Source organism: Mesitornis unicolor, unplaced genomic scaffold, assembly GCF_000695765.1.
Source record: "Mesitornis unicolor isolate BGI_N332 unplaced genomic scaffold, ASM69576v1 scaffold9119, whole genome shotgun sequence".
NCBI classification, from domain to species: domain Eukaryota; kingdom Metazoa; phylum Chordata; class Aves; order Mesitornithiformes; family Mesitornithidae; genus Mesitornis; species Mesitornis unicolor.
The window spans coordinates 1-66,510 of NW_010209200.1; the positions used below are offsets into that span (position 1 = coordinate 1).

The window sequence follows — 66,510 nt, forward strand, 5'->3', positions numbered from 1 at the left end:
TGGAGGACGTGGTTTCGGGGGGGCGGGCTCCGTGTTCTGCTCCCCCACGGCCGCCGCCACTGCTTGTTATGTGTTAACCACACGGCAGAGGGAAAAGCTCCCTCCTGTCAGCGTAAAGGTTTGATCTCTTTTCCACCCTCTCTGTGGAGGCACTTCAGCAAGCGCCTCTGCAAAATGGAGTAGACAAACGCATAGAGCTCATCGGGCACCTCTCACTGCCCAGCGGTCTGATCCTCGTTTTGGTGTAATTTTTAAATTACAGCCATGTTTTGTCTAATAATAAAATGACGGGACAGCTAACTTTCATGGCAGTAGCACGGCAGACCGAACACCTCCTACACCTCAGTGCAGCTTATGAGGAGAGAAATGGGACATTCAGGGGAAAAACCCAAACTGCCTGAGAGTGAAGAACTGATTCTCCACGAGGAATTAAATAAGAATCTGACCAATCATTCAGAGGACAGAAGTGAGATGGATATTACAGCTAAATCTCATCCTTCAAGGCCGTGAGATTCATGACACTGCAATGGGATTTGGCAGGGCATAGGCAAGCAGGACAAAGACCTGGGGAACAGCATGCACAGGACTGTCCTACTCTGGGTGAGATCCGCTCTTTCCTATGACTCATGTAATGACAAAAATCTTTAGTACTTCTAGCTCGTTACTTTAAGTGGAAGAAGTGGGAGCAAGGCAGGGCCTGGAGCTGGTTGTTCTTCTCCCCAATGGACTCTCCACACATGCCACAGTACAGCTCCATCTCCTCCACGCATTCATGGAACTTCACTACATGGTCACGCAATTCTCGCTGCTGCCCCTTTGTGCGATAGATCCTTTCACACAGGCAGTGGAGCTTCAGCAGGCCAAGCTGCACGTGAAGGGCAGAAACAAGAAAAGTGAACAACAAGGTGAAGGTAGACCAGTGACAGAAGGAGAGGAAACTGCTACAGCCCCATCAGTCAGCTGAGAGACTTCAGCACAGAAAGTTGCCTGAGGGATAGGATCAGTCATACGGACATTTGGTCTCTAGGCACTTCCTGCCATTAACCTGACTTCTCTGTATCACAAAATGGGACACCAGGTTTGAGGTCCTCTGCAGCTCTTTGGAGATGGTTTTCCTGAGCTATCCTTGACATACACTGCATTTCACTTCCCTTCACCTCCAGCGAGCACACAGTTCAGCTGCTGCTCAGGGCAATTATATTTTTCAAGGAGAGACCCCCTAACTGTTTCATACCCCATTTCTGCTGCTTCGCATTCCCCTTTGTTTATTCCACTGTGACTCGTCCCTCACTTTTTAGACTTGTACACTGGTGATCATCTGTGGAACTGCCTACAACAAAACACTTCACAACAAAGCATGTCCCAGGCATTGGCTGGTTAATATAGACACATTAATAAGCAATAATAAGTCCAGATACTTCAACGCTCGGCTTTTTAAGTTGCCTGACAGAAGAGTACAGACAGTGCTGAAGAGAAGCTGTAGGATCCTACCTTGTTCCCTAGTCCCTCTGCCAGCTCCTGTGCCTTTTCAATGCTTTCCAGAGCCTGTGAATGGAGAGCATGCATCATCAGTTCACAGACTTGTATGAATGCCCTACAGGAATTAAAAGAAAGAGGTAAAGAGGTACAGAGTAGAATTTGGATAAAAAAGCATCCCTGCAATGCTGGCAGAGTTTCCTCCCCTCCCAAAATTTTATCCTTAAGAAAAGCTTGGTTTCCGAAAGACCACAAATAATCCAGGAGCTACATTTCTGTTCCAGCCACACTGTGCAAAATAGGGGTATGATGTTGGCAGAGACTGGTGTTTCCAAGCAGAGAGTATAAAGACTTATTTAAACTCAGTCACACATGGTCATTTGCGTTGGGATGAAGCACAAGCAAAGCAAGCCTTTTCCCCATCCTACCCTGAAGGCTCAGTAGTCATCGGACAGCTCCAATTTCACTTGTGCAAGAGGGGATCAGCACCACCAACACACCACACACTTCCGTTTTTTCCCCGCTGTTCATATATCCACTTTGTCCTACTTACACATGGTGTGATGTAGGAGTGTACTGCTACCCATCTTTTTCAATCTGAAGGAGCGTATTTAGCATAGCAGCTGTTATACCAAATGAGCCCCTGCTCTACCCTGGATGCCACAGTGTTCCTCACTGCTCTGATCACCAGTATCTGTTTTCCAGAACTATCAAGATCTGCTTCAGGAATGTCCAGGGAGAAAAAGAGCTCTCCCTTGTGATGCAGTGTTTTTCAGGAGGAAAGTTATAAAATTTTTACCCTATAATTTGGCATTACTGCTATGCTGGGAGAAGAGAACCAGATGAGATGAAAGAATGCACTTTGAATGCAGAAGAGATGGCGTAAGACCTGTGGTGGCAGCCACAGCCTAGGAGAAGGAACTTGTAGAAGTGGGAAGCAGGAGCTGAAGGCTGGCAGGTGGAACACAAACGAGAGTTGTACCTAGGAAGAGTGACCGTGTACTGGAAAACCCTGACATTAACGACCGGGACTAAGAACCAAAGTGAAGCGTGTGGGGCAGGGAAGAGATGCTGAGAAGTCCAGGGGACAGTTTGTCTTGGGCAGGAATATGAGACTGAACAAGAGTTTGGCAAGCAGGCTGCAACAGCAGCCTGGGAGGATCTGCAATATTATTGACTACATGCAAATGAAAGGAAATGGACTGGCTGGCCAAGGAGATTGGGAAGATGGAGGAAGCTAGGACAAGAATAGGGAGTCTGCAAGTGGAAAGGTAGCAAACTGCTTTGGTAGGTAACTGACACTGGGATGAGTAGCATGAGAAATGGAAATGGGACGGGCACGTTGAGGAACAGGCTTGGGTGAGTATTCAGGGCTCTAACATTTGGGGAGGTCATATCTGGGGCAATGGGCATAAGGTCCCTGACCACCAGGGCAGACTTCCCTCTAATGCTTGCAACAGAATACAAAGTTCACCCATTCATTCTTTTCTTTTGTGGGTTTTGGTGAGATTAGGACTCTGCAAAGTCCTCACCAGGCTCTCACAGGTGAGGACTGCTCGTCACATCAGAGGGTAGCAAAGACTGGAGGTGGGGTCAGTGGATGTAGGCATTTGATGACTGCTCTGAATATTCTCTCTTAGGTAGAGGCCTACCTGCTGTGTCCTGTCCCACTCTTTTCAATCTGAAATAGAAGGTTGGGAAGGGATTACACTGAGCAAAGTTTTTAAGTCCACGGTTTCTTCTTCCATTGCAAACATAGTGTTTACTCACTGAGATTGCAAGGTGTATTGCACCCAACTAATTCCCTGCTGTAGGCAACTCAGATGCTGACAGCATCCTGAACTTGTCTTTTCTGACAGATGCATGCTTGATTTCCTAATATCTGGAATGCTTCATTTGAGCTAAAATTCTTTCCATCTCATATAAGTGATAAGAGTGAATCTTTATCATATCTGCACCCAAAACTGCATCCTGATGTGGCATTGTGCAGGAATTCCAGGTTGTTCAGCACTAGTTCAAGGATAACCTTTGAGCATCTCATTCTGCAATCCAGTAACGTTCCTGCAGTACAATCTGCTGCACCTAGTGCAGTCTGGATTTTAACACACGTACACTGCCTAAGCATTTGAAAAATATGTAACTTGTACTGCATTGACCGGTTGTCTGTTCCCAAATGATTTTCTGCTCTCATTTCTGTTTCACATTGCACTTCACACACCTTCAAAGTTCCGCTAGGAATGTGATGTTTGTCTGCAAAGCACATGGTGGAGCTGTAGAGCTGTCTAAACATCATCCCTATCACAACAACGAGCTTAGGCACTGGAATCTATTTCAGAGCATAAGCTGATTGGCTACAATGGCATGGGTAGGCTTCCTTTCCTCAGTGCTGGTTTCTCAGTGTAGTGTTAGAAGTCATCAGGACTGACTAATGAGGCAGGTCTGTAAGTCAGCAGTCTGGCTCAGAGCGAATGCTCGTACTGTTAGTAACAAATTCCTGGGACATTCAGAGAAATACAGCAGACCCTGTTGGTAGAACCGAGGGGTGCAGGTCTGTACTGCACTTTGATGGGTGTGCAGTTCAGAGAAAGGCTGTATGCTCTAACCCTGTCTAACAAACTTCTGTAGAAACAAGTCTGTAACTGACCTTGTCCAGCTCCTTCTGCATCATCCAGCACTTAGTCACTCCTAGCAGCACCTGGACCAGGCCCAGGCGATTTCCAATCTCTGTCATGATGCTCATGGAGGAGTCATACCGAGGAAAAGCTGTCTGCAGAAGCAGGGAGGAAGACACATGTTTTGCTATGGCCTGCTTTTCACACCCTCTTGCTATCCCCTCTGGCCTTCCTGGCAGGAAAGAGCTGTACCTGCACGTCTTTGCGACTGCGGTGGATATCTGCAAAGCACAGCAGACACAGCGCTTGCAGAGGCCGGTCACCATGCTGCAGGGCAATTTTCATGGACTCCTGAAAGAAATTGTCTTTGGTCAGTAAAAGAGTTTGTTCCTGGTTCAAAACAGCAGGGCTGGGACTATACAAGCAGACCCCTGAAAGGTCAGCTCCAAAGAAACAGCACAGTTTTTAAGACAAGTAAAGTCCTGTTCACATGTTCCCAACCAAGGGCCATTCATAGACCCAAACTTTTAAGCCCACCCCGGCTACTGAAACCACAGCTCTAAGACTGGGAGGTAGCAGGAATATCCAGATTCGAGTGTGAATGCTGTGGTATCTCTCTTCCTCTCAGCCCTGTAGGCAAGATCCCCCTGCAGAGACCTCCGACGGCTCTGCATCTGCCTGCACCCTGTACCTCACAGCAGTCCATAGCATCCGCCAAGCGCCCCAGCTTCCGATAGGCCACTGCCATGTGATACTGGCTCATTGCACGGTACTTCAAGCTCCAGCCCTTTCCATAATCATTCACCAGCTCAGCTGCTTTACATGGGAAGAACAAGGCTTTTTCGTAGTCCTGGAAGGCAGACAAGCAGACAGACAGCAATTACAGCAAAATAAAAGCTAAAATAAAATAAATTTTTTTAAAAAACCAACCATTTTTTAATTTACTAACTCTGCAACAGCTGTTCCACATGCCCTATTTCGTTAGATGTTTTCACGGGATATCAAACTCCAGAAGCTGGAATTGCCATATACCGAGTTCATATTACTCGCTGGGTTCAGGATACTGGGGCAATGACCCAGCAAATTAATTTTATATAGTATGCCATCAGCCTTACTCTGCAGGAACTATTTACCCGCCTCTATAACCAAATGCTGAAAACTTTCTCTGCTCTGACATCACCTCTGCTTTCAACATCTACGTAGAGCCCTCACATTCTCCATATGGTGACTCAGGATCTCTAGGTTATCCATCACTGCAGGAAACAGGAACAGAAAACATCACAACCTCACTTCCACAGTAAGTAATAATACACCATACTTCCATTTTTAAGCATCTTTCTGCATTAAAAGCATTTTAGAAAGAAATCTCATTTTACAATAAGTGCATACAACTATCTAAGACCATTCACGAGTAATTTACATGAGGCTGCAGAAATGAGAAGGTCCTCATATTTTTTAATTCTCCAAGATGCATGAAGGAAACCACAAGTTACTAAAATTTCCCTTTCCCCTTCTTATTTCGTACCTTAGAAGTATCCAGTACAATGTTCCTTTTGTTTATTTTTGATATTATGAGGAAAGTTTACTGAGAGTTTTGAACACTGCAGTTGGTGAGTCTTCCATTGGTGACAAAAATCAAGACTTTGTGACAAAAAACTATTTGTTGATGTTTGCAAAAGAAACTGGAACTGGCAAATCACCCCCCATCCTCAGTTCCTGCCTGGTTTTGCTCATATAAATAGTTGTTCGCCTGAGATAGTAGTAGAAATAGAGAATCCATGAGTTCTGGCTAGCAGCCCTGGGCGCTGACAGTACCTCCTCTGATGTGATCTTCTTTGAAGCCAAGTTTGATCTTTTCAACACACAGGAATATTCACAGCTGCTTCTGCTGTGCTATATAAACATTACACTAATCCTCCCATCCCTACTGTGAACGAGAGTACTCGATGATGATTTTACAGAGAAGGGATTTTAGCTTACAACGCTCTCTCAGTACTTCATTTTCTATAGTAGAGAAATCAGCTGAAATTCACACTATTTCCAATTCTTTCCCGAATCCATAGTGAAGCAATCACCCCTCTGTCCCTTAAGTTGCCATACCTTTATCTGGGCATAGAAGTTCCCAAGGCTGCAGCAGACCCGGCACTCCAGCATCTTGTCATCGTTGTTGTGTGCGTAGCGTAAAGCTTTCTCAAAGCACTCCAAAGCCTTCTGGAAGATGCTTAGGCCCAAGAAGGCATTGCCCATGCTGAGGCTGACCTGGCCGTTCAGCTGCAGGCTCACAGTGGTACCCTGCATGTTCAGGCATGTCTTACAGTAAGAGATTGTTTTCTGGAATTCACAGAGTTTCTCATTGCTGCGAGCCAGGTTTAGGTAGCTCTCGGTAAGGTAATCTGGGTCTTCCAGCTCCCGTGCTGTGTCAATCTGTACCACTGCAAACTTCAAGTAGAGAAGAGAGTGTTTACAAGGGTGTGTAGTTTATTTAAGTACAGCTCAAACACCCACAGACTAGCACGCTGTACTGGACAAGTGGCTCGTCTCTGAACAAGGCAGAGAAGCCCAGCAGCAAGGACTAAGAAGCATTGTACACACCGAGCAGTTTTCTGGTGGTTTAAAAGCCCTATGAGCAGTCTGGAGAAACCTCTCCCTCTCTCCACACCGTGCCCAGGGCAAGGACGATGAACTAGGCTGGCAGTTAGGGGGAAAAATGCTGTTAAATGGCCCCAAAGAGAAGCAGGTGAGGAAGGAAACATCTGACACAATGCAACTCAGTTTTCTTGCGCTCAGTTTAACTGATTCCACTTTCTCTGGAATTCTCAAGATACTGAAGTGCTCTGTTAATAAAAGAAAGTAAGCAAGTTGCTACTTTCATCAGTTTTATACTAAAAAATTGCAGTCTTGACAGGTTTTGTTCTATAACCTTCAGGATTCATTGCATACAGTTCTCTTAAATGATTTGAAGTCGTATTCTTTTAGACTGCTAACTCTTATGAGCAGGGACTTTCTTCTGCGTTCATAAAGAAATATTTAGCAATTTTCTCTGAACGTGTTTTCATCAGAGATTAGCAGTTAAGTTTATGGATAACAATTTCCAAGGACACCCATTTCTTCCTTTTTGTATAATGGCCACACATTTTACATTCTCCACAAATAAAAAAAAGCTGTGTATGTTTGGGTATGTATGTTCTCAGTTTCCTCAGCACTGCGGGAAGGCTGCTATGCGGACCCGGTAATGTGCAGTAGTTTGTGCTTCCCCACCTTCCCTTACCTTTGTACAAGTTCTTCATTATTTCCTGATTGCCACAGCCTCTTTCCTTGGGGTGAAGTAATTTTTCTCTCCAAAAGAGGTTGAGCACCATAACCCTTCTTAAATCAGAGTTAATTTCACACCTTTAATTCTGACCCCTTTTCTCCTGTTATTACCTCTCTCAATGGTTTATTGCTGAAGTTCTCCTCCTATCTTTGATCACTCACTGTGTAAAATCTTCAGTTTGACTGAAGCCATTTTTCCTTACTAACACTGGGAAGGAGTAAAATTCACCTACTCTGATCCCACTTTCTGTTCTCTTCTTCTCAGGTGAAAACATAAGGTTCAGGTATACTAAGCCCACTTCTTTGCCTGTTTCTTGTTTTCCGTGAAGCCTTCAGTATTTCCTTCAGGCAGCTGCATCTCAGGTTTTTGTCCCTCTCTTCCCTAATCAGGCTGTTTTTTCTGCCACCACTTAATTCCACATTGCTTATCAGAATTGTTTTTCTTCAAGTATTTTCCCTCTTTTCTTCTTCATCCTAAGTATTTGGTTTTAAGACAGGGCTTTGACATGTGCATGTGTCCACTTAGGAAGATGTGTCCCTCTCCATTCTCAACAGAGCTACCAAAAACTTTTCAATGAGGTGTGGGCACCCCCTTCCCATTTTGTGCTAAATGCTGAGTGATTACAGTCCAGTAAGAGGCAACCAAAAACATCAGGACAAGAATATCAAGGCCCTTTAGCAAGACCCTATTTCAGGCTGGGACAGTTTCTTAAGACTATTACAACATCCTCTTGCCTTGTCTTCCAGATCCCCCACTCACCCTCCCGAACACTGCCTGCTTCTCTCTATAGGAATGCTGCTGCTTCTCAGGTCCACGCACCAGCTGCTTTTTGTACATTTAATCAACCCTGTTTACATTCATGCTCTTGAAATGTAACTTCAGCTTCTTTTTGCACTTCTCCATCAAGCCCCGTATTCTTTTTTCTTCTATGCTGTCCTGGCAACTGGGACCCCCTCTCTGACCTCGACTGTCAGACCACTCCTGGAACATCTGTCAACCTCCCCACCAAAAAAGCATCTTCTATCCCCTCTTAATTGGCACCCTTGCAAACAAATAATCATAATAAAACCCAATGTAATGTCTATATTAGATATCAAACAGCAGTTTTAACAGAATAACAGAGATGTCTCCACAAGACTGCTGCTTATCCTACAGAACCCACTTGGAGATCTCTTTTACACTGACATACAATAAAGAGCTTAAAGTGGATCAAATGTTTTCATACCTCTTTTCTGAAGCCTGGTAACACGGTGTGCCTGTATGTGGGGAGTAAATCAAGAAAGGTCCCCATGATTAACTGGAGAACCTCAATAGCCTGCCAGTCCTGAGGGACAAGACCCAATGAAAAGTAGCATTCCGCGTATCTTGTGGGCTGGAGTTATTGGTCAGCACCTATTACGGCAGCGATTACAGTACGCACTCAATAGCTGGTACATTCTACTATACACAAAATAACCCCCCCAATTTCACATTCTGATCTCCAGCCACTCTCTGTAGTGGGTGTGAGACAATGGCATGCATTCAGCTCCATTTCGCCTTACCTTCAGCATATCTTTGTATCTGCCCATCTCTGCATGAGCAGTGATGAGGCAACCCAAAACCCGAAACCTGCCAGCAGGATCCGCAGACTTCTCCAAAACCCTCATCCAGACTCGCAGTGCCTTTTCGGTCTGATTAGACTGGTAAAGATGGAGTCCTTTCTCTATCTGTTGCTTTGTCTGGTCCTGACCCATCTCCCATGCATTAAAAAGCCTCATGCACTAACCTCCAAGGACTGCAAAAAGGAAGTGCACAGAAGAGAACACAACATAAAATGCCCCAACAGAGGAGGGCAGGTTGTGTGCTCAGAGGGCTTGGAGCCATAAAAGCCCAGCCACGTCAAGGGGCTGGAGCTGTGGTAGGCAATGGCAAGAAGTGGCTGCTCAGCACCGAAGGCAGAATCCCAAATCCACCAGGCAAATGTCTTGCTCGCTAGGACTCCATCACTGCGTTCGCCTGTCCGATCCCATAAACAAAGAGGAAAAGCACAACAGGGAGAGAAAGAGAAAAGTCTCAAGCACCAGGAGTGAAACTCAATCTGAGCAGGCAGCGCTGGTCTCCTCCCCATTGGCCGCAGCTGCGCCTGCCAGGCCGGCTCACGTGGCCCCAGGTATGCCAGTCAGGCTCCCAAGGTCACGGCGAGCCAACTGCCCACCCTGCCGCCAGCGTGCAGCTTATAAATACCCCAGGAGGGACAATCAGCTGCAGTCACAGGGATGGCTCCGTTGTCTCCCTCCTCTCTCTCTGGCCATCCCCTTTTCCAAGCACTGATGGTGCTGGGCTATCCTGGGAGGCAGCAGCCTCAGCTAGAGCAGTAGCTTGAGGAACAATACGCGCTTTAAAAAGTGAGGTATGAACTAGAGGGCTCCAGCATGTACACATGTGCAGTATTATACGTACAGCACTGTGCCTGATGCTTTGCCAGGCACAAAATTCGGTCACAAAGGTGAGCTCTGTCACAGATTTGCTGCAAATATGGCACTGACTTCTTAATTTCTGTGACATGAAGCTAACAATCCTGAAAAACTTCGTTCATGACTCATGGTGCTCACTGCCATCAGGTACCTGTGACAGTCTCCCAGAAGTTTTCAACAGAAACACGTTAAAGGCACTGCTGAAGTTCTGCATCCAGAACTTGCTGTTCTTTTATGGTGAATGACAGTAAGAGCCCACAGCAACACATTTCTGCACCTCCTGATTGCATAAGAGGATTGTTAGCCCAATTAGAAGATAGCTTTAACTCTCTTACACACCTTTGAAACAACAAAGTCAGACTGGTTCCTCTAGGAGTCAAGTTTCATACCCCCATTGATGTTCTCCATTTTTAATAAGCCCAGTCTTGGTTATCTATAGATTTATGCTGTCCTTCATAAGAAGAGATACCAACCTTGAGAGGGGGAAAATGCCCCAGGGAAGCCTAACATTTTTCAGATACAAAAGTCCCAGAAACTTGCTTTGGGATTCTTTCACAGACCAAAGAGAAGAAATTCAGAGTTTCAATAACAGACCCAGTGCAGAAGCAGGCGTGTTTCCAGCTGCCTCTCTGCTTCTATGTGAATTTGGTGGCAGCTCTTCCCCAGGCAAAGGTAAATACCAACAGAATTATCTCACGGGCCAGCAGCTGGGCCATCCTGGCCCGGCTCGTAGCTACCTAAGGAAACACAAACCTAAGGGAGCCTTCCTGAAGTAATATCCCTAAGGAAAGCAGGACACAAAAGAGGAACAGCAGTTTACCCAGAGGCTTTACACTGTAGCAGTCATGATCTTAAGAGATTCCATCCGTACCTTTATCCAAAATCTCCTCAGAAAAGTATTTTTAAAAGAAAAGCATTTAAAATGGTAGAAAAGTCTTGCTACAATCAGACTGTTTCTCTTTTGGGAGCTTATATATATTTGCATTATTTAATGTAGCTTTGTTTTTCAGAACAGTGCTAGAAGAGACTTCAGCATAGACCCTGCATGCTCTCAAACTTTGGGGGTAGAAACTGTGGAAAAATCTATAGAAGGCTGAAGAAAAGTAACGCTGAGACACAGCTTGTTAATGTGCAAATACAACTTCAGCAGCAGTTAAAATTATTGTCTAGGTACTTTACAGATTGTAAGCCTTCCATAAAAGTCTGATTTGGAATTAAAGACTCTCCTCCCTGCAGTAATTCTTATACCTCTCTCTGGAGGGGGGTGGTGGGATGGACACAAGATGCAGAAGACTGGTCCCCATGGAAAGCACTGATGATGGTGAGGCCATCAGACTTCTGGACTTGGAGAAGTTCAGAGGCCAGAGACAGAAACCCCTGGAGTCTGCTACACAGCCTCAGGCCAGGACTCAAGAAGGGGGAAAACAAAAAAAATCACACCATTCTTTGCTGGAGCAGACTACTTTTCACAATTCACCTTCCACAAGTAAACTGCCTGTAACTCAAACTCATCCTGATGCTTTTGGACCACAAGTGACTTGACCACAGCACTGCTCCCTTCAGTATTCACTCTCATATCCCATGAAGAGTAGGCAAAGCAAGAACAGGATGCTTTGCAGCCTGACAAAACCCATGCAACAGTAGGGAAGTGATTTGTCCCGCATTTTATCGATCACGCTGTACTTCCTTGAGTTCTCCTATGAAACACTGCTTGGTCTCCTAAGAATCAACTCACAGCTCACCTACCGAGATACATCTTATCATAGTAAAGGCTAGAACCATTATGCTCAAATCGGTCATTTCCAACAATGAGAAACATACCACTCTGAGCCCAATGCGGCTGCCTAAATAAGCAGGGGTGAGTCAGCAGAATCACCAAGACACCGCCTACCTGTGCTGCTTCGAGAAAGGAATGGCAAGGAGTGGCTCAAGATAGCTCTAGCTCATACAAGATGAGGTGCGGCTTCCAGAGTTTCTTCTCAGGAGCTACAAGTAAGCAAGCCTGCAAGGTGCACGGAGACACCGAATCGGGGAATCTCACCTGTCATGCAGTGCAGCTGTGTATAGCAGTGTAACCAACCGTGCAGCCACTTCTTCAGAGTGACCACACCGAGCTGCTTCATCTCCTCCCCACTGCTCTTCACAATGTATCCCTGGTGACTCCTGGCCATCTGAAGACAGCAGAACATGGCTGGTAAAGTCAGGAAGATTGGAGACTGGAGTCAAAACAAGTAGGGAAAGGTGGAGGTGGATATGAGAGAAAAAAAAATTCCTCCTCAAACATTCAACATGGGAACTTAATGTACAGGTTTGTGTATTTCCTATTGCTGTTGGTAAATACAACAACTCGTGAAATGCTGATTACTTTGGGAGATTAATACACTGGCTCTTACTTGTAGTTTAATTGTCTACTGATTGGTGGTGGCCTTTTAAATTAAAAAAACCTTCAACAATAAAAAAGTCAGCTACCCATTGGGATCTACCATCAGTTCTGTAAGATGCAGCTGACAGAGCTTTGATCATGTAAGATGCTAGCCAACTTTCTGCACAAGCAGGGATCCTCCATCCCACCTACACAAACCCCTTTCTCTGATTCAATTGTTTCTTTCCACCCTTCACCTCAGAGATATCTGAACCAAAATCTCTCCAGCCCCTCTTCTCAACAGCTGCAAACTGACCGCAGGGATCCCAGCATACTCTGCAACAGGTGGCTCAGTGCCTCGCTTCATCATTGGTGAGCTGCAGGGAAAGGAATGCAGCACTGAATCCTGATGCTTGTGCGTGCTCTCAGATTTACAGCCATGTAGGAAGTAACGGGGTGAAACAGAGTATGCCAGATAACAGAGGAAAAGGACACGGAGGAGAGACACAGCTGCCCTGAAAATGCTTGCAGTCTCTGAGATACAAGACAGCAGAAGGAAGGAGGAACATTACTGAGCTTTAGGAGCTTTCAGAGATGTGGCAGTCGTGGCCATTGTGGTACTTTCCTTCTGAGAGAGGCAATATGATCCTATGAATAATTCATGTCAAACTCATGGCAAGTTTTTAAATGAATTATATTTCGCCTACACCAAGTATTTATTTATTTACAACTCATTTTATTGCAAATGATTAACATCTCTTAGTTCTAAAAGCAAAGCAGGTAACTTTCGCTTATCACAAACCCTGAGCTAGTAAAGTAATCCCAACCCATCTGGGGTTTCCCTGTGTAGTATTTCCAGGACCAGCAGCACTGGGGACTGCAGATACTTTCATGGTGCAGAACTGGGACAGGTTCAGCAAGCTCAGCCACGTTCCTGGCAGGGGTAAAGAGGCAGTGGTGGGTATGGCTTGTAGGAGCAGTATGAGCTGGTGCCTGTCTAAATCCCACACACCACCACGCACATGTGCTCCTCCTGTACAGCTGAAGTCTGGTGTTATGCGCAAGTTACTTAGTCCTTGGGACACCATGAAGCACAGTGCATGGACAAGCAAGTGGCCATGCAGCACCAGTTCTGTGAGGCTGGACGTGCCTTACACCTCGCTCCCCAGTGCATCACGTATCTGCATTATACAAGTCTCAGCTTCTCTGTATCTATTGTCTAAAGAAGACTTGACTGCCAAATGATACAAAATGGAGACTAAATAACAAAATACCTTTTCCATTTCTATTTGAAGTAACTCATCCACATAGAGGTAAAAATCCAGGGCTATATTGTACATCCAGAGTAAGTGGTATTGGGCCATGAAAAGTTCTGCGGCTTACAGCTAAGAAACTGGCAGAGAGTTCTCCCCTCATCTTCCCCCAGTTGGACCCAAAAAGAACCTCAAGTTTAAGACACAAATACAACACACAAGGACTCTTCTCAAACAGTTTAATAGCAAATAAACAAAGGAAGGTACCACACTTGGCATATACAAAATGACTTGTTGTCGGTGTGTCTGTGCAATTAAAACAGCTTTAAGTTGCCCTTTGGGACAAAAAGAAAAAAAACACACACACACAAAAGGAAGAAAATTCCTTTAACACATACTCGCTCGTTCCAAACTTGTAACAAATCTTTTCATTTTTAAATCCACTACACAAACTCTGCGATCAGATCAGAAAAGCAACACGTGCTCTTCTGCTTTTTAAACCATTAAAGTAAAATCCGTAATTCTCTACAGAGTACAACACAATTTCACACAAAAAGACATTTTGTTTTGCAAATCAAAACAAGAAAAAAAAAAGGAACAGCTCAAACAAGGTAAAGAAAAGCATTTCTACGACTGAACCACGACTTCGAGTTGATTAAATCCCGTTACTGCAGAACAGACTCTACATTTGGTCATAGTGGCAATTTGTTTTCTCATCACATTGTGAATCACTTTACATTGTTTTCTAGTAGAAAAGGCAAAAAACTGTACAAAACCCCTAGTGTTAAATACAATGTTTGTACCAATAAAAAAGCCCACAGGTTTGTCTCCAAAATGTAAATTTTCTTTTTAAATTATTCACAAAAAGCAGCCAAAAATCAGAAAGGCAGCTGCTGCTCCACTGTCTCAAATCCAGTAAAACCACCACAGAACAATTAAAACAACCAAAGGAAGAAAAGGAAAGAAGAAAGGAAACAAACATCCAACGTTTGGCATTTTGGTTTTCTTCAATTATTTTTCCACAGGTTTCCCCAAAGTTCCCTAAGGAACCAAATGCGCGCGTACAGAAACGTATTGGCAGTTACTCAACACGCTGCAGGGCATCAGTGCCCCCTGCTGACACACAGCCCTGTGCATTCAGACTGTGGGACTGCAAGCAGCCAACCCACCGCCCTACCTCCCCAGTCAACAACTGTCTGTCCTTCTCTCATCCAGCCTCGTGCTTCACTCCCAGCTGTATGGATCACTTCCAAACATGTTCTGCCTTATAAGCAGGTTAAGGACTGTCTACACCAGTCCAGCCGCTATCTATTGAGAATATCGTATGCTCAGCCAACTCAGGAGTGGGACTGAAAAAAGTCTTTTTGCATCTTTGCATTCTCCCAAAACATTGGACAAAAGTAAGATTTCTATCCAATTAAACACGATTTGTGTTCTCAGCAAAACCCCTTCTCCTAGGATTTAATTTCACATAATTTTCTACTGTTAAGATACCTACGCTAGCTTGCTTCTCCTTCTGACTGAAACTTCATCACAGCACACACTCTTCAGGTGCCTTCATCTAGAAGCTACATCCCAGTTTCTACCTGTGCAGATGGTACGTAGGGTAGGGGGGGCTGCTCCCCAGAAAGCAGTAACCTGTTCTAGTTCATCCTACAAGCCAGAAAAACTGCTCAGCTCATTACCCAATTAAAAACTAAACAAAAACTAAAAAATCTCCGTAGAGATTCCCCAGCTAAGGCCCTTGAGAAGAGAGCTGGGGATGGTACCCTGTTCAGGTAACAGCTCCAGAGGCTGTTGTATTGTGCTTGTCATTTGGGGAAAGAGCCAGCAGTTGTTGGAACAGGTTGACAAATGCTTTCTCTGGGATATTTCACACACTTTATTTCAAGAGCTAACCTAGGTCTTTCCAGGATCCTGCCACCAAGGTCTGACTGATGGTATTAAACTGGGGCCGGACTTTACAAAAATGTGCCTTGGATTACAGAAAATGCTCATGAAGAGTGTTTCAAAGGAGCCCCAGCTTCAGATAACCTTGGAAACAGAAATCCTGTGAAGTTCCTCCACCTTCCTGCTCCCCAGTTATCCCCTTCCACCAAAACTTCCGCTACAGGAACAGTGCAACCAAGCCCCCTGGGAGCCTCTGACAGCCCTGGAGATGGAACAAAGTCCAGGTGCTCTGTCAGGCAGACAGTCTAAGTGCACAGGTAGATGCCCTCAGGTGGCTTCTGATCAGATATTTGTCATACCAAAAACACCAGTTTAAAGGATACCTTTGAAACTCATTAAATTGCTCAGTTTTTGCACAAACTATAGAAAACAGAGAGGTGAAGGTGATATATACGAGGGTGTGAAGAAAACAGCAGGAACCATGCAAAACATTCCTGGGCGCTATCTTAGTTTGAAAGATTAGAACAAAAACATCACATTTTGCTGAGGAGATTGTAGTTACAAAAAAACCAAGCATGCCGGGCCGGGGCTTAACAAAATACAACGTCAACTTTGATCAAATTTTCACTGCAGACTGATAATCACACAGGGAAGCAGGGGAAAAACAATAATAATAATTAAAAAAAATTAAATCAGTAAATGCCAGGGCAAAAATGTAGCTACAATCAGAAGAAAATGTAGTTCAAGTGTTTTCTGCTGATGCCATTCAAGTCACAAGTTTGAACTGATAAAAACACATGCTGTCTCCTCAAGCACAGAAACCAGATCAGCAAAATGTGACTAAGAAGTCTCCTGAAATATTGAGTCACACCATATAATTGACTTTTTCTTTGTGTTTTTTTAAAACTAAGCACACAGAAAAAACTAAGCCTAGAAAGTGATTGGCTGTATGTTCACAGAAATACAAATACTCCACAAGGTATGCTAGCAAGGCTGCTCTGAAGACAATTACAAAGAATCAGATTCACAAAATCAAGTGGTTATCTTATGAAGGTCTAGAAAAATAGAAATTCTTTTATATTCAAATGCTAGTTTAAATATTCCCCTTCAGCAGTCTTTCTAGCAAAACCAATTTGGCAGCACAACAAAAAAAAAAAAGAAAGAAACAAACGTAATAAAAATACACATCAGCATCAAAGGTCAACACAAGGTCAAAGGTGAGAGTTCAAGCATCAGAGAAGCTGAAGAGACAAGGATTTGGACGATGTACTTGAACGCCACATCGACATGCTTTAGGCACAACGATGAACAAACGGCAGGAATCTAGAAAAAAAACAAACCAGAAAGAGGGAGACCCACTGAGTTACACAGAGCAGTACATCCAAACACGGAGAGAGAGAACAAGAATGGGCACTGTACAATGAGATCTCCTGGGGAAGGGAGTTGACAGGGAAGGGCAGCACATGCCAACGATGGACAAGTAAAAGTCAAAGTACATGAAGGACACCAAGTAAACATCAAACTGCCTGAAATCAAATGGAAGCAGAGGCCTGGACTTCCCTCTCAACACCCAGGCTGTGGAGCACTTCACAGCCTAGTGATATGGTGATCAGTGTGCATTCGTTCACCTTGCCCCATGCCCAGTGCTTCCGCTGGGAGGAGAACAGAGCAACCTCCGTCCCCCAGGAGACCGACTCCAAAAAATCCAGCTCCAGGGCTAACATTTGCCCACAGAGACTGAGACCATGAGAGACACGACAGAGGACACAAGGGATTCACAGGTGGTTTGATGGCTGAGACTTCTCTTGCATCCTAACATGGGAAGTTCGTAGGCAGTGGCAGCCTGGGAAATCCATATTCTTTCCTCCAGCTACAGTCCCTTCTCAATCCCTAGGAGCCCACGAAACTAGGGGTGGGTGATTTGGAACGGGGGCTGGCAAATTAAAAAAAAAGTATGAAAACCAACCAAAAAAACCCAGTAAGTGGAACCAAAATCTCCACACATTAGAGGAGAATTCCTTAAGACTTGACTGCAAGTTAAGACTTGTCCTAGGCTGAGCACTTTATGTACCATTAGACCTGCACAGGGATTTTCCTTTTCCCAACTTTTCTATAAACAGCCCCCAGCTCCCTGACTTCATGAGGAGGGGATTCTGGGCTCTGAGCTCTACAGTCACTGTTGCCAGATTGATTAGAAAAAAATGTGTGTTTCCTAAAGCTTTCTTGAAAACTTTGTAAGTAAAATAATGTTTATATTAAGTGATATAAATACCTGTGTTTCCTCTCCTCAGCTCGTGAGCTGCAAGAGATGAGGAACATTTTGGGAAGAATGTGGGAGGTAGGGGAGAGAGGAAGCAAGCTTCTTCCCTTATCTCCTGCTTGTGGCCTTACTCTTCAGCACATCTCAAAGCTGCTGTTTAGAGAGACTAGAGCAAGGTTAGACTTGTGTATTATTTTATAGCATTTATAGCATGTTTGAGAATAGCAAGTGTTGCATTCTAGTTGAAAGCAACAAAAAGCATGTTGTCCATTAAACCTGCAATGCTCCACTTACTAGAACTGCCGAGATTCATTTACTCTTTGTACTTTCCAATTCAGGGACATTTCTTACTATGGAATTCAAACCAACTCCAGCAGAGTATTTCTAGACTTGCAGTTATTTCTATAGTTCTAGAAATACTCTAGATAGCTTGCAGATGGCTGTAAGGTTTCAGTCACAAACCAGAAAGGCAAATTCATCACGAACTGAGGCATGAGAAACAGCAAGAGGCATGAAACCAAGTGATGTCTAAGCATGCACCATAGAAATGATTTGTGTCATTTGTCTGGGGTTTTATTGATAAGAGATTTCCCAAACATTTCACTAAGCAATTTTGAGGAGAAAGACTAAGTTTCACTGAAGTCCTGAAGGACTGGTCTACAAAAGCAGAGCCATGAGACGCTGGGTAAGAACTTAATGGCTTGGGGAAAGTTATTCCAGTTTGTCCTTGTTTTATTCTCACAATTGTGATAATTCTGCCTTCTGTGTTTCCTATGTTTTGTGGAAGGTATGCTCACAGATGTGTAACATCCTTACGTTTAAAGGTTTGCAACAAGAAGCTCTCAAAGCATTTTACATGTTCATAGCTGCACCCTTCATTTGCAATTTGCTTTATCCAAGTCGCTTTTAGACATTTCCAAATGAAGCAGTAACAATTTCATTCTTCTTGGCTTTTCTTCTCTAACTCACAACCATTAACAAGAAAAACCACTTCAATTAATTCTATCATGCAAGCAGAATCTATCATGTTATGTGACCTTCTGTATTCAGATGAAAAGATTTTTCCTTACAGATGTATTTGCTAGTGAGAAATTTTCTGAGGAGCCAATTTTCCAGATAGTAGCACCCACAGATAGCAAACTGCCTCAGCATTAACATGTAAAGAGACATTCACCATCATTGTCTCAGATACTTTTGAAAAATGCCAATCCTCATTCTCCTTCGGATTAAAATTTATTTACTATATATATTTAAGGTATTTTCTAATAGTACAAGCTGTGTATTAGTGGGAGAAAATAAACAAACTAAAAAGAGATATCCTATTTTGAACTGTTTATTATCTAGGGGACAAATCTATGGTTTTGTTTACCATAGTACTTGATACTAAATATCATCAGACTAAGACTTCAATTGTTCGTAGTACTTCCATCTTATTATGGCATATCTAGTAAAATCAAATGTCTTTTAAGAAAAAAATAAATCTATGAAGTAGACCATTTCCATCTTGTTTCTAAAAATACCTAAGTATTCCCTGGTGGCACATGTAATATGGAATTCCTTTTCATCAGAAGTCCTACTAGCTTTTGTTCTAGAAAATTCAAGTTCTTTGGTTTATGAGCATCCAGAACACTTTGTCCATGTGGCTGCTTAAGCCAGTCCTCTGCAGTTTATTTGAACTCACCCAACTCTTACCCTACTATCCAGAAAATAAAGCATCTGACACTGGTTTGATTTGCTCTTGAATGAGAGCATGACAGGAATTAAAAAAAAATAAAATTAAAAGCCCTAAGTCCCCAGAATCCCAGACTTTCCTACCAACGAGTGAAGAAAACGGGCTGAAGACTGGGAGGCAAGAGCCTAAATCTCCAGTGTCAGCGGCAGCCACCGAACAGACACAGAAATGTGTACTTTATCTGACCAGTTCTGTTATCAGAAAAAAATCTGCCCAAGTCACAAACTTGATACATTTATTAACTTTGGCAACATATACATTGATACACCAAGAAAAGGGAAATCTGAAACAAATACATGAAAAGGGCAACATCTTCAGATGGTGAAAAAAACCCAATGCTGCTCTGCTGAAGAGCAGAATGGCATCGATTCAAACCATCAGAGGATCACATCTTTTAAAATGTAACCTGCATAGATTTCTTTTTCTTTTTGGCAATACTTATAGTTATGCCAGTAAGGCACAAGAGCTAGCCCAAGTTAGGTGTTGTAAGGTGATTATGTCTGGGAGGAGTCACTGATCAAACTAAGCCACAGTGTAAACTGGTGAATCTCCTAAAGTCAATAGGAGTTGCACCTATTTGCCACAATGCCAAGCTTGATCTGTAAGTTACAGTACTGAGAACACACTACAGGATGCAGAAGCTAAAATATCTAATTTTGGGCAACAGAAATGACTAGTAAAGAGGCCAGAGCATCAGATTAAAAGAAAAACGGGACAAAGGTCTCTGATAGTACAGTGGGATAGGGTGCAAAGAAGGTAAGAGTGACTGTAGAGACCCCAGAGCACAGTGCTCTCCTCCACTGGTTCACAGCGTTCGTCTTCCCCATTTAGCAGTTGTTGGGCTGCAAACAGGCCACTGAAAATCAGTAGTTTCAATCATGCACATCATTATGTGTGAAAAACAATCACATTCAGGATTCTACAAAACCCTGGCCTTTTTTTTTTCCAGTGAAATAATTTAGGTAATAAATATTCTCCACCCTGGAGCGGTATAAAACTTCTATAAAAATAGAAACAACATTCTTGGTTACAGCAGGTTGCACTTGGAGCAGTTGCTCCCAACTATATTTTTTTCTTTTCTTTTTTTTTTTTTTATTTGAAAAGTATATTATTTATTTAAAAAAATCCCATTATCACCCTGGAGGCCTTCACACTCCAACACTCTTTTCTCAGAAAACCAGGACACATCTTTCCCGTCGTGCAGAATTCAAGTGTACATGGTTCACTTAAGTGTATGTTTACGTTTCTAGAGAGATTCAAATAATTAACATAGAAGGGTACCACATGCCAGCATAACTGGGAAATTTGGCAATCTGGCCTTTGAACCTTTGCCACCACAAAATGGTTTGAATAATACTGATAGATTTACTTGTCTGCCAGCAATACAGACAGACTGGCATCAAAGTGTTTGATTTTCAGTTTAAGAATGGAAAGGGCTCTTCTTGGATGCTACAGGTCAGGCCTTGTACTTCTGACGTCTGAGATCCCAGGGGACCCAGTCCCTGGGAACACCCAACTTTCTAAACAGGCCACTGCTCACAGGTGTGGATTCTGTATGAGATCTTAGATATGGTGGGTTTAGTGCTCCTCCTGCTGGAGCAGAACAGGAAGCCCCAACCCAACGTCTGACTCACACACTTATTGAGCGGCTGGGTCCCAGTTTGCAGTGTTAGCTGGTGCCCTGGGAAACAGCATCATGAACCAGGAATACAAAAAAAACAAGGAAAAGGAGAAAATATGAGGTAAATGGAACTTCTGTTAAAGACACACAGAAATTGTAAACTTCTTCTTGTGACAGAGGTGTATTTTGGTGGTTATAAAATGGGACTCTACTCTGATTTCTTAAAACAACTCAGGCCAGAGTGTCAAAAGTCCTTTGAGCCCCCTAAAACCAGTGTATAACAAAGGCCCTTAGCAACGCATTAGCAGTTTCACAAGTGTGCAGAAGTGTGTGTTCATTGAAGGGGCGTGTTCAATTTTCCTTCAGTATAGAAGATAACAGCTAGTACCAAAAGGCAGAATAAGACTGAATGGCTCAATGCTCTGCTCTGGCTCCACAGCTCCTGTGTTAGCTCGTTTTGCACTGGTACACACCACCTTAAAAGGAAAACTGCAGTATAAAGAAAATACTGAATTACTACACCAAATCACTGCACAAATTACTTGTTTGGGTTTTTTTGTTTTGTTTTGTTTTTTAAAAAAACCATCAGGAAGTTATCTTTGTCAGAGTTAAAAATGAGAAATCAAACCCTGTGAGAACACGTATGAAACGGGAGCCTAAGGAGTTGGATTAGGATAATTCTAGGCTTTGTACCTCAATTTAGCAGCCATTTTAATAGAGAAACAAACAGTACTTGAATAATGCTTATCAGAATTAATTCAAAGAAATACTCTGCAAAAAGGACATTATTCCACAGAAATGGGGAATGTGGTGAACTGTTAAGAAGAAAAATTGTCAAAAAATTCTGCAGGTTAATAGGCATCAAAAATTTCTTGTTTCCAGTCCCAGATGTATTCATCCAGACTAAGCTGTCTTTCTCTTTAACTTTCTACAAAACCTACATAAAGTACACAGGGTAAGTTTTCTTAAACAGGGAGAAATTCACTGCATCTCATTAATATTCAACTGTAAATGGATAGTGAAATTTTCTGGGCAAGGTCATTACCTAGTAATTTTATAAAGTGCTGTGTACATTCATAGTCTGACACGAATACTACTTTATATACAGCAGGAAAAAAAAATCACTGCAGTTTTCCTTTGGCTTGTTAATGTGTTCAACCTTCTAGCCTGTCTCCTGCTTTAGAGATGATTTACTAAATCCCCACCATGGCATACAGTTAGGGAAATCTCAAAGAGAGGATGGGGCATGACAAAGGCTACATGGAATCAGTCCTTTGCTCAGCCAAACTTGGATGGACTCAGTTCTCCTTCCCCATCTTTGTTTTCATGAGCTGTTCTGTGTTATTTCTGCTTTCCTTTCTCCTCCTCCCCATGGTGGTGTGGTGTCAGTTCTGCTTCCCCTTCTCTCTCTGTCCCAAGGCAGTGTGGCATCAGTTTCTGCTGCTCCCTTTAACCTTCCCTTCCCACCCTCAAGGAGCTGGCATTGGTCCTTCTCAACACACACTGGTTACAAACACAGCAAACTTCAAATAAGAGGAAAAAAAACAACAAACCCTCATTGATATGGCACCTAAACTCCAAAGTAAAACACTGGAAACAAAAGCACAAACTTGTCCTCCATCCGAAGCAGGATTCTCAGCAGAGGCTGCAGCCGAATCTTCAGGGGAAGATGTGCCAGATAGAAGGCATGGATCAGCTTCCAGGACTGTAAAAACACAGCCTTAGGGCTTCGAATCACTAAGTGCGCTCCTCTCCAACTTACCAGAAGATCCTTCTCACTCCAGGCCCGGAGGGGAGGGGCGCTCAGTATGGCTTGCTGTCATTCTTAGAGCGCTTGAGCTGCACTTTCAGACGCTTCATGCCAATCTGAAAGCCGTTCATTGACTGAATGGCAGCCTGTGCAGAGACAGGATTGTCGTAACTTACAAAACCTAGAGAAAGGAAAATACATAATTACACCATGCCAAAGCTGTCCAGAGCAGCTACTCACAATTAGAAGTGCAGGTACTCACAAGTTAAGAGAGGCTTGCATAAAATGTGCTTTTCAGAAGCTCACAACTGTTTTAGACTCTTCATAAAAACTTCTTACCAAGGGCTCTCAGGCAAAGCATTGCTTTCTGATGTATGGAAATTTGGCCAAAAGATATACAAAGCTCAGGAAACTAAAATAACATTTTCTAGTCTTCCAACAAAAATGAGTACTGCTGATTGTTTTATAAGAACTCATACCTGGGAGAAAACCAAATCTGGAAAATGTTTATATATATGAAAGCTCATGAAACAAGGCTGAAAGCATCCTCTTGGCATTACAGTAGATTTGTTTGGAGCGAAGTAGCTGTCAAGGCAGTGTGGCACTTGTACCACTATTACATTTAGGTTTCTTTCGGATGAAAAGTTGTGTATCATTCCAGGGAACCCCAAAATAAACTTCTCCAGGGTTTAGAAGGAACTCATTTTAAATAACTTCAGTCAATGGCTGGCATCACTAGCTGGAGAGATCATTCCCTATGCAAGTGTTACAGCCTGACGCTCAGCACATTTGTGTTCTCACAAAGCATCAGATTGTCCACATCTTTTGGCTCAAATACTAAAACCCAAGATATTACACAGGCACAAAGCTATCAAAGCCATAGAGAAAGGCTGACCTTTCCTATTCCATCACAAAAAAAATATCCATTTATCAAAATAGTCACAAAAAGCTTACAGCACTACAAAATTTCCACAACTGCTTGCACTAGGATTTCAAAGTGAGGAAAATAAAGCCATGAATTCGTCGATCCACATGCACAGCCTCCTACTATACAAGCTAAGGAAGAAAACGCTCTTTTTTTCTTTTAGTACCACAGACTTTAGCAGTTAACTAAAAATAATCTATTTGGATAGCTGATAGCAGGACAGGATGATTTACAGTTTTAGGATATGCTTCCCACCCTCGTCTAAATACATAACAAGCAGAGCAAAATCGAATTACAAAAAGTTTTCAACAACTAGGAGGAGGTTTAAAAATTGCCTTTAGAGCATTTACAGAACATCAGAGTCAAATGCTCCTGTACTATATGGTACCCATAATAATGATATATAAAAACATTAATGGAAATCATTCCTAATGGTAATGTAGTAAGTGGTGCACACAGCAACATAGACCATTAGTGAAAAGACAGAAAAGGAGAAGATGAGGAACTACACCACGATTACAGTCTACAAACAGGAATCATAGTGCATTATCTAGGGTCATAGCAGTATAATGAAGCACAATAGTGTGAAATCAGGAAAAGCAAAAAGTCACAATGAAAAGTGGGAAAACACAGTTCATTGCTGCAAGAGTTCAGATTTCTTTATTTTTTAGAGGTACAGAGAAAGAGTCACTACTTGACTTAAAAGCTAAACTAGACAACATACTGGAAAAGAGATTACTAGAAAGAAGCCACCTTTCTACAGGAAATTATTAGATCCAACATACCAAAACACTTGCTTAGATTGGTCTGCTTGTCAATGAAAACCTTGGCAGAGACGACATTTCCAAATGGCATGAACATCTGCAGCAGATCCTGATCCCCAAACTCCTGGGGAAGATGGTAGATAAAGAGATTGGCTCCCTCTGGACCTGCAAACAAGAAGCAGAAATAGAAATTCAAAAAGAATATGGATACTGTAGGCCCATTTCACAAAAGAAAGTGAAAGAGCCATTCAAGCCAAATTTTCTAGACAAAACAGTGAAACTGCTGTTTGCGCTTCTGCAGAGTACTTCATTCCAGAATAAATCAGCATGATCATTTGCTGGGATTGATCACTCAAATAATTCTAGCTCTTTCTCACCATTTTTGCTTGTGATTTTCACATTGCACCGAAACTACTTCACACATCTTCACTGTAATGAAAGCTACACAATAAAGTTTGAGCCTCAGATGCCAACTAAACAAAAAATGGCTACGGAAAGCTTGTGGCCCCAAGAAAGTAAGTAAATTTCAATACAAAATACAAGTTATCACATTACTTTTAATCTGACAGATTATTTTCTAAACATCATCCTACATTCTGATGAAAGCTTACTCGTACATTCTTCATTATTTACACTCATGTTAAATTGATTCTTAATCTGAAGAGTGAAGAGATAAAGTATCTGTGGGAAGAGGTGAAGGACCAAGAAAAACAAAATTAACAAAACCACAACTGATTCTCTGATAGTGGGATGTTACTGGGCTGCAGACTCATACTCTCCTGTCCTTCAAGAAAAGAGAGGAGTTAAGATTACCAAACATTTAAGACTACACAAATCCTAGGAGAAGCCTCCTGTATAAGAACTACTTTGGACAGCTCTTAACAGAGACACCTCGCAGGTTTTCCTTCTTTATCTTCAGTAACTCTAGGATTCTAAAAAAATGCTGTAAAACAAAAGCTCTGCAGGTAAGGAAGCTGCAAGGGCTGAGCTTGCCCTTTTGAAAACCCTTCTCAGTTGGTTTCTGCAACTTTCTGCCTACCTTCTTTTTGGCTTCCCGCTGCACCAATACTCTGCTGTGTTAAGAGACTCTGGTTATAGAGTGTGGGCAATGCAGCAGCAGCATATTGTTGGATTCCAGAATAAGCCTGTGTGAGGGCTTCCATTGTGCTACCTGTCCCATTTGAGAGACCACTACTGCCAAGTCCTCCATTTAAGGCTGCCATTCCTGTATAAGAAAGAGGAAATAAAGATGACTGAGTACTTCCACTTGAATCAGATCGATTACCTTTCGAATACTCCACACTATTACAAAAAGGCAGGGAGCAGAAAAAACCCAAAACCATAGAACTAGCACAGACTGAGGAATGATAATCACCTGCTCTTCCTCACCCCACCAAAACACACAGCTTACCTGCTAAAGAGCTAACGTTGAGGCCTGCTGTAGCCCCTGCCAGGGTCTGCAGTGCTCCAAGAGAAGCCATTGGATTAACAGAGGAGCTGCTACTGGAGCTGGGTGAGGATCCTGCTATTAAAATAAGATAATTAAACTTCAAGCAATAATTTTGTTCCTGATAATACAGCTTCTTCATTAAATATTTTTTACAGAAAAGGCTAGTAAGGAACAGATAAAGGCAACACAGTATACTTTATGTAAAAAAAAAAAAAAGATTGATCATACTGATTGCATCTTCTAATCCCTTTCTACATTTTTGAAAAATTTCTGCTTCATTACAACATCTACTCTTTGTAGAAATAATTTTAAGTGTAAGACACCTAAGACTCAGACAATATATGAACGTTAGCTGAACTCTGTACCTCAGTATAAGGTGACCAACAGCATTGCCTGTTTCCTGCCGACTGAAGTTAGTAAGAATTGCCACATATTAACATCTATCCTTGAAACATCACACAGGGTGAAAAAGACCTGAAACACAGATACTAGGGACATTAAAGCTCCAGTCAAATTGAACATACGGTTTTCCCATCCTGCCAGTAACAGTAGAGCCCAGATTATTTTGACACATGAAATAATTTTCGACTAAAAATCCCAGTGCAGCAGCTGGAATAGGGCCAAGAAAGTTTTGGAATATACATCCAAGTTACACAGCCTATCCTCCGCTGACTGTGCCACTAACATCTTCAGCCATGTTTACTCTGTAAGAGAAGTCTACAGGAACGGTACCTAAGCAAAGTAACAGCTCACGTGGCTTGCCAAACTCTACAACAGGTAGACTTCTACAGAAACAGACATCAAAACCATGAGAAAAAGTTTGCCAAGCTGGCATATCAAAAGAAATAGAAGTTCAAATTTAGGTCATCCACAAAGATCATGGACATGATAAAATAAGAAAAGAACAGTATTTTTATGATTATATGGCAGTGATTTTCCTACCAGGTTTGTGGACTACTACAGAAATCTGAAGAAGGTAAATAAGAAAAACTATGCCTATTGCTATTAGAGGTTTAAATTTACTGCACAAGATGTACTGGAAAATATGTATGGCTTCTGTAAATTAAAAGATACTGAAGACTTGTGCTGCAGAGGCATCTGCTTTCAAGAGGAATTTGACCAAATGGGTAATAGAAGAAGTGAAATTCAGGCATTTACAGTTTCCTTAGTGTTCTTCTCAATTATGCTGCATACATCCATCAAAACTTTGAAAAAGATTGTTAGCATCTTTCAAGCAGATTTACACAAACTACATATTCAACACTTTGTGTATGTGGCACAGAATCTCTGCTGGAGTAAAATATTTAAAAGGAATACAGCAAACTTGCCTGACGAGTCCCAGCAAAAGCTGTACCTAACAAAAGCTGCATGAGAACCCAGGGAGCTGTACTTCATATCACTGTTTAGGTTTTGTACTGACAGAAAATGACAAACCTCCTCTAGGAAGAGTTCTAGACAAACTCTTAATTCAGAAATTGAAAGTCAACATCCAAAACTGTATTTTAAGATGCTTACTTTGAAGGAAATCAGACACTTCCCATCTTACTACCAGTAGCACATTAAATGTTGGAAAAATACAAAAAACAATTTATACTATAACCCTCAAGTTGGTGGAGAAAGACAGCACAGCTGGCTGAATAAAAGCTAGCGTTCAGAACTGAAAAAGCTGCCTTAACTTCAGAACATCACTTGTTTCTGCAGCACTTCACTGCTAATCTACGTAATTCAAAAAGACACTACATTTGATGGATGAGACCACTATTATAAAAACTGAACAAACCCACAATAAAATAATAGCGATATGGAACAAAAAGGATGAAGCAACAGATACAGAGCAAAGTAAGAAAGAATGGATACCTTCCTTACTTTAAGGAGGTTGTTATTTTAAATCAATTCATTTAAACCACTACAAAAAGCTGAATACACAGCTATTTTAGTTTAGGTGACTTTATCAGAAATCTCTTCAAGCAAAACAAGAAATGTTTTAGTACTGAAAACGCCAAGAAAATTTAACACAGTTTGGTTTATTTCCTTTATCTTATGTATATAGGAATTGCTGTACTTGGTCAGCATCCCTCTTCTGATGATGACTAAAGGCAGTCAAATAACAGCAGAGCAGAAATACAGGGCAATTGCAAAGAAATACTTTCCAGGTATATATGTAGCAATACAACAATTTGTGAATCCAGACATTTTTTTGGCTAAGGGCAATGTCTCTGTATTAAGGTTACAATTTTCCTTCATTAATTTCAGTGCATTTTGAACGCTAAATTGTTTGACTCTACTATGTTCTGAGTTCTGCAATTTCATGATGCACTATGCAAATAAACGTCTCTTTTTATTTTTGAACTGTCAGCTGGCAACTTCACCTGATATCCTGTAATTCTTGTCTTGAAATATCTAATGACTAGTCTTTCCCTGTTCATCTTCATCATACTAATATATTTGTAGGCTTCAATCATATCTTCCTCCCATGTCAGCTTCTATTTTTCAGGCTCCCTTGTTGCTCCTAATAGAGGAGGAGTTCTACAGTTCAAGTCATCCTTCCTGGTTTTCTGCAGTTTTTTTGTGTGTTACTTTAGATCAGGAAACAGCAGACAGTAACGAGGATGGAAAACCAATATAGCATAAAGCTATATTGGTTATTTACTCCATCTCTAATTCTTAACAGTGTTTCTGTGCAGTTTTTGGTGGGTTGCTGGTTCTTCTTTGCTTGTTACTGAGGTTATGTTTTCTTAGATCTATTTACAGAGTCATATCTAGTCAAAAGGGCTAACTCTAAGAGAACCAGCTGAAAGTACTTGAAAAGGTTCACAGAAAATTTGACTATGCAGTAAAGGATAGTTAGGAAAGGTAACAGAACTCGGACAAGGGCATAAGCTACCAACTTGTGGAGTTAGGTAGAACGAGGGAAGAGTAAGTCTGTTCTAATTCAGTCATCTAGTACCCAAACAATGAGCTAAAGAGCACTGAAACTCAGGCAATGAATCTGACTGAACTGTACCAGAATTAGTTCCAGTAAAAGCAGAAAGAGTATGATGTCTCTGAAAAAAATTTTGCTGGAGATACACTAAGTCCAGCAAAGTCATTTAGTCTTTGCTGGACCTTTGATAATTTCCTTTGAAAGGAGGAGAAGTGGAAACATACATCAGCTTTTGTGACCACTCTGTTTAGCTCTGGAGCTGACAATGCTTATTGATGTCCAAGTTGAAAAGATGGCAGACAAGACACTCCAATCCTGAAATACTTCTGTAATACTTTCTTGAATGTCCCTCTCACAAGTTTAAATGAGTTGATCTAAGGCCACAGTCTCTGTAAGATGGGTTACCTACAGATGGATGCAGCACCAGGTCTGTTCACTTCCAAAGAGTAGCTGCTTTCCTGCAAGACTGAAGCAAGACTTGCTCCATTCTGTTCTACATCAAAATACACAACACTGCTGGGAAACATCTAAGCAAAATCACCTGAAATGATCAGGAAGACAGCACAGCAACAACATTTAATACCTCTGAGTTCAACCATTCTGACACGTAACCTATGCATAGTCCACAGACTCTGCACTGTGTGGACTCCAAGTTCCAAAGGTAATCATGCATAATAATTGCCTGTTTTTTTCCACCAATTACTGAATTGAGGACAAACTGGGAGAGATGTCCAAATAAGCATCAGGTGAACATTTGGATGACAGATGGATAGAAGTCAAGCCAGTAGTCATCTCATCTGCAGCTAGGTTTAAGAGGTTATCACAGTAGATGCTGCCATATGTCCCACAGACAAGGAAGGCATTTACTAACACATGGTACTGAACAGCTATGAACCGAGTCTTCTCAAGGTCTAGGTATGGCTCAGGATGGCTGCTCTGAATGTGTGGAGTCCAACAGGCTGTGAATGTATGTGAATACATACAGTGTGAATGCACATATAAATATTAAACAAAAGAGAATTTCAAGTTTGCTTTTATAAAAGGTAACAGCTAGTTCAGTGTAAAGAGTTAAAAAGCTGTATAATCACAGGAATGTCACGAGATTGAATGCTATTTGTACACATTGAGGCTTACCCTCCCTCCAGTTTAGTAACAGCTTTAAAAGAGGAAACATTCATACATCTAATGAAAAGCACTGAAACTGTTTGAGTCTGATGTCAGTGACTACACATGGACCACATATCCTCCAGAACTTTTTATTCTTTTGAACAAAGTTTAATCTCTACTCTTTAAAACTATACTTGAAATTATGTCAAAAGATCAATACAACAGTGACAATTCCATGTTACAAGCCTGTGAAGAGTGAACAGACTGATATATCTGTACAGGGTATTAATTCAAATGATCCATCATGATTACTTGTTTGTTGACACACAATCATTTATTAATATGACTGGAGATCAGAAAGCTGTTTGGATACAGCACAGAAGGTGCTTAAAAAATGGACTACTCCCCAGCTCCCTAGGCCCTCCACCAGCAAGATCAAAAGTGGGACAGAATCCCAGGATATGTCTCTCATCAAGGGAAAACAAACCTGCGGAGTGTTGTGGAACAGCTAAAATTCACAGAAGCAAAACCTATCCCAAGGAATCACACAACAGTAGCATAACTTCAGTTGAAAGGATCATCCAGGCTAATGGTCAGCTCTTAGCTGGTCTAACCTCTGAGTTAGGTCAGCCTGTTCAGGGTCCTTCCCAATTGCATTCTGAATCTCTGAAATTATGGGAGATTTCACAGCCCCTGCCCTGAGCTTATTCACTCCATTAATATTATTTTACTTTTATACACAGTCAGAATTTTTTCTGTTGCCACTTGTGTCTGTTGCCTTCGTCCTTTCACTGTACACTTCCAAGAAGAGGCTGTCTCTGCCTTTTCTAGCATGGCTGGCATTTGGATTTCATAATCTGCAGGTCCCTTTCCCCACCTCAGTAAGTCAGAAAACAAACTTGCTCCAGTCAGTAGACTAGAGCACCAACAACAAAATCTTAGTTCTAAATGCCAGTCACAGCAAATTTTAACCTGAGAATTCCAGCTTTGCTACCGCATGAGGAAATATTGGTTTTCCATCTCTGGTACTGTCTGCCGTTTTCTGATCTAAAATAATAAAAAAAAAAAATCTCAAGATATATTCACTTTCTCTATGATGAAGTATTAGTGGGTTGTAAATACAACTGTTCCACAGTATCAATTTTTTTTTTAATTACAGAATAGGATACCAAGATAAATACCAAGGATATCAAGATAAATTTTGACATTTTAACCTTTAAGGATTGCAGACCACAAAGCTTTTATGTAAAATTAAAAAAAAACAAAACCCCAAACTCGTCCAGCAGGAGAACACTCTTTGAACTGAAGTCTTTCTTGGAGATTTCTCCAAGTAGAAAACTATGCAAAGCACCCATGGTTAAACTCCTGATCGTGTGACCTTAGCTCGTCTAAAAAGCTTTTCCTTGTAATCTCTTTATAGTCTTAGTCTACCTACTTGGTCCTCCTACGCAATACGAAAAGCTATCTGTGGAAATTCAAAACACCCCCAACCTGCTTTGGCCTCTCACAATCACAGGTGAGAATGTCAACTCTGTAGGCTGGATTTCAAAACTGGATAAGCAATTTAGCTTTTTACGACAAAAACAAAACAAAAAATAAACCCTCATACCATGCCACAGATACTGGGAAACTGACACCCTGAAAATACAGGGTCTCCCTTCCCATGTCAGGATTTAGAAATACCTGAGAATAGGATAGAACTAACTGAGTAGGATACTGATCGTCATTTGTGGTAAAAACTGAGCATGTCTGATGTAAGCACAATTTAGTTTATTTTTTGGTTGGTTTTTTTTTTTGTTGGATTTAATGATCACATTTAACAATAAGGCAGCAAAAGAACACTACTTGGACATTCTAGCACCTCTGGATAACGTATATAACCTAAATTTAAAAAAAAACAACAACAAAAACAACCAAACAAAACCACAAAAAAACCCAAAAGAGCGAGATACTGATTTCTACGTGCAACTTAAACGCTCAGTTCTAGACAACACTTTCCAATAAATGTGCCAGAGATCTGTTTATTCTACTTTATGAGGTAGTTATAGTATCCTTGTCTTCATTAATGCCAGAGGAATATAAACTGTACTGTTCTAGTGCACAGAATGCATTACTCTATGCTTAAGGCATCTTCTGTCTCCATGTCCAGAGGAACAGGGTACATCTGCCACAGTATCTGCCTAAAAATCACACACAAACCGAATGCAACATGAGTGTAATAATGTGACTGGAAAGAGGTCACCTACCTTTCTGCTTTACGATGACCTAAAAAATTCCTTTTGCTCTAAATTTATCTGACCATTTGGAGGATGGAACACAGCAGGTAAAAAAGCCTTTGCTGGTGGCAAAGATATCTACCCTAAATAAAGGCCAGTGAATCCACCGGTAAAACTGCTCATCTATTAAAGAATCAACATGAAAGTGACAAAAACAATAGAGAAAACAGATGACATCTGTCCTGAAACGACTCCTAAGGCAAACCATGTGATAACACACTACAGCATAGCCAGTCTCTTACCTGAGCTGGTGAGCACACTCAGGGGACTGCTGGAAGAAGTGAGTGCAGCGGTACCACTCGGTGTATTCTGAGCTGCACTGGCTGCAGCTGCCAATGCAGCCAGGTTCTGCAATTGCATCGCATTCAGTCCTGCAACACATTGAAGAATGCACAGAGTTTCTCCTAGAATAGTCACCATCATCCAAGCTTAACAGATCCAGCAACCTCAGCACATGATAACAGAGTAACGGGAAGAAGCTTAAAACAACATGCTTAATACTAGTTACTGGTGTTTTCTACAGTGCAATTCCTTGTTACAACTGAAAAGAAGTATTTCCTGTGCCCAGACAGATGAGTTTTGGTAAAGGTGAGGTAGTCAGGACCACAGATGTAGACACCAGAGTACAGAAATTTTCAAGTAGTGAAAGCCACAAGAAGCATCGCAGCTTTAACTGAGAGTTAAGCCAGGGTCTGACAGCCCTCTCTACTCTTTAAAATTATACCTGAAATTATGCCAAAAGAGCAATACAATAGTAACTGCTTCATGTTACAAGCCTGTGAAGAGTGAATGGACTGATACATCTGTACAGGATATTAATTCAAATGACCCAAATAACTGAAACTGAGAGTTAAGCAGGGTCTGACAGCTCATATGCAAGCCAGAGAACCTGTGTAGACACCAGACCAATAACCTCCTTTTCTTCTGTGTCCCTCCACTCTCTTTGTGTGGGAACAGCAATAACTGCAGAATTATTTCAAGAAGGCCTACACACCCCAGTGGCCATGAAGTCACACCTTTAACGCACCATCAGCTTTGTATCAGCACACTTCACTTGGTCCCTCTGGCAGCCGAGCAGTAGACAATTGTTAGACAATGTTAAGTAGCTACTCCTGATCACAAGATCAGCCAGCGTGCACGTAGGCTAGTCAGCTGGTCCAAAAGTGGTAAGGAAAATGGGAAACATCAGGCATGTTGTGGGCAAGCGGCTAAGAATACTGCAGGGGAAGAAAGGTATTCCTGTGTTGATGAACTTTTACTGGTCAATTTACTCATCTGACTCACATTCATTTTGAGTCATAACTTTGACTGAAACCATTCGGTCAGTACTGACACTGTAGCTTGCCCTCCTTTCCTGCCTTGGTATTATCAATGATATTGATGATCTTCTTAATTCCGTATTTTAGTCACCCTTTGGGTAGGCTAGCTCCACTGTTCCAATTTTGCCTCTCTTCCCTTTTTTCTTATTTCCCCTTTTTGTCTCTACCTTTGCTTACTCTAACAATTCCTCCTCTTTTCATATGACTTCAGACTAGTAATTATTTCCTACAAAATTAAATTATCCACCATTCATATAACATCATCAAAATGTCCTAGGCAGATGTGGCCCCTCATCTTTCAGATGCTTAGTACATACCTAGTGACAAAGTACACATCTCAAATTCAAAACTGAGATTTTAATTATTTAAGTATGTAAACAGACAACATAAGAATGTTAGTGACAATGCAGTATAAACTATTTATTTTCCAAAAACATACCACTACCTTTAGCATAGTATGTTTGGGGTTTTTTCCTCTGTGACAGAGTCCATTCCCCCAATCACATTTAGTGCCCGAAACATGAGAATTTCTGCCTTTAATTAGATTCTCAAGGTGCCATTGTAGTATAAAAGTATGAAGTTAAAACCAGAAAGTTGTATTTTTGTTTTTATTGTGCTACAGAGGGTTAAAAGTGCAAGCATTAGAGCTAGTGAGGAACAGAGCAGCCTGCTTCCTTTCTGAAGCAGTTTGGCATACGCATGTTGCACCTGTCCTCTTGTCATCGCATTGTTTTCCCATCTGCTTTCAAATAGGGTCAAGATTACATTTTGTCTACAAAGTCTGATACAGTTTGGGATCTAAATACCTACTTCATTTTTCTTTCTATGAATTTCAAGAAAGGAGATAGATAAGCTGGGACATTAACAGGACTCTAAAACTAAAATTTTCTGCGGAGAATCACAGACTTGGAATAATTCTTTCAAAACACCATGTAACATGCTATTTATACATCTGAGTTCTCAATTTTTAAGATGTTTTTTAAGTAGAGAAAACAGAATTACCCAGGAAACTTCAGAGCCAACCTCAGCTAGTTAGCTCCTTCCCCCTGCCTCAATCCTTATTACAGTAACAATTAACATGAACTGCTGTACTGTTTTTCTCCTTGAATACCACTTGCTTTCAAACAGACAAGAGGGGGAGAAAACAGTACTATGTGCATAACAAAATCTATTCTAGATCATCACCACACAGTATATTAGTGAAACTCTTTTTTTAAAATATTGCTTTTGGCAAGAGACTTAGATTTAAGACCTCTGAAGAGGTCTAATGTGAAAGTAGTAAATATAAGCTCAAGGTTATAATCATCCTCAAGTATAAATCAAAGTTCTAACAACCAAAACCATAGCACTTGGCAAAAGCTTGTAATTGTTACTGATGGGTGTGCCAACGCAAGTCAGATATACAAACACTTTTAGATCAACCTTCGCACAGACATGACATTTGATATTGTGAACTACTGCACAACTCCGGGGGCAATTTTAAAAGCAAGATGTTCAGTATTAAAAACAAGTGGTGAATGAACTCACTAACGTGTGTTTTATTATTCCCTGCCCTGTGAAGACAGAAGGGGCAATTAACGTGCAGCCCCTGTACTGCAATATGTAGTGAGCGCACCAACAGTCCACAGCAAGGAATTTGGCTCATGCCTACTAAGTCTATGCTCACCACACAGCAATGGTGTAATCAATCATAATTCAAACGAAGGAATTAAAGAACCTGAATGAAGGACTAGTTCACATTCCTACCAACACTGCATTTTCCACTTCGATGTATTCGAGAAGAATTTAAAACAGGAAACCGAAGAATCCATTATCTCTAAAACACACTGATTATAGTGCTTGCTTAAAAACATAATGCTTCAAATACACACCTGTTCGGAAGAGAGTAAGTATACAGAACCATCTTTTTGTACCCATCAGGGAAGATAATGTAAAATGGCAGAAGTAGGGGAGATTACCAGCATATCACAACTTACCTTGGGGATAATGGTTAACTAAGACTGAGAAAGAACATCTATGCTTATAGCAGAGGATTCCTGTCATTCCAAAAGAGTGGGTGACCTCAGGACTACTTATTTCAAATGAGGTTAATGTATCTACAGCCTTTTGGCTACTTTCTCTACCCTCTTTGCCACTGAAATTGTCTTCTTGTGGAAAAAACTCACCTCCCATTGGGTGAAGGCTGCTCAATGTGTTCAGGTTCCCAGATGACGCAGCTGCTGTCTGCTGAAGGAGCTGCAAATAAAGCTAGACATTACACCAAAAAACAAAACAAGAGTGAGAGTGAGGGCTGGCTCCGCTTCTGGGAGAAACTGCATCACACCACAGCCAGAGCGCCGTCACAAAGGGAATTCCCACTGCCCATGCACATCGTAGCAAAGCATAAAGAGAATTCCCCTCACACAGTACAGCCAGAGCACCACCACAGTGAAAAATCCACGTTGCCCATGCATCACACTGCAGCCAAAGCAACAGCACAATGCTTTTCCCACTCAAAATAATCAATGATGAGGGAAGTTTATAGCTAACACACCAAGACAAAAGTGGTAGAATCAGTAGTGAGAGAGAACTCCTATTCAAAGCACCTCAGGCAGGATTGCCACCCCCCCAAGGATATGCTACCTCAAGCCAGACTTTACAGCTGACACTGTCAGGACAGGACAAATGGCAAATACCACACTAAAACCAAAGAGCCACTGTGAGAGGGAACCACTCCCCTCCTCCTTTCCTGAAGCACAGCAGCCATGAGAGAAAGTTCAAGCCTCAGCTCGGAAGCTGTTTAGAGGGGTTTCCTATTCCTTTTTCATTAACTAGGTGTCATTATAAAAAGACTCCCATCTACTAAACTTAAAGCAGAGTAGAAGAGAATGCTCCCACTTCAACAGTGCACCATACCAAGAATGAGATGCAATTTTCCTTTTCTGTTCCTCGGACCTTATATTGCATGAATACAGTTCTCATAGCTACCCTGGCAACCCACATGAGCAACAGCACATCAGTTAGTGAAAAGTTCACCCTTCAGGGACCCAGCAAAATCAACTAAAATCAGTGCAGACTACTCTCCGTTTTGTCATTTTTGCTAAGGAAAGTAGTTTCTCTCTATTTTCTGTGTTTGGGGTTGGGTTTTTTTTTGGTGGTGGGGTGGTTTTTGGTTTGGTGGGTTGGTTGGGGTTTTTTGCTTATTTTGTTTGTTTGGGTTTGTTGTTTAATTTATTTTATTACTGGGCACCATCAGCTGCTTAGCTCTTCCAACCTGATCACCTTCTCTATTTGGACAGCACCAAGTACTGTTCTAGATTTCACTGGAAGGGGATGTGAGAAATGAAGGCTGAAAATGGAAAAATGGAAAAATACAGGAACTATGTCATCTGATAGACATGAAAAGGGGATTTATATGGATAAACTATGAGGCCATACCATTTGAAGAAACTCTTCCCAGCACAAAGCCATTCCACAGAAGACAAAAAGTCTCAGTAGTTAGGGGCTACAGTTGAAATCCTCACTCAAATGTATCCTGATTAGCTGTTACCACGTAACAATTTCTGCCTCCTCATCCACAAAATGGGAATTAAGAATCCTGGTCCTATCTATCAGGAGTCTTCTAAAAATGAATACATTAAGCACTACAAATCCCTGAAAAGCTGAAAAGAACCCAAATCAGAAACTCACTGCTAAGTACTGGGGTCCAAGTGTGTTGAGACCAGCCAGGTTTCCCCATACCGAGGCAGCACTGATCTGTTGCATTTGCTGCTGGAGTTGCTGAGCAATTCGTTTCTGCTCTTTGTCCTTCTGCGTGTCTGCAAATTTTACCACAATGGGAGAAGAGCAACCCTGCGAACAGCAATTCAAACAATTACATACTTGCTATCCCCAGCAGCCACAAAAATACTGCATTAAGAACCAGTCACTGGAAGCATTCCCCTCCCCGCACATGCATGCATGCATACAAATATATATATTCAAACAGCACATTGCAGTACAGGCTCAAAATCTCATTTGCTCTTAATTCTGTTTTGTATTTTGGTGTTTTCTCGGCAGATGAAGTTTCTATCTCGAGCTCTAAGAATAGGAGCAGGACAAACACAAAGGTCCAGGAGTAGTATTTGCGAAGAAATACACACTGCACTTAACCTTCTCCCTGCCCTCTAGTCCTCCAAAATCCATAATGACTGCCTGACAAATTAAATCATCTTCTGACACCTACTAACTAGTTTTACCTCCATGGTTTGTGCTTGGTGCATTGCTTTGATTGCTGTTTGTGCCATGGCTCTTGTTGTAAAAGTCACAAACGCACAGCCTGGAGAAAGAGCAAAAAGGAACCAAGTCAATCACTACATCCACGATTACTGGGATGAATAGAGAAGTGAAAATGCCTATGGGATGGGGTAAATCACATAAGGAGTTGAAATGGCACCTTGAGCTGCAAAAGGCAGCATTCAGTGGAGAGTCTTGAACTGTCAGAAAAGCTTCCTGCTTACCTCGGCTCAGCCCATCTGGGCCCCGTAATATCCTGCATTCTTCAATCTGCCCAAAGGGGGAGAACATCACTCGGATATCATTTTCATTGCACTTCTTGGATATCATTCCAATAAACAACTTCCTATCTTCTACTGCTAAGAAATCAAAGGATAGAGTATTACCAGCAAATACGTGTTTACTAGATCTTATTTTGTCAAGTCTTCTGTATCAACTGCAGTTATTTCCCCTGTATTTAGGGTAGGGGCTTGTCAAACCCAGATTCCTAATGATGAAATCTCTTCAATTTAAGAGGATGTATATAAAGTACCTCAATGAACCTGAAGGATGCCTGTTTTATGTTTAATTTTTGCTAACTGTTTCTCCCTTGCACGCCTGTGAACTGCAAGAATGTAAGGAAAAAATATATCAGGTTCAGCACTTCCCTGTATCTCCTAGACTCAGTTCCCGGTGAGTGAGAGAAGACTTGTATGTATTTTCTTGGACTATTTTCATCCTCTCTCCTCTGCCTTTTCTATCTTTAGACTACCAACATACCTAATTGTATCTAAACAAGCAAGTGAGCTGCAGAAAGCTTCTTTCTAGCCTCTTTATCATGTCAATCACTTAAATTTAGATCTGCCTATTTCCTCATGCTCTTGTCTCAACAGGGAAAGCAACAGCAGTTGCTAAAACAGAACAGTTTTAGTTCTGTTTCAGATGAATCCATTCTGATCTGTATCAAGAGCATGAAAATAACTCCTCAAATCAGAACAATGGACTGTGTGCTACTGCATCTTGCCTCTAAATGCTAATGTTTTTAGAGCTGAAGAATACTTTTCTGTGTGCAGATTATTTTTAAATAAATGGACACTTCTCTTAACTTTTCAGTTCGTGGTTACTAATGTCAGTGCAAGGTCACTTAAGGGAGTGGAGTAAATTAGAATCCAGAGCAGAGCTTTATACCTCTCAACTTACTTAAATAAGGATGTTAATCACCTCTGATATACTTGTTTTTAAAGGACAAAGCAAATTATACAGAATACCATTTGGAAATATAAAACAGTTTGGAAATACAACATTCAGCACAACATAAAATACAATATGGTGAAGGCTGTAGCACAATTTGAACCTTCAAGAGAGAAAGTGTTTTCCAATTTAGTGCCATGGTGAAGAGAAATCAGCTTATTCGATGAGTCTTTCCTGGTATTAAAGAGGAAAATTCCTAACTGTTCCAGCTGACATGACTTTAACTTACTACTAAATCTTAAGGTTGTATGCAGTTCATTTTCAAGCTCTGCTTAGAGCAGAAATCTGCTTCCAAACCCTTCTTGCAGTCCATTTCAGTTCAAGAGATCCAGAATCCCACTTATTAATGGCAAGTTAAAATACTTTAACTGATGTTTTCTTATTTATATTTTCACCTACTCCATTTTATTAAAACTCATATAATGGCCTCAGAACTGTAACCCTAAAATTCCATTAAACAGTCTCTTCCCTTTTCAATTATTTTCCCAGGATATTCAGATGTGTATATATAATGCAAGATCAATTTTAGTTTAGAGAACCTCTTGTGTTCTCATCTCTACAATACTTCAAAAGAACTACTCCTTTCTAGATATATTTACACAGAAATATATTCTCTATACACATGGAGATATTTGCAGATGGAATTACTCCTACTGTATGTTACTTATCTATCCCATCTTCTGTTTCAATTATCTTAAGATGTAAGCTTTCTTGAACCAGGATTATCTTCATGATGTAATGCTGACCTTATAGTGACTATGACTGAAACTACAAGACACTAAACACTTACTTTGCTTATCTTGCAGCAATATATATAAAAACAGACACACACACATTTGAGTGTTCATGTATGTACACACATAAGCTCATCATAGAAATGTAAAGGTAAAAGATCATTTACCAAATGGTAGATGCTAAATGTCTTAATCCACCTGAAATGGCCAATGTGCAGAAATATTCAGTCTTTTCTTTACTGAACTGTTGTGAATTCTCAATCTCCCTTGTATACTACAACAAGTAGTTTTGACTCCCAACTCTAGCTGCAAGAGGCCTTGCTTCAAATTGGTCAAGCACTTGAAAAAGCATTTCTAGATTTCATAGAATCATAGAATGATTTGGGTTGGAAGGGACCTTAAAGATCATCCAGACCACCCCCTCTGCCATGGGCAGGGACACCTCCCACTAGACCAGGTTGCTCAAAATGCCATCCAACCTGGCCTTAAACACTTCACAGGAGGGGGCAGCCACAGCTACCCTGGGCAACCTGTGCCAGTGTCTCACCACCCTCACAGTAAAGAATTCCTTCCTAATATCTAATCTACATCTACTCTCTTTCAGTTTAAAACCATTACTCCTCATCCTATCACTACACTCCCTGATAAAGAGTCCCTCCCTAGCTTTCTTGTAGGCCATCTTTAAGTACTGGAAAGCTGCTAAAAGGTCTCCCCAGAGCATTCTCTTCTCCAGCCTGAACAACCCCAACTCTCTCAGCCTGGCCTCATAAGGAAGGCGCTCCAGCCCCTGATCATCTTCGTAGCCCTTCTCTGGACTCAATCCAACAGGTCCATGTTCTTATGTTGGGGGCCCCAGAGCTGGACACAGTACTCCAGATGGGGTCTCACGAGAGTGGAGTAGAGGAAGTGAAATCACTTCCCTTGACCTTTTGATGTAGCCCAGGATGCGACTGGCTTTCTGGGCTGCAAGCACACATTCCTAGCTTATATTCAGTTTTTCATCTACCAGTGATCCCAAGTCCTTCTCCACAGGGCTATTTTCAATTCAGTCATCGTCCAGCCTATATCCATGTTTGGGATTGCCCTGACCCACGTGCAGGACCTTGCACTTGGACTTGTTGAACTTCATGAGGTTCGCACGGGCCCACCTCTCTAATTTGTCAAGGTCCCTCAGGATGGCATCCCTTCCCTCTAGAGTAACAATCACAGAACTCAGCTTGGTGTCATCTGCAAACTTGCTGAGGGTGCACTCAATCCCACTGTCCATGTTCCCAACAAAGACTTAAACCACCTTACTACAAAGAAGAACTCACTGGATGTTTCCCTAACTGACAACATGGTTCTACCACAAGCAGCAGCGGTTGATACTGAGTCATGGAATTTTAGAGACATCACTTACGCTACCTACTATATTAAAAAGTCTCTTTTCTTTTTTAAATGAGGTCTCCAATTCAAGAAAATTTCATTAGAAGCTGTTCAAAAAAAGGGAAATCCTCAAGCTTCCCTATTAGCACAAATGATGCCAAACTCAGACTTTAGTACAGCTTACCATTACTCTTTTCACTGTCAGCTGGTTTCATCTGGATAGGATGGTGCATCTGAAATGTAAAAATATTATGTAGCTCTAGATGCATTTACTTTATACCATATGCAATACATCTCTTAAGAATTGTGGAAGAAAGAAACAATAGACTAAATTGCCCCTACAGAAGGGCATATGTAACGACACATGAATTTCTAAAAGAAAGCAAGTTTTTCTAATGATATGCCATCATTCCCCCTCAGAGAGTATTGTAGGGCCAGACTCACCCACTTCACTACCACATTCTCTCAAATACTCAAAATTCCCTTAACATCTTTTAGCATACACATCTCATGACATTGCTTCTTTGAATAGTTCTTTTAAAACATAATTTGAAGGCAAGATAACATATGTTTGTACAACAGTGGTGCCAGAGTTCAGAAAAACAAGACAGAATTGCAAAGAAAGCATGGCTCTTTTCTTACCCCTGGGAGGATCTTCATGTTGTGAAGAGCATTCTGTGCTTCTAGTGCAGCTTTACGGGTATAAAATGTAACAAAACAGCACCCTGAAATTGAAACAAAATGCTAGCCAAGAAAGAACACTATGAATCTTGATGTGCTGTATAGGAATTGCAAGCCCTACTTCTATCCTTCCAATGCAAAATGTATGACAAGTACAAGAGGTTAGACATGGAAATAAGTAGGTACTACTGATTCTGACTGTTCGGAAAAGATTTCTAAGTGAAAATAGGGTATATTCAGAACCAACCCAACATCACCAATACACCATTAAAACAAACATTTAGATACATCTGCCACATAACTGTTGGTTTCTTTCATTGTCAAACTCAACAATTATTTGCTAGGACCAAAAACTTAACTAGTTTCACAGGAAATAAGATACTGCATACCACTGAACTGCAAACCGAGGTACAGCATTTAGTTAGGATTCGATGTACACAAATGACTAAGATCTCAATTTTATATTTTATATGAAACTGTGACACTTCTGGTAAGATTTTCATCATATCATAGCATCACAATGATGTTCTGGAACAATACAATATTAATCTGATGTTCTGCTTTGCAATTATAAACCATGCACTTCAAGCACCCCCATCAGTTCTGAGCTCTAAAATAATAATTATTTTCTCAGCTCAGCTGTACTGGATTACAGTCCAAGTATAATTAGACACATACACTCAAAGACTATAAAGCCTGGGCTTGCATGCACACCTCGTCACACAGAGCTCCACCACACAGGGATGTCTGAATAAACAAACAGCTATGATTGTAACTATACGAAAGCAGCTGAGACCCCAGGTCTCACATGAGAAGTACAGAAGTTCTCACCTTTGCTTTGAGGAGGGTTTTGGCTCCTGTCCCTCAAGACGTTGATTTCATAGACAGCACCATACTGTTCAAAGAGCTCTCTCAGATCCTTCTCACACCAGCTCCGTGGGACCTGACCCACAAACATCTTGATAGCATCTAGATCAGGTTGGTCTGGGTGATCCAGTGTGCCATTCATTTTCTTTGAGCTGAAAAGAAAAAGGAATTTCTGGTTTATATCTTTCAACAGATTCTAGATGCTATCGCAGCTAGAGGCAGCGTGCTTACAGTGAGATAAAAACTCCACATTTCTACACATATATAAATGTATATTATTAAAATGTACATATAAAGATAGACTATTGCACATTCCCAGTCCTGCATACCAGAGAATATTCAGAAACATCGTTCATGTTCATTGTACATGGCATACTTGGAAGACAAACACTCTCTACACAGCTGTTTAAAACTTCTTTTAATGTTTGTTCCTATACTGTGGTCAACATCTGGGATTCAGGACAGAAATCTGTTGAGATGATTGAAAAATATTACTAGTCCAATCACATAAAATTTCACAGAAGAAACCAGGACAGGAAGGAACCTAAACTCATTCTACCTACAGACTACTGAAGTCATCAGTAACCACTGAAAATGAGAGGACAACATTTTTTTCATTGTTTCTAAATGTGACTATCCAGAACTGTTTCCCAGGGTGAAGATCCATCTAAAAAAAGAGAAACAGGTACAACTGAACAGATGGGAAGTTTCCTTAAGGGTTTACAAGGCAATAGCTCTTTATGAAACTCAGAGCTTTCAGAGAGCTTTCAACAATATTTTGCAGAAAAAGAGGCCTAGGTTGTGCACGAACAGGTTGGGATTAGACAATCTAGTTAGTCACAGACTGAATCAAGTTGAGTAATGGTAGGGTCTTACAATAAAAAAAAGAGTCACTTCTTAGATACACCACCACAGACATTTTGAGTATGGGAATCTTCAGTAGGCTTCAAGGTAGGACATCGATCCATACAAACAGCTTACTGCCTATTAATAACACTGTGTTATGCTGCACCCAGGTAGCTGACTATCTGTATACACTGCTTTCTGTATGGACTCTTCATTGTGTGTCAAGTGCAACGTGAGGTCTTGCTATCGGTGAACACAGCCTGGTATACCACAGGACCTGCCTCTGTGGAAGACTGACTGGAATGACATTCTGTTGTAGCCATAGTGATTAGCGGGTTAAAATTGCTGACCAACCCCTGCATAATCTAGAAAGGAGATGGCGAGTGGAATAGCAGCTATACAATGATTTCCCCCTCCCCCAGACTCTTTGTTGAAAAATACAGGTGGTCTTCTAGAGTAGTCAGCTCTTCATCTCTGCTTTTTTCCTTTAAAGATACAGTGCTCCTCTGACTGTCCATCTGCAATTATATATTCCACACAAACAGAATCTAAAATTAAAAATAGAAGTCCAAATCAGGTGATGTTTAGCTAATTTTCCCCCTCAATATGCTGCTGTTTAGAGCCTAAGGAAAAACTGACGCCAGGGAAAGCTCATAATTTTATAACTGTATGAACAGACCTCAGCAACAACAAAGCTTCCTACTAGAAGGGAAAGGAATCACTGTAAATTCCTTGACTCCTCTCTACCCTTCCACTCACAAAGGGTCAGCACGTCTACAAATATCCAAGGCAGACAATACCTTTTACAAAGAAGTCAACTATTTCTTTTCATTCAATGTCTTTTCACTCCAATTTTGAATACCTGGAAATCATTTACCCTCTTCCAATAGTGATTTTCAGCCCTGTCTTCTATGCCATGGGTAGCTTCAAGAACATAGCATGGCTCCCATTAACTGGGCAACTCTTAACATGACCTCAACAGTATTCAAGGAACCGTTCATTCCTAATTAAAAGGTTTAGTCTAGGATCATTAATAGGGAAGAACAGAAACTGTTCTCCTAACAACTGATTTAATAACTGATTTTATAATATCAGCACCTGTACCATACTATAAAGAGTACTGCCAAATAGCTTTATTCCTCTTTAGCCCTCATCCCCAAAATTATCAGATCATTTCCCCCCTCTAACCAGAATCCAACAGCAGTTGTCAATGCTCACTAGGATTTCCTCAAGAAAACAAACTACAGGCACTCCTATTGCTCTTTCTGCCCCCCTCCCCCATGAAGGGGAGCTCATCAGACAGCAGAGGCTTCAGAGACAGCAATTCCAACTATTGCTTTAGTTATGAACTTAGACACGATGGCAAAATACTTACACAGGGCTAGCATTCAAGGAGCAATGGTCCACCATCATCTCTGGGAGGAAATCCAACTTGAACGCAGCCATCACCTCAGTCTGTGACAAACTACTAACACTAAATCAGTGTATTGCCTAACCCCCAAACAACGCCACTTCCAAAAGTCCGGCAGGTCTTAACACTCAGCCACACAAAAAACACTCAAACCACAGAAACAGAAGCTCAGGGAGACCAGCAATAGACACCACAGAAACAGGCTGGACTGGGAAAGGGACATGGAATCCCAGATTAAAAAGGGGATGTGACCATGTGAAGGGAGGCTCAGCTTAATACACAATGAAAATGCTGATGCACTGGGCTTGTTTTGTGCGATTTTCCCTGGCGAAGCAGTACTGAGTGCACTGTCAGATAAACAGAGTGTCAGATCCATGAAGATAGCAATGGGTGACAGAGCAGAAAGAATACAAACTCCAGTCTTTCCATCTCCAACTAACTCCTTGCCTCCCAAATTGGCAGTCCAAGGCCTTCAGGTTCAGATGGACACTTCTGATATGACCAATATTAAGGTGTGAAGTCAAGAAGTTCCTTCACCATAAACATTTTCCATGGCTGATCTCACTCTTTTCACCTTGTGCACTATTTTTGACACACTCCTGACTTCTAGGGAGAAAAACGCCAATGAAAATGTTTCTCTGAACCTGCCACAAAACAAAAAATCATAGCTAAGAAGATTTAATTACTCAAATATTCCTTAACTACCACAGAACATCAAAACCTATGCCTTTTATAGGAGCAAAACATAAGTTGGTCTGGAAACAATACGTCCATCATGCATCTATAAATCCAGAGATACACAGAGCCTACAGATAATAAAGAAAGGGAAAAACACAGTGATCAGCTGAAAATAATTTTATAGTCTTTGACAGTACTGATCAGAACGTCTCAGACGCTTCATCATTAAAACAAGAATAACACACTGATCAAGGAACTGCGAGGTGTATTTATATACACAACACAGGCCTCTTGTTAAATCTCCAATACCTAAACTAGTGGGGAGATAATCTGGATAATACTGGATGCATTGGTAGATGGAGAAATACTCGACTGCAGAGAGCGAGTGCTGCAGAGCAGAGGCAGCTGGGTGTGTCCCAGCACTCCAGGAGGGATGATTAATTTAAGTCCAACATTAATCCAGATCAGCCTCACGTATAGTGTCAATACAACCACAAAATAAACTCTTAGAGCATCAAGGACTGCATGCTGGGGCAGCTGTGATCACTTCTTTCTTGCCTGCCAATGACTGCAACACGTACTGCAGTTATTGAAACTGCAGTATATATACAGCTTTCTTTACGCTTGCACGGTTACAGCATGTCAATTGTTTTTTCATAAATCATCATTTCCAACCTCTGAAAAAAAGAACACTTTGATCTGCCTACAGTGAGGTTACTTAAAAGGTTATTAAAAGGAGTTGGGCCCTGTAATACAAAGACAGATGCACGTTACTGCAAAATAAAAGACAAGAATTTAGCACCTAACAGATATTCAAGAGTAACTACTTCATGCATGCTCTTATTATGTGGTAAATACAAGAAAGCTTAATCTTCAATGAAAAAGGTGTAAACTACCCGCTACCACTGTTATGAGCATACAGATAGGCGCTAGGGAGGCACAGGTCAATTTACCAGCTTTCAGTAAACAGCTCATCTCCACCTTCAGGGCACATCTCACAGGCTTCTCACTTGAAAAATGCCATGCTGTGTAAAACCCATCGTATTCAAATGTTAAATTGAGCCTGGAGCCCGCTTTATGGATTTCTCTAAAACAAGCCCACAGAGCAAAATACTTCAGATTTATATGATTAAGACCAGCAAGAAGATGTGGTAGGGTTCTTGCCACCTTCACATACATCTATAGACCAATACTGTAGATTCTGGTCTTATCTATGAACACCAGCATTCACTCCTTCTGGTCTTCCAGTCATCTTTAGCTTTTTTTAAGCAGCCATGCTCACTGTAGGTTCAATGAAAGATGATGCTGGCAAAGGATAGTCTAGAAAATGGGTTTTAAGAAGGTTACTGAGATTGATTAGTTTAATGAAGAAAATCAGTAAGTCATTGTGAGTTGATCCTATGCCCACCCTTTCCCTCATCTCTCTGCTCCCCAAAATAGAAGTTGTAGCCACTTGTTCCATTAAGACAAAACTGCAACAAGTTTCAGGCATTGTCACACGGTTACACTCCATGGCAAATTCAGTCTACTGGCTCTGATAATTAAAACACTAGTTTTGTGCAACTATTCTGCTACACATTAATTTTAAATTCTTGTTATACTTAAATTTCTCCTGTGATGTGCTCACTTCACTTAATGAACAGTGCAAAAATTTTCAAATATTTCAAATGCTGTTATATACAATTTTGGGGAAAAGAAGAATCAATACTAGAACAGTGAATAAATATCTGAAGGTATGATAGGCAAGAGTCAGTGTCTCAGGGTACCTTACTTCTGCAGCAATGATGGCAATTTCAGCGACAAAACAGTAGTGTTCAAACAGGGTTGTTTTAACGTTATTTAGTTGAAGACATCACATGAGGGAAATGAAAGACTTACAGACTTCACTTGTGAAAAGATCAGAAACAGTGGGGAAAATGTTATTTCGCTACTGCACAGAAATAAGAATTAAATGAGGAAGCAGTGTTTCTTTGGAATTATAAAAACCACAAAAGTCATCCTAGCAATGGCAAAAAAAGACAGACAGAAAGACAGACAAATATGAGGGCTAAACACACTTATTTTTTGCTCAGATGTCAAATTCCTGCTCAATTCCAGATCCATTCTTTGACTATTTCTATTGAAAGGATAATAGAAACAATGTCTGAAATTCCAAGCTCTATGGACTGTAGCTACACATTTAAATGTGGTGCCAATCTGACAATATGAACATCACGAACACCTACATAGTGCAGATAAAATCTCACTTTTTTTACACTTCTGAATTCCTAGATTATGCTGCAGAATATAATTATCACCATATATGCTCCTCAGAGATTGCAAAGTACAAAAGCTAAAAGTTTTGCTTTTATTTTTAAGTTTACAGAATTACATCACATCCTGGGGCACAAAAAACCCCAAAACAAACCAACAAACAAAAAACAAATTAAAATCACAAAAAAACCAAACCAACCCACCCCACAAAACAAGAAACATGCGTTGTATTTTCTTTCCTAAGAAAGCCTTGTTCATTTCAATGAGCAATTAACTCTGAAAGCTAAAGATAATACCATTTTTTATTTTATATAGTCTGAACCTCAAACAACATGTACAAGGCTGAATCTGAGGGACTACTGGGATGGTGAGAGCGAACTATGGGAAAGGATGCAGGCTATGGGAAATCAGATGCTGTGAAGCTTTGAAGGAGACAGGTCCTAGAATAAACTTCCCCTTGCATTATCTGTTCATATCCAGATCCCTACAGCGTTGCTGAATTGCATTTTTGTTTTTAAACAGATAACCCCTACATTACAGGCATCGAAATACAGTAACTACTTGTCAATATTTTGTTGTTAGATTGTTGATCACGTAAGCATGTGGTCAGAAAGTTTTCTGCCTATGTTGAAATCCAAACTGTCTCCCCACGCCTCGCTGGGTACAAAAAGCCCCTTACCTAGTTGCCAAAACTGCAGTTTCTACCTCTGCCAATCTCTATGACAGCTATGCACCATTAGTACATAAACCTGACACATTCAAAATGTTCAATTTACCATCAAGTTACATGAATTTCTGGGCTGCCAACAATGCAGATTAAATTAACAGAAACATTTTTATTAGTATGAAATCTTTGTAGAAGTTCCTAGGTGGAGGAAAAGGACAGGAGGGGACGACAACTGCTTTTATCTCAGAAATAGCAAAGTTTCACAGTGCTCTCTCTCATGCATTCATCTGAGAGGATTTACTTCCTCCATACTCTCCAGACCTAGATGGATTTTCACAAATTGGGTAACTAAATTTTATTCTAAAAATAGCTTATAATAAGCTTTGTTGTTTTGTTGAGGTTTTGTTGTTTGTTTTTGTTTTTCTTTCTCTCTCTCCTTCCTCAAAATGTTTCTAGGAAAAAAAAATTGAGGTAAATCAATATATTCTTGACCTACTTCCCTAGCTTCTGAATAAAGTCCTGCTTATCTGTAGCTTCTACTCCAACTAATTTTGCGAAAGCTCTGAAGGAATGAATTGTGAACTTCTGTCTGACTGAAGAATCCCCAGGACTCCCAGCTCTCTGCCAGCAGATGAAGCAGCAAGTCACCCATCCTGGCGTACAGGACGACAGTTTCTCTGCCTAAGCATTCTTAGAAAAAGAAAAATAAAATGGCAGCTAAACTTACTCTCTAATTTGATAGTAAAGACAAATTATTCAAAATAAATTATACAAAACCTGTTTTCTAAAATGAGGGGATTAAGTTATTTTTCTGGTAAAGGAGATAAAACTTGGCGCCAAAGTGAACCAATTTGTTATTCTAATGAATTCTGAACAGTGGAGCTTATAAAAAGATAGATAAGAAATACATACAGGTACATTTTATTTTAAATTATCTACAGGCTTCCTCAAATACATATGCTTCTTTTGAAAGCTCCACCTCTGTTCCTCCTGCGTTCTTACTGCTATGCAACATTCACTTCAAGCAGAACCTAATGCCACACAACTCACAAAGCAGTTGTAGCTTCCTGTGTTCATAGGAGTAAGGCAGTAGACTAGCAAAGACAAATTTGAAACTGGTAAGAAGCAACACTTCTTACTCAATTCATAAATAAACCAATATTTAGCGGTGGTGACTTCCATAATCCTGTCAAAGCTTGGCAGGGTTTGAGTACCACTGGATGCTTTGCAGGGATGTATTTTTTCACTTCTATTTACTGCATGTATCTTAAAAAACCAATCAATTGGGATTTATAAACTGATAACTCACAGGCTATATGCATCAAAATACTGCACACAAAAACTACTACTTTGTAGTTAACATTAGGAAAGAACAAATAAGTAACCTCACCTTTAACACAGACTAATCCATAATTATTAAGATTTTTAGACCCAATAGTCTAATGCGCACAGCACTGGTCATTATCAGAAGGAAATCACAAACCAGACTGTGTCCAGTGTGGCAGTTCTCAAGTTCCTCAGTTACAACTTTTTACCTTTCTAAATCAACACATCCAGTACAAAATGTTCATGTGAAAAGAGATATGGAAGATGTTGTTTGGATTAAAACCACAAAAGTTACTGCTGCTCTGTGGCAGCTGGGATCATGATTATGAGGTGGCAGAACAGTATGTAAAGTCCTATACCTGTGTAAGTCTGTAGTATGAAGGAATTCCAAACTAAGCTGGTCAGAAAAGACCTATCGCTTGAACATGCTGTTTCAGAGAGGCATCAAGGAATTGCAAGATGTGGTAGAAAAGGAGGCTCTGTTCCCAGCTCTGTACCAACCCAATACAAAAATCCAAGCAACTTCCCTTAGCTCCCCAATTTCCAGATGTCACACAAGCAAACCAGGATGTAGCAATGCTTTCCTGGGTCACAGAACTGAGAATATTCTTTGCTATACAATAAGCTCTTACACTAGAGAGGTAACTCTTAAACCAAGTATGGCGATACTTACCAAAAGCAGAACTACAAAAAGCTGCTCCTACAGATGTGTTTTACTGGATTTATAGTAAGGAGGTAAGTCTCAGGATCCTTCAGTGACTTCTGCCTGTTTAGGTGTGCAAACTATAGCTGACAGCCAGACTAGTTCAGAGCTACTTGCACACCAATGGGCAAAGGGCAAGAGCTGAATGTTTGGTTTTGACTACTCCCTCCCCACACACACACTTGATGTTAAATGATGAGGAACTTAATGTCTTGAGGTGCTCTGACAAATCTATTTGAATGTGAACACTGGATACAAGTTTTCAGGAAGGAATGACAGTATAAGGCTTATTCATTGTTTCATTAAAAAACAGGCCAATAAAATTCCACCTGAGCTCTACGTAGCGGATATTATTTCCATTAATCAAAATACTTCTAGACTAGAGCACAGACTGCACACATACATCCAGTTCCTGCTGTTTGTTCCCCATGCTGCATGTATGGGTGCAAAGGCACTTCAAAGGGCACCAGCAAAGCAGTCCAGAACACGAGGACTTTAGACAGGCCAGTGACTTTAAGTCATGACTTTGCTGGAAGTACAAACAGTAAAGCACGGGAAATGAACTAATGCTCTGATAGAAACATCTTTGACCATAATATAACAGCAAAAACAAGTAAGGAAGACTTGTATCTACAGTATTATCTACATATCTCCGTGATGCCAAACAGTTCTCCTTTGACTGCCACACATTTGTCTGACCAGTCTAGACGTCCCTCTTGTTTTTATTTCAAACAAGCAGCAATGAAGTGAATGCACATATCAACTCTAATAGGTAGGCTATTACCTTCTTAAGCAGCCAGTATCTCCAAACTAACTTTTCAGGTGACAGCTAAGAGAGCAAAATCTTAATTCCTCCTCTGAGTAGGAAAGGAGACAGTGTGTCTTTCATACAAAGGACAGGACATTTTTGGAACTCCTTGTTGGCAGGATAGTGCAGATGCAGTAAAGTTACACGAGTGCAAGAACAGATAGGTCAAGTGCTTGGAAGAGACTCATCAGAGGCTACCAGACAAACCACAACAGATTAGGTTCTTCTGAGCTGAAAATAGAGGCTGAGAGACCACGAAGTCAGTTTTGAGGTGAAAACAAACACTATAGGTTAGTAGCCTTAGTGAATGGCAAAGATAGGTCTGGAATGTGGCAAAGAGCAGGTGTGCGCCTATGCATTTGTCCTGCTCTCCCAGTAACTGCTAGTAACAGGATGCCTAATAAGAACTCAGAAGAAACTGAATTAACAGTTTTAAGACCCTCTTATAGCAGATGAATGAAGTTCAGAGACTTTAAGACAGTGGCCTCCAAATGTCTTTGATTTCCCTCTCATCTCCCTCTGACACATAGCCTCTTCATCTGCTTGCCTGAGAGATGACACGAGTGTGCTGGGAATACACTGACAAGGCTGTGGGTACTGGAATCCTGCAATGCGAGAAACAGCTCTGCAGACAATGATCTGCTTCTCCAGGGCAAAACAGCTGCATGATGCTACCCTGAGCTTTACTTAGTGCACAGCTGTCAGCTAACACAGCAGTGTGAGGCTGCTAAGCCGATGCTTGACCCACTGCAACTCTGCCTGCTACTTCAGTGATGGTACTGCAAAGGCTTGCACAGGCACTACCAAAAGAGAAAAAAAATGGAACAGACTGACCATGAAAATACCTCTTGTCAATGACCTCACACACCCATCTCCGACCATAAAATTTCTCATTACCTTACAGCAACGAGGAGTAAGCAAGCTGATAGCCTCCAAAGCAATCTCTGATTTGAGATTACTCAAATGTTTTTGCATTATTTTGGAGTGTATCACAACTATTATTTCCAGAATCTGTCTCTATTTAATTATTTTTACACAAGGCAGGAATTCCAAATAGCTTCAAATATCAAAGTTTGCAATAGTGCCATTTACAGAGCGACAGACAGTTTTGGTCAGTATTTATCTGGATTATTCCGAAGGCAGCCAGCATCTACCCACTCTGTTTTCAAGGAGAGTACCTGTGCAGCATTAGGATAATAGCCTAAAACAGCACAGTGAAACAAATAAAAAAGATGTCCATGTAAGTAAAATCTTAAAACTAAAATATTTTCCTAGAAACTCTTTCTTCTCTTTGGTGCTTAATTATCTCCTTCTTCTAGTTGTTCTCCAATGATACATTAAGCACTTCCATTAATCTTCACAGAAATATAACAAGAGGTACCTGGATTGCCGTCTTTCCCTTACAGTGCAAGACATTTTCTTTTCCTAGCTTTAGACTTCAATTTCATAACTGAAGTTCCTAATTGTGACCATCAGAATAGTGACATGAAAAGCCTGTTAAATTTCTGTCTTTCCCAGCTAAGTTTTGTATCTTTATCTTGCATATTTCCTCATTTTTTTCAGACTAAGGTCTGACAGAGAGGGAGACAAAAATCAGCATTGTAAGCTATTTACTGGAAGCAGTAGGCTAATTTTTTAAATTGTGCTTTATTCACAGGACATTTAAACAGTATAAAGGCATCACTGTCCTCCAGCAGAATATCAGCATGGTGAATGTGGATATGACAAGAGTCAATACAGAGGCAGGAGTTTCTCAGTCTTGAAACTGCCAGTGCTCATAAGGCAGTTTTAGGACAATAATATTTGACAGAAGAATAACTGTGATCTGCTTTGGCAAAGTGTGGCATATGAATTTCTGAACAGAAGAAATCCTGAGTCTCACAGTCAACTCGCTATGCAAAAACTTGTCTCATTAAAGACAGCAGTTACCAGAAAAGCGGGGAACAAAACCAAGTGCTATTTCATGGGCTGACTGATTTCTTATCTCAAAGCAAAGCTGACTCCTCCTCAATTTTATTCTCTGAACCAGACCAGAAGCAGAATGCCATCAGTTTTATTCTGATCTATCTCTGTGCAGTTAATTTATGGAGTTAATCTTCATAAGACGCATACAAATAATTTCATATACCATGCCTGCACATTGAAGAAAAGACTCAATCCTCTTTCATTTGGACAGCTTTCTACATTCACATTAAGGCAGATTAATTCTCTCAAGAAAAGAAACTATGGATCTTGCACCAAATGGAAGTGTTGCATTTCATGACTTATTTTCAGCAGCCATAAACTTTATTATTTTGTTATTTAAATAATCTAATTTTTCTGTTATTTAAGTAATCAAAATCTATTCATTCTGGGCCTATGATTTGTGATTGGCAGAATCCCATGAGTTTGAAAAACGAGGTCTAATCACAGATTAGTTCGTCTCAAAAGATACAAACTCTTTAGACAAAACCACAATTATAATGACCAGTATTCTCTCTTCTCTAACTTCCATATGGTCCCAATGGAGCAGCAAAGGAGCAGGAAGGACAAAGTAACGAGTACCAGACTCTACCAGAGTATCAGAATTCGAATGTTTTGTAACACCTACAATGCCTGGAGACCGATGCCCTCAAACTGGTACTTACAAACACAGAGGTCAATCACCAATTCTCTAAAACACTTGAAAATGAAGGTATTCCTGGATTTCTCAGTCCATCTTTAAGTCTTTCTACCATGAGTAACATATGGAAAGACAGGATATCCTGCACTTCAAAGGCAGATTTTCTTTCTGATACAGACATGACTAAATCCTCTGCAATGTATTTATGAGAACTGTAGCAAATGTCTGAACACAGTAGAAAATAAGTGCTTCCTCAAGACAGTATCAAAACTCAACTCTCCCAGATCAAAGACAGACAAAAGCATAAAGTAGTTCTGCCATAGCAGAGGTGAACCATCAGAAGAGCAACAATCACCACACTTTGAGCATTACAGTGTTACTTAACACAGTAGTTACAGATCAACTGTCCTCATAGGTGAACTGAAACTCTTAAGGTGCACAGTTACAGACCTATATGTTCTTTTGGTACTCCTCTGACCACAGTAAATCATTACAACTCACTAAACCAGAGAAATAACAACTTGATCACAAAAGAGATTTGTATTGGGCTGTCAGGCTGACTTCATCTACCATGCAGTCAAACTACCATGAGAGCCAAGCATAACCAAAGGACACACAACTGAGTAGTTGGAAACTGAGTGAGAGAGGAATGGGGAATTGTCTCAGCTGTCTCATGAAACTAAATCCTTACTGGACTTCAGGCACTGAGAAAAACCACACCAAAAGATCGTCACATTTAACTCCAAGAATTTTCACATTATGTTCCAGCTCTGCTGCCTGCAGTCGAATTTGTCTCGGCCCACAGGGAGCTGTTCTATGAATACTCACCTTTACATGAGTATGACAGTGTACTTCAAATTTGTTCTGGTCAAGAAGTTACTACAAAGATACACATTTCTACTGTACAGTTAGTTATATTTATAAAATTATTAAATTACAGACAGAGTTAAAGAAGCCTATTGACTTGGTACTTGCAGTCCTAAGTTGTTAACACTCCCACTCCTCTTTAGCAGTACAAAGGCAGGAAACTGCAAAGAGTTTAAGGTTCAGGGAGCGCTGCTTACCGCAGCGGAACACGACAGCTTTCAGCATTGAAATTAAAAATAACTTTTCTCTGAACCTTTGAAAGGAAGCTCCAATATGAAACAGACGGATACAAACTGTAGTTGGTTCATACCTGCAGCTACACACCTCCCTCTAGCCGTTCCAGTCTTCACTCTAAAAGAGAAGGAAAAAACATTGAGTACTCCAGAGTTAAAATCACATATTAACAATCAGATAATAATATTAAAATAATCACATAATAATATGAACTCCATCTTGTAAAATGCTGAGGAGCGTGAAAGTAAAGCATGTTTCTAATAACAGAAGCCATTACGAGGTGGTAACAACCTTCATTAGACTCAGAAATGAAGTAGCACATTTCAAAAATACAGAGAATGAGTAACAGCGTACAAAAGGAAAGACTGCAAACACAATATGGCTGAAAACACAAGTCTTGTAGCTTCCTAGTAACATTCAGTAGACTTATCTTACCTGTCTGACTTTTCGGCTCTCATGACAGCAGCTGAGCTACCAATAGCAGTATCCACTGTCCTAAACTCCTACATTACTTCATTTTGACAGCAGCAGCACTAACAGATGCCAGTGAACCTGCTGATGGGAACTCTAATGTAAGACAGCACAGGTGGAAATATATGTAAAGTTCTGAATTCAGGAAGACAAAGAACTAACAATACAAGGAAAAAAATGGTATTTCCACTCCTTAAGCAAATCATCAACCAGAAACCACACAGACTTTCTGTACTAGCACCTCGTAAGTAGGTGACACAAGTCTGTGATTCAGGGTCCTCCTTTTGCAGATTCCATAACTGACCCACAACACAAGCTAGCACATATTTAAATACAAACTTTGGATTTTATAGTTTGTTTTGTGGTGGTGTGTTTGTTTTGTGTGGTTTTGTGGTGGGATATTTTTTTGTTTGGTTTTGGTTTTTCAAGAATTACTTCTCTGCTTCCTCCTATGTTATTTTACTACAACTCAGTTGTCTAGCAGTATTTTACAGAAAATCCTAATCCCTTTACTTATCTATAGGTAACAAACCAAAAACTGCATCTGTCTGCAAGCAGAATAGCTATACAAGGCTTTTTGAGTTCTCGTATTTTCACTGCTTTGCAAGCCCATTCATAACCTTTGTTCTATATTCTTTGAGAAGTGTAAGTGACCCATATCCTCCTCTGACTTGTCTTGTAATGTACTTATTTATCACATCTCCAGAGGGAGATCTCTTGATAATATTTTTAACCTATTTTGTAATTTTCTATTGTTCTAATATCTTCCTAAATTGTTCAATTAACTAGTATTATACCCTCTAAAGGAACACAAAATCCTGAACACTACAAGAAAAAAATATTCTTATAGTACTAGTTGAGAATAATAAAAATCAATCCATGAATCCCGAGAAACAACTGAGGTATCTGAAATACATATTTTCAAAACTATGATTTTATCTTTTCTAGAATATTACTGAAAACTGGCTGGTTCCCTGGTCAGAGAACACTTTACGTACTTAATTTTTATTCTGTTTCTCAGTAACATACTGAATTATGAAGCTCCTAGTAGTGATTCAATCAAATATGTTACCTGAGGACAACTTCTTCCATTTCATCCATATTTCTTTGCTTTTTTGACGTTTTAAATCAAAGACTATTTGTTTTAGGCCAAAAATGGACTCAGATTCCTGCTAACAGACCTGGCTTCCAAACATCATGTAACAAAATTGTTTGTTTTCTTCCCTTTTACACCCAGTCTCCACTAGACATTTAAGCCTATGGAAGTTGTCATAAACGTGAAGTTATTTTTCTGTGATAATCAGCTTTCAGAAAATACCCTGAAATACACAACATTTACTTTACATTGATCATGTAATACTTAAGAATATACTGGTAAACAACTTTTTAATGTTAAAAAGAACATCATCCCTTCGCACACGTAACTACGTAACACTCCAGAGAACTAATTTTAAAACTTCAAAGAAACCAGAAGCGCAGCTAACATAGCCAGAGGAGCCCATAACTCCTGGATACCTTTGGGAAAATATATGCACCTCACTGAATCAAAGGCAAAATCCAAGACAATAAAAACTATAAAAAGCAAGCGGCAAATCTCACAACTGCATGTAGAAAGCCTGGGAGAATGCTCTTAAACCATAAATGTTTCTCAAAACAAAATTGTTTTAGTATGGCTCATTTAGTTGCATGCAGAACATAAATGCACCAAATACCTTATCCAAGTTTATACATTCAGACAAACCTAGCCCAGAGGCCAAGGAATCTGACAAGTGTATTTCTTCTCAGACCTGGACACCTCAGATCAAGGTATCTATTATTGCTATGCTACACACATTGCTAGCAGTGCACCAGCAATTTTTGTAATTAACATAGCAGTGAGCTCTTGTGCAAACTGCAGGTTTATTCCAGCCCAGCATTAGACACTGACAGAACTGTTTTTGTAGTTGCATGAGTGTTATGTTCTTAGCGGGAACAGCAAAACAATTAACTGGTGTAAACTAGGACATCTCATCAGACCTTTTGCAAAGAAGATTTTTCCTTAAATTGCCCCTCTGACTGAAGTGCTGCATCTGGGTACAGATGTCACTGCCAACTTCTGTAAAAAGGTGGAACTGTGACACCACCTGACAACTCTATGTTGAAAAACTGCAGCTAGTAATGAAAACCAGTGGCTCTAGCCACTGAGTACTAGACAATGGGTATGAGCCCAATAGATCTAGTGATACTGCTTTGACACTTAGTGGCAAAACTTCAGTCTCACCAGCACCCAGGACCATCTGTAAGAGAATACTAGATCATTTCACAGATTCTGATCAATGAAATTACTGTCACAGCACTTGACTAGACCAGCTAGTTCTGACTTCTCATTACACTTTACAGAAATAAATGTTTGTCAGATGTCAAGATTACCACTGACAACTAGAGGGTAACAGATAAAACAGGTCACACAGCTAAACCTCAGATATATCCTAGGATCAGCAGTCTCTCACATAAACCAACATTCAGGCTGGACTCACTGCAGATTTATATACTTTTAAGTACCAATATGGACAATTATAAAAACTTGGAAATATAAAAATAACTATTTCTGTGGAGGGAGTGCAGGAAGGAGATAATGCTGTATCAGAGAGCAAAGAAGCAAGTACACCAAGTCAGATTACAAATACAGAGGCCTATAGAAATCAGATGCAGTTTTAATTACTGTACTGTACAACCCACAGAAAATAAATCACTTCCTAGTACACATTACTTATGAGACAGCAAAACAGAGGCACCAACAAGAAACTCCAATAGTGCCAAAATCTTACCAAGCAAGCAGCCATATTTCCTCATCTTGGAAATGCTCACGTTTTACTGCAGCTTTGACACCACCCAAACCTCTCAGCACCAGAAGCTACTTGCTTGATGCAAGGCAACTACCTCTAGCGCCTGTGCCTGCTCACTTCATTTATGCAGAGGTGTCAAATACTGTTTTCCTCAGTGTTGCTAGCACAAGTACTAATGTGCATGTAGGTTAGCAGACAATCTGTACAGTTAGTAAATGAACCAGCTGAATTACTTATGACAGTATGTTCAATTATCAGAATGTAAGTTTGTTCAACTTCAGATATAATAGGAAGAACAGAGAGAAGTATAGAAGAGGTACACATTGTGGCACCACTGCAGATTAAGACAGGAAAAGAGAGAGGAAAACATTTTAAATGCTATGCTTCAAGTTACTGTCACCAGAACATCATAAAAAACTTAAGATTTGGGATGCAGACCATATCTGCAATATCTGTTCCACACCCAGTCAGCAATTAAAGCTCAAACATGCCAAAGGTCAATAAGTAGTCTTACATCCCATAATGAAAGTGTCAATAAACACTTTGAGAATGCAAAACCATTCGATGGTCTACTGTTGAAAACATGAGACTGGGGCTTAGAAGGCATGAGTTCTGTTACTAACTGTGGGACTGAATAGCATTGGACAAGTCAATTTATGGTCCTAAGAGTCTGTATTTGTACAGTATTATAATCTTTTTTGTTTTCTTTGTGAAAAGGTATTTTGAGAACTAATGTGTTCAATAGGAGTCAGAGAGTATCCTCACACCGTTATAGCTGCATCTCGGCTGAAAAGCTAGCAAGCAACTTTACCCAAAAAAGTTGCTGCAAAACATTTGTTAATAAAAACCAAAGAATCTCACCAACAAAAGATTTAAGCTTGCCATATCCTTCCAGATCATGGCATTAAGGGACAGTCAAAATATGTCAATAGTTGCAAATACAGAAGGTACACACCAATACAACATGTTATTTACTTTTGAAAGAGGATCCAAAATATTCAGAAAACACACATTTGTGTTTTGCAGTTAACAGATACCGTACACACCACAAGACGACCTATCAAAGGTAGCACAGAGTCTTATGTGTTCTTGTGGGTGAAAGATTAAGGTGCAGCCAACAGGAACAATATTCTCAGTTTAACCACTAAGCTTGCTTCTGGAAGTAACACCACTACCTGAACTTTAACAACCTCAGCCATCCCAGCCACCAGATTCAAATACTAACACTTTCACTTACCTATCATTAAAGGGAAGATAAAAAAAATCTCAATGGGAAATCATCCCTGTGCAGTGCTTGAACATACACAGCTTGCATAGCTCTGGATTAAAGTGAGTCTTTTATAATGGTATCAAGGTACTGATACACTTTTCTTTTGATTGCACAAAAGAGAATAGATTCAAATCCAAACAGAGAAGAAAGATCTATTGCAGGTCTCCCCACAAAGATTCTCAAATGCAACTGCCATTCTGTACTATTACATCTAAAACGCTAAAAGAGGACAAGAACATATGATGATTTCCAGCGTTTACTGCCGGCTTCAGAAGGAAAATAATTTTGAGGTGTCGCAGTTTTGAAAGATCAGAATTGAACTGGATACAAAGTTCTGAGTAGGCTTCTAATTCAGTGTTTGCAAAATGTTTACGTACAAACATTTATATTTTATTTCAAAGAAGCACAACTAAGAAAGACTGATTTACCTTAAGTTTGTATGTGTCTCTTGCTTGGCTTATAATTGACAAATACTTGCCATGAACTCTACCATGCAGAATCTGCCATTGCCACGCCTGAAAACCAAAGAGTAAAAATATTATTTTTATTTTTTTTAGTAAGCACACAGTCAAATCCTTTGCAGAAGTAAATGGATACAAGCCTCAAATTACACTTATTTACCTCTGCAACGAACTGGAGTTAATGCTCTATTTTAAGGAATGAATATTGATTCAAATAACTTTCAACAGCAATTAATTTTCATTAACACTTCAAGAGATTTAATACTGGGTGCGTAGAGCTGAAGCTTTAAAAAGTATTTCGTACTATTTCTTTTTCTTCATCAGAAGCAAACACTGGTGTTGCTATGAGAATGTTAACTTAGGAATGTCCTGACTTTTGTTAAAAAAGAATGAATGAAATAAAATCTAATCATTTCGCTGCAAAGCAGTTCTTTCTAAGCTTCAACTCAAGTTCTCTAGAGGTTTCTCACTTGTCATCACTTGCAGCATCATTTGCATAAACTTTGGATTCTTTTTTGCACTATCTCCCTCTTCAGTATTTTTATATAGTATCTGTAACTAATACAGAAAAAACAGAAAAAAATCTGCATTAATTTACAACCTAACACCTACTGAAAACACATCAATGCAGGAACACACGCAGCACATGGAAGCATTACTTTTGTTGAAATATTGTTCAAAAATGTAATGCCACTTTTCCTAAGATGAACTTTTCTTGCCTGAAAAAGTCTAACTTTCCTTCTTAGTTAAGAACATCTAAAGATGACTAAAACCATGTCTTTCCTGCTGGTATTAGCAGCCCTTTACTTCACAAACTACCCTCACAGCCCGTTTTGTGACCCTGAAACCTCCAGGCTGCTCACCTGTGGTGATTAATGCTCACTGACTCTCATGCCAGCACAACTTCTTCACTTTCTCTCTTCCAAGGGCCTCAGAAACCCTCCCTGCTGTATAAGGCTGGATCCACCATCACTCTTAGAATTTAGCTGGGTGAGGGGAGAAGGGGATGGGAAGGATCAAGAGTGTGAATGCATTTTGCCAAGAACTAGAGACACAGTACTTGCTTGCAGTTTCATGCACGTATTTTCAGGTACTCTTCACTTACATACTTCTCCATCAATTCTTTCCATTCCCTTTTCCTGGAAGGCACAGTATGACATTCACTGGTTTCCACTGCTAGTAGGAGGAGACTCCATAAACTTTATGACAAAAATAAGTGCTATAAATACAGTTTTGGCTGCATGAGGACTAAAATAGACATAAAATCCTCTTATATCTTGCTGAATTCTCATGGTTTCTATACCTCATATCTAGATTCTGGAGGTACGTTATACTTCCTGAATCAAAACCTCACATGTAACAGTCTACGTGGCACATTATCTTCCCTCTGTCCTCACACCAGAAAAGTCGACTAATTTCTTCCCAAACCAACAGCAGGCCACTCTGTACAGCAGCAGCAAACACAGCATGTGTCAAACATTGCATTCATAAAGAAATATGTTGTGACTACATTTAATGTCTCCCTGTCTACAACCAAATGATATGTGCCACAGCAGGTAACACATGCAAACAATTCTTACTTCATTTTTTTCAGGTTATATTACTAGAGAAGACAGGATATAAGCTCTCCATAAAGGTTAGACAGAAGTGGGGCAGAAACACAAAGGAATAGATTACCATTCCTACTGAAAGTCCAATTTAAGTCGATGCTCTTGCCAAAAGAATAGAGCACAACTCCATCACCAGCTATGCATCCCAACCTCTGTATAACAAGTCAGAGAAAGGATATGATCCAAGTGTGATCTCGCCTACCAACAACAAGAAGAAAATAAAAGCTTTAATCCAGATGTGTTCCTTGATTCAATTCGCTGCACAACCACACAGATGCTCTTGGCAGCACAAAAAGTGGAGACACGTGAAAGATGGAACAAGCCTCTGTCAAAGCAATATTGGCATATGCTCATTCAAATTGCTCATGGAACGGCATGTGCCAAATTCCATATAATTAATTCTGTCAATTAATCCTTTTTACAAGCCCCATGTGATAAATAAGGCTTCCACTACTTCCATTACGAAAACATTATACTTGTAAGAAGAGTGTGGATGTTCTTTCATATAATCACTTTTAGTGTCCCACTTATCTGTCAGTGGACTGCCTCCAATATTTAAAGACATTTCATTCTCTATCCTTGATTAAATTACATTATTCAGCTTTTTAAACCCACAAGTACATTCTTTTCAACTTTCACTTTTCACCTTCCCTTTTCACTTATTCCTCCTGGAGTTTAATACCTGCAATTGCTTTCAACAGCAGTTATAAGTTTACCTTCAAATGAACACTGGACTTAATTCCAAATTCCTTAATTCCATCTTCCTACATGTCCACCCTTAACCTAACTTTATTATTCAACTGCATGATTATGACATGAAAAAAGAAGAATTTTTTCATAAGGAATAAAAGCAATAAGGTAAGAAGGAAATAAAAGATTATCCCTTCTCGTGGAATTTCAGGAGCTTCAAAGGATGTCAAAGAAAAGCTAACTTCACACTTGTCTCCAACCTTGATGCGACTTTTCTGCAAACTTAATAACGCAGTCAATCCAGAATGGATTACTGGGTATTCTCTCTTAAACTCAACGTATACATGGCAAATACGATTCCCTGTCCTTATACATCTAAAGCATTATATTTTGCTACATCAATCGCTTGAACTCTTGGAAACAGGCAGAGCACTAAGTTACCCTTTTTGCACTAGTGGGCAACAGGTGAAAAACAAGTTTACTCATATGCAGCTCAAAGCATCTGCCTTCTAAGAAACACAACTGACAGCTTAGCTCTGAACAATGTCACTTTCTTACATGTGGCCTTTAAGAAGATTCTTACAAAATGGAAGATGTAAGTCTCCTAGTGCCATTCTACAGCCTGGCACTATCGTTCATCTACTCAATGCACGTGGTGAAAAAATACTCTTCAGTGTTCTATTCATTTATCATGACTTCTTTCACAGAATGGACAAATAATAGTTTTAAGACATACAACAGTGTGTTTCCAAGAGGCCTTTGAAGCTGCCTGGTCATATTCCCGCTATAAGGCTACAAGCAAAAATCAAGTATGCCACTTAACACTTTAAAAGTAGAGGTATTTTACAAGCCCTATCACTGGCACGAAGCAGTACAAGATTTGCTTTTAATTGGAATTGTAAATTCGGAAACAGTTTAGATTGTGTTTTTGCCACTTTGCTCCGGCTAATACAAATGAAAGGATGTCAACTGGGGAGTCAGGAAGTAGACAAGTGTGAAGAACGAAAGGCAGAGGGCTTTAAGAGGATGTGAGAATTGGGAAACATATCAGGGTACTTAAGACAGCAAGCTTATACAGAAGCTGCATATTCACAATTAATTCCATAGGTTGTCCAGACAAAGATGGCACAACTATGGCAGTGTTAAACAAAGAATGATCAGAAAACAGCCACACAACAAAGTTGCTCAAGTTCAAGCAGTTCAAGAACGAGATGATCCTTTGTCACACATCAATCTCAGTTCCCTGCCTGTACACACAGTGCAATTCAGACATTGCCAGGCAGCTGAGATCCCCCACACTACCTCCAAAATTTGCTTCTTCTGAATTTATGATACACATTGCTTTCTCAGGAGGAAATACACTGAAGACACTGCAGTGATAGGAAAGAAAAACATTTCAGACTGAGTTTATGGAACATGGTCCTCAAGAATGATTTTTAAAAGATGCTGCCTTCTGTTTCACAAGTGAAATAATGTTTTCCTCGCTCAAACTTCAGAAACAAAAGGCCTGATATGTCTACTTGAGTAGATACTCAAAAGGCAGCAGAATTTGTGTGGACAACATCCCTAAGGGACAGAGAAAGTATCCAATAACCTATTACCTAATCTCCTCCACCTCAAAAAAAAATTATTGCCTATGTTAATGTTGCATCCAGTTGCTGTCACAGTTTAAAGCACCTTTCTGCTACTCAGAGCAGAAATATCAAAGAAATATCAAAGAAAGAGCATCATATCAACAGTTCACTACAGTGTCTGCAGTTAACAGACTTCCTGCACTATTTGTTCACCTCATTTACTACTTAAAAGCAATTGTGAATAGTCATCCCAATCTGTACAGGGCCTTAATACAAAATTTATGCAAATGAACAGACAGGGAAGTCCTAGTTACAAGTTTACAGTTCCTCCTAACAAGGTATTTCCTACAACCTCCTTCCTTAGCACCAACTCCTTATTCCAAACTGGGCTGGCCAGAGTCTAGCTCCTCATTAATCCCTCCTGCCCATAACAAGCAAAGATAGCACTCAGTTCTTCCAGGTCAGGATCTAGCTTTCATTAATCTTCACAGCAGACAGTGACAACAGACCTTTTATGGAAAGATACAGGCACTGGCTAATCACTCCCCAAAGCAGGAAGGGACATGAAAATCCTCATCGCAGAAGACAGCAATCTCTTGGAGGTTAAAATTGTATCTTTCTGATACCACTGCCACCTGTTACAAACTCTCCCTGAAAGACTGCCTTCCCTTCTCCACTCCTAGTTCCTGGACTCGCAGCTCAGATGAACTACATTTCACAAAACAAGAAAACATTCACAAACAGATCACCTTTCACTTGGAATGCCACTCCTCCCCAGAGAGGCAGAGACAGACAGATGGACGTAACAACAGAGACTGTAAGCCCTGGCTCTCAATTCTGTTCAGCAAATGCCGAATGCACACAAGGCCGGCCACACTGTCTAGTTAGCTAGTGTGCTGCTGCTGTACAAATATAGAAAGCAGAAAGTGGAACAACCGTTTCAGCAGAAGAGATTCTGCTCAGCTCTCTGAGAGGGAGGAGCAGGGAGCTGAACCAGCCGAACTGCTTTACCCATACATGGTCTCTGAAAGAGACCACTGCTAAGTTCCTTTACACATGCACACCCTCTTTCACTGTCACACTGTGCAGGAGAAGAAATGAAGTGTACAAACTTAAAGGAGTTACTGTTTTGAAATTAGCTCCAAGACCACTTTGCTTGAGGCCACCTTAATAATGCAGAAATGCCGCACACACTTCATAGAGCAGAAGCCAGGCAGCAACTAGGTTGCGAGACTAAAGTCTCCCTTCCAGGGAATCCCCACATCCACCAGCACTTCAAGAATCACTGAACTGGGCAGGTCTTCCTTGCGGCTTTCAGATGCACACATCCACATACTAAGCTCTTGGTTTGATCTTCCCTGTCCGTCACTGAATTACAGCAATCTTTTTAAACTCTTCTCCCTTTTTTAGTATTTTGCTAAACCAGTAAGTGTGAGCTTTCCCACTGGTTGATACATATCATATCTGCTTTCCCAGTTGTCCTTTTTGCCATTTTTTCTATGCATTTTTTCTTACAAACAGAAGAAATCCACTTGTAAGCATCATCCCCATTTTTCCCTTCCTCCTCCTCCTCCCCTCCCCCTACCATTTTCATGTTCTGGCATGAAAATAGAACTAAACTAGCGTAACTGAAAACCCAAATCCCTAGGTATTCAAAGGCAGAAAAAAAAGTGGCATAGTCCATGATTTTTTTTAATACACAAGTATGACAGTCTGCAAACTTTAAAGTAGTTTCCTTTATATACAAAATGCCAATTTTTCAAGAGAGATTTATTACTCTATGTTGTTATTTCTTATACTTGGTGTATCCCATATTTATGTGGTGATACAAAACTATTTTACAGAAGTTACCAGAAAAATTCTCCCATACAAGTGAGTGGAAGTTAGAACTTTCAGCTATATCAGGAACGTAGTAACCAATTCAGAACTAGAAGAAGTGCACTAGTCAGGCAGTTCTGTTAACATGACATGCAAGTAGCTATAAATGTGCTGGTATTAATATCTTGATATTTTTCAAATTTCTCATGACTAAGTTAATGGTTTAGAAGAAGGAAGCAGGAAGACATCTGCACACTCAGAATTAGCTGTATGCCTAAGCATACCCTGAGTTATTTACCTCACACAAAAGGATCAAGAATATGTGGCCTAGTCCTGCTCCCCTGAAAGCAGTCATGAAATGTGTATTAAACTTAGTCTTGAATTAAATTAAAAATACTTTAATACTCAAATTCTAAAGCAAATTCTGCATCAGAGAATCAATGTCATAGCAGCTTCCACACTGTGAAACACAGACAGTACTACCCATAGTAAATCTCTGATAGCGATCAAATTCTGGCACAGAAGGCACAATCCAGAGTGTAGTACCGGTGGCATTACTCCATAAATATTAGAATATTCTCCTTTCCTAAGTCACCAAGCATATGATCACAGATTTCGGAGCAACCAAAACTGCTTTAAAGAAGTAAGTATACAACCCTTTTTTTTCCTCCAAAGATTTTGCATATTGTTCATTTTCAGTGGTAATATAAATTCTAACGTCACCTATGTCACATCACTTCTAATCACATCACATCTTTATCAATGATCTGGATGAGGGG

At 40.4% G+C, this 66,510-nt stretch overlaps 2 protein-coding genes across 7 annotated transcripts; both read right to left on the bottom strand.

Moving 5' to 3' along the window:
* Positions 1-661: 661 nt before the first annotated feature.
* On the bottom strand, positions 662-9,427 carry RAPSN (receptor-associated protein of the synapse). The gene is made up of 7 exons (XM_010192791.1): positions 8,943-9,427; positions 6,189-6,527; positions 4,780-4,938; positions 4,341-4,439; positions 4,121-4,243; positions 1,492-1,545; positions 662-865 (listed from the first exon to the last, which is right to left on the bottom strand). Exons 1-7 carry the CDS (start codon positions 9,156-9,158, stop codon positions 662-664), a joined length of 1,194 nt encoding a protein of 397 aa, XP_010191093.1. The 5' UTR covers positions 9,159-9,427.
* Positions 9,428-15,971: 6,544 nt separating this feature from the next.
* Positions 15,972-55,131, bottom strand: CELF1 (CUGBP, Elav-like family member 1). 6 transcript variants are annotated; one of them, XM_010192794.1, is made up of 14 exons: positions 55,089-55,131; positions 42,582-42,769; positions 41,712-41,794; positions 41,254-41,302; positions 37,965-38,099; positions 37,704-37,783; positions 37,156-37,317; positions 35,652-35,733; positions 32,410-32,538; positions 25,823-25,933; positions 25,451-25,636; positions 24,433-24,576; positions 22,735-22,903; positions 15,972-16,682 (listed from the first exon to the last, which is right to left on the bottom strand). In XM_010192794.1, exons 2-13 carry the CDS (start codon positions 42,757-42,759, stop codon positions 22,776-22,778), a joined length of 1,467 nt encoding a protein of 488 aa, XP_010191096.1. In that variant the 5' UTR covers positions 42,760-42,769; positions 55,089-55,131; the 3' UTR covers positions 15,972-16,682; positions 22,735-22,775. The 6 variants fall into 6 exon arrangements, with proteins under 6 accessions (XP_010191096.1, XP_010191098.1, XP_010191100.1 ...); XM_010192796.1 differs by lacking the exon at positions 15,972-16,682 and having other exon boundaries at positions 19,771-22,903; positions 25,823-25,936; positions 35,652-35,721; XM_010192798.1 differs by lacking the exons at positions 15,972-16,682; positions 55,089-55,131 and adding an exon at positions 44,839-44,915 and having other exon boundaries at positions 21,912-22,903; positions 37,965-38,096.
* Between the last annotated feature and the right edge of the window lie 11,379 nt (positions 55,132-66,510).

What these genes read in the sequence shown, in the direction of transcription:
- CELF1 (XM_010192792.1), bottom strand. Translation starts at nt 44,909, where the DNA reads ATGGCTGCGTTCAAGTTGGATTTCCTCCCAGAGATGATGGTGGACCAT. An exon ending in ACATGAAGATCCTCCCAGGG is followed by an intron (nt 41,303 to 41,711) that starts GTAAGAAAAGAG and finishes TTTACATTTCAG; the next exon opens with ATGCACCATCCTATCCAGAT. An exon ending in GAGTGTGCTCACCAGCTCAG is followed by an intron (nt 25,934 to 32,409) that starts GTAAGAGACTGG and finishes TTTTAATAGCAG; the next exon opens with GATCCTCACCCAGCTCCAGT.
- RAPSN (XM_010192791.1), bottom strand. Translation starts at nt 9,158, where the DNA reads ATGAGGCTTTTTAATGCATGGGAGATGGGTCAGGACCAGACAAAGCAA. An exon ending in GATACAAAGATATGCTGAAG is followed by an intron (nt 6,528 to 8,942) that starts GTAAGGCGAAAT and finishes CTCTACTTGAAG; the next exon opens with TTTGCAGTGGTACAGATTGA. An exon ending in TGCAGAAGGAGCTGGACAAG is followed by an intron (nt 1,546 to 4,120) that starts GTCAGTTACAGA and finishes CTCCATTCACAG; the next exon opens with GCTCTGGAAAGCATTGAAAA.